At 39.7% G+C, this 69401-nt stretch overlaps 1 protein-coding gene across 1 annotated transcript; it reads left to right on the forward strand.

Moving 5' to 3' along the window:
• The first annotated feature begins 12442 nt into the window (after positions 1–12442).
• Positions 12443–49080, forward strand: COL1A2 (collagen type I alpha 2 chain). The gene is made up of 52 exons (XM_019959690.2): positions 12443–12692; positions 15123–15133; positions 15719–15733; positions 16378–16413; positions 17630–17722; positions 19013–19060; positions 22138–22182; positions 22271–22324; positions 22416–22469; positions 22790–22843; positions 23293–23346; positions 23879–23932; positions 25449–25493; positions 25790–25843; positions 25946–25990; positions 26352–26405; positions 26998–27096; positions 27218–27262; positions 27363–27461; positions 27912–27965; positions 28118–28225; positions 28597–28650; positions 28752–28850; positions 29769–29822; positions 30263–30361; positions 30737–30790; positions 31489–31542; positions 31695–31748; positions 32274–32327; positions 33312–33356; positions 34722–34820; positions 36002–36109; positions 36871–36924; positions 37842–37895; positions 38611–38664; positions 38766–38819; positions 38916–39023; positions 39385–39438; positions 40276–40329; positions 41323–41484; positions 42455–42562; positions 43228–43335; positions 43680–43733; positions 43823–43930; positions 44077–44130; positions 44736–44843; positions 45316–45369; positions 45492–45599; positions 46150–46408; positions 46823–47007; positions 47669–47911; positions 48619–49080. The coding sequence occupies exons 1-52, from the start codon at positions 12623–12625 to the stop codon at positions 48763–48765; spliced, it is 4095 nt and encodes a 1364-aa protein (XP_019815249.2). The 5' UTR covers positions 12443–12622; the 3' UTR covers positions 48766–49080.
• Positions 49081–69401: the final 20321 nt, after the last annotated feature.

A 69401-nucleotide genomic window follows, 5' to 3' on the forward strand; every position in this document is an offset into this window, starting at 1 on the left:
GAAACTCCTCCCCCATTTTCTATATTTAATTAATCACCAAGTGCTAAGGATTCTAAGTCTTAAATCTCTCTTCAATCTGCCCTCTTCTGTCTTCACTGCTTCAGCCTGCGATTAGGCCCCCAGCATTCCCGACCTATTACAATGCTTTTCTAAGTGACTGTCCAGCCTCCAGGCTCTTTCCTCACTGCTTGGTCCTCCTAATAAAACATAAATCAGATGGTGTGAGTCTTCTGCTGAAAACCCTCCATGGAGCAGTTCTCTGCAGACTATACACTAAAAGAAGACTCCTTCAGATAGCACAAGATGCCCTTCATAATTTCTCTTTATCTTATCTATAACCTTATTTTTCCAATACTCTGTAACTCCACTCAAGCTTCTAACTCTGAATATGTATTTTCCCTCCCTAGACGTTCTGTCTTCTCTTTCATGCCTCCATTCACTCAATAAATTTAAAGGATTACCAACTCTGCCTCAAATCATGCGAGGTCCTGTAGTCACAGGGGTGAATAAGACAGGCTAGGTCCCAGCTCTCATGGGACTCACCTTATGGAGAAGAGACCATGATGATTTAAGGTGGATGCTTACATGTTATGGAATCTGTCTTATGTACTATAGGAGATTTAACAGTATCCTTGGCCTCTATCCACTAGGTACCAATAGCACACTCCACACCTTGTTAATTGTTATGACATTAATTACTTTTAAGTACAAATTATGATAAATGTCACTTACCTCTACACATGTTATACCATCTCCCTGGAAAGGGTTTTCCTTCCTTTTCTGTCTGGTCAATTTCTCGAAGAGTCAGTGCCCACATTCCTTTCACTGCTCAAACTTCCCAAGTGGAATCAGTTACTTCATGCTCTTTGATCCTCCTTATCGCCCCTCTTAGACCTTGCTAATACGCTGTTCACTGAATAAATGCAGTGAAGTAATAAATGCAGTAAAAGATCTCTGTTTTCATGAGATAATGCCTTACTTTCTCCAGTTATAAAGTAATTCCTCCCTGTGAGCAGACTGCCCCTACTCCAAATTTTAGTAAACAAGGGATTTCAGTTGATATGGATTGAGTTTTGTATACTTTTCCCCAACCACAAGAATGTTAGTTCCAGTATAGAAGAATTATGAGTTACTCCTGCTGGGGATAATTAGAAAAAGGAGAAATTGGGTGTTGGGACTAAAAAAGTAAAGTAAAGCAGATGGCATGGCAGTCACAGAAGTTTTTGCCCAGAGGCTTTAGGAAAGAAGGGACTCTGAGGAGACATAAAGCAGTACCTTAAAATGGTGCTCCTTCAACTGCAAGGAGGAGGAAGTGATCTCTGTGTGAAGGGCCTGGTGGCATGTGCTGTGGACAGCTATCCCTGGGACCCAGAATGCAGGAGTCAACAATTCGAAATTATGAAATCTGAAAGGCCTCACACATTTGGATGCAGAAATAGATATGGGGCGGTGGGGGTGGGGAATATCCTTTCATATGCATATTATCTTCAGCAAAGCAAAGCAAATATATGGGCATTTCATTGAAATGGCAGAGGAGAAAGACCCTGAGAAATTTCTACTGAGCAAGAGATGGTAAATGGAAAGCAACTGTATCATAACCCTTACTAGTAATTTAAGACATGAAGAATGCCACTGATACTCTCTTCATTTAGCATGCTGTCAGCCCAGTCCAGTATTCTTGCCTGGAAAATCCCATGGACCGCGGAGCCTGGTAGGTTACCGTCCATGGGGTCACAAAGAGTCGGACACGACTGAGCGACTTCACTTTCACTTGATGTTTTAGAGATGAGTCAAAGGTTTATAACGGCTTGTCTTTAACCTTACTGTCCCTCTAAAATCTTAAATACCTCAACGAAAATATCTCCTTCCCCTCACAACTGGGGAGGGTCCACTCTATTTGTGATGTTTCCTGAGACTGGCATCTACAGCTTATCCCTTTATCCCTGTATCTGCACCGGGCACAGAACTGAAACTATCACTGATAATCGAGGATGCGATCCAAATCAAGATGTGGTTGGTAAAACCCAGCCTCTTCTCTCAGATGGAGATCTAAGAGAAAGGCGGAGATTGGGAGCAGGCGTGACAGCAGTGGGCTCAGCTGCAGGCAACAGCTGGAAGCTGGGAGGCGGGAAAGCACAGAGATAACTATGCCGTGCTGGGCCCAGCCAGGCAGCCAACAGCGAGGGGAAGGAACGCCGGTGTTGCAACCGGCGCTAAAGTAGAGAGCCCCGAGGAAGCAGAGCCTGGCAAGCAGGTTTGCCACGGTAACAGACATGAACGTGGAGATGGGTCTGAAGTTCAGGGGCAAGACTCCTGTCTCCAGGGTGTCGGGAAAGGCCGGGTTGCCAAGATCCTAGCCCAAGCCCAGTTTCCAACACTGCATCTTGCCTAGAAAATTGGTTTGTTTTTTTTGAGAGACTTGTCGTTTTTTTTTCTTCTTTCAAACTTTAAACTTTTTATTTTGTATTGGGGTATAGCTGATTAAGAATGTGCGGTAGTCTCAGGTAAAGAGTGAAGGTATACATATATATGGTATATGTGTGTATATATTCATCCACATTCTCCCCCAAACCCCACTCCCATCCAGCCTGGCACATAACACTGAGGGTTCCATGTGCTATACAATACATCCTTTCTGACTATCCATTTTGAATACAGCAGTGTGTACATGGCCTTCCCAAGCACAGACAACAGGTTTCTTGAGTGATTGAATGCACAAATGAGTGAATGGAGTGAATAAAGCCAATTAGAGAGGAAATCGGGGGCAAGAAGACAAGATAAGAAGAGGTGTTCTCAGAATGGGCTTACCATGGAGACTGGGTTTCAGATGCATGAAGCTCAGCTAAAAGAGTGCCATGGATTTGACATTGGATTTGACAATGTCCAATGAATGGTAGTTAGAAAATGCTAGAAATGGAGCTTCTTCAATTCATCATGTGCAGGGACCCGGCCTGTTTCCAGAGTCTGGACAGGACCGGCTTTGCAGTTGTGCCTAAATGGTTACAGCTGTAAAATAAGGAACCTGTCAGAAAACCCAGCAGGGACTCACAGGCAAAAACAATGACTTCCGGGATTGTTTTAGCCCAATATATTGCACATTCTGAAATTCTGAATAGGGAGATCTATCCTCTTAGATACTCTCTTGGGTGCTTCAGAAGGAAAGTCCATTTTTCAAGGCTGTGGAGTGCCATTTTAACTCAAGTATCAAAGCATGACATGGGAAAGAGGGAATAGAAGCATATGTCTATGACGTCAATATAGAAATCAAACATTTCAAAACATCACCTGGGCTTTGTCAGGGTCAGGGGGAGCATTTTCTAGAATGAGTAATGGATTTGCAGTAAACCATGAATCTTTCCTGTCTCACCCGAACTATTTAATTACCCAAGGGATTACACCCCAAGTTCACAGAGTGGTGAATTCCAAGGTACTATAACAGGAGAAGTTAATTGGTCCAGAGATGAACTGATGTTACAAATGAGAACTTCATGTTCTAACCATTAGGCAAATCACACTCAGGTTTCTTGCGTTAAGGTAATATAACCTTTTAGCACAAATTTTTCCACTCTAAATGTTGTGCTACCCAAAGAGCCTTAAAGTTTGGAGCAGAAAAAAAAAGGCTAAACACAGTATTCCTTTGATGTTAACAGTATTGTGAATAAAAAACAATTAATAGCCTTTCAGATACCCATCCTCTTGAACCAAGGAGAATCAAGAAAAGATGCACTGTCAACAGATACATTAGAGAGCAAAAATGGGTGTGGTGGAATACAGTATAATAACGCATATATAGGGAATTTAGAAAGATGGTAACAATGACCCTATATGCGAGACAGCAAAAGAGACACAGATGTAAAGAACAGACTTTTGGACTCTGTGGGAGAAGGTGAGGGTTGGATGATTTGAGAGAATAGCATTGAAACATATGTATTATCATACGTGAAATAGATCACCAGTCCAGGTTTGATGCATGAGACAGGGCGCTCAGGGCCGGTGCTCTGGGATGACCCTGAGGGATCGGATGGGGAGGGAGGTGGGAGGGGGGTTCATGATGAGGAACACATGTACACCCGTGGCTGATTCATGTGAATGTATGGCAAAAACCACTACAATATTGTAAAGTAATTGAGTGAGTGAAGTCGCTCAATTGTGTCCGACTCTTTGCGACCCCATGAACTATAGCCCACCAGGCTCCTCCATCCATGGGATTTTCCAGGCAAGAATACTGGAGTGGGTTGCCATTTCCTTCTCCAGGAGATCTTCCTGACCTAGGGACTGAACCCGGGTCTCCCGCATTGTAGGCAGATGTTTTACCATCTGAGCCACCAAGGAAGTCGTAAAGTAATTAGCTTCCAATTAAAATAAATTAATCAATCAATTTTTTTTAAAGGATGTGGTGGAAGCTCTTTGGAATCTGTCTACAATGCAGGAGACCCCAGTTTGATTCTGGGTTGGGAAGATGCCCTGGAGAAGGGAAAGGCTACCCACTTCAGTATTCTGGCCTGGAGAATTCCATGGACTGTATAGTCCATGGGGTCGCAAAAAGTCAGACACAATTGAGCAACTTCCACTTTCCTTAACTGGACTTTCCTACTTTACTTTCCTGTCATACTCACATCTGTTCTCTACAATACCAGAACTATCTAATTCAAGTTTAGGGGCTTCCCTACTGGCTCAGTGGTAAAGAATCCACCTGCCAGAGCAGGAGATACAGGTTCGATCTGGGTCAGAAAGATACCCTGGAAAAGGAAATGACAACCCACTCCAGTATTCTTGACTGGGAAATTCCATGGACAGAGGAGCCTGGTGGGCTACAGTCCATAGGTTCACAGAAGAGTGGGACACGACTTAGCGACTGAACAACAACAACAATTCAAGTTTAACCATAACAGTCACATTCCTCAATACTAAATCACCCGGAGGGCTGTTAAAACACAGACTGCTGCTAATCCACATCCCAAATTTCTGATTTGGTAGATCTGAGATGAGGCATGCAATTTTTCTAACAAGTTCTAAGGTGATGCTAGCATTATTGATCCAGGGACCACACTTTGAGAACCACTAGCCTGGAGAATATTTTTTCCTTTGTTGAGCCTCAATTTATACTCTGTAAAATAATAAGTAATGTTCAGATTGTTGTAATGGCTAAATATTGCAAAGTATTCCAGACAAACGCTAAATGTGATTTTAATCTGAAGAAAAGAGCAGGAGACTGTGAATCAGGAGACTCCTGGTTACGGGTCTACCATTGGCTAGCCAGCCACATAACCTCTCCAGGCATGTTTTCTCACTTATAAAATGTGTTAATTCATGCAGCTAAAACTTATGGAACACCCACTGTATAACTGACATCGGCCAGACATTAGAAATATGGTAGAAAAACAAGCCCCTTAATTTGAGAGAATAGCACTGAAACACGTATATTACCATATGTAAAATAGATGACCAGTGCAATTTTGATGCATGAAGCAGGGAACTAAAGGCCAGTGCTCTGGGACAACCCAGAGGGATGGGGTGGGGAGGAAGGTGAGAGGGAGGTTCAGGATCGGGGACACATGTACACTGATTCATGTCAATGTATGGCAAAAACCACCACAATATTGTGAAGTAACTAGCCTCCAATTACAATAAATATTAATTTAAAAAAAAGTCCTGATTCCACACACTATAATTATGATTATGATTCGGATGATATCCAAATTGTCTTCCAACTGTAAAATTGGGTGGCTTTATTATTTTAAAAAAATTAGCTTTTTCCTATTCTTCAATAACTTTGTCCTTCATAAGTCTGACTTAAATAAAAATTTTATAAGCTATCAAGGAGTAATTAGGTGTTACTATCAGGCGAGGTGGCCAAAATATAAATATAAAATATTCATATATTATTCAAGTAAATTTCGTGTGTTGATTACCACTCTTACCTATTAATAAAAATAAAATTTTAAGTGTGTGGATTAAGTGGCAAACCATCAGTGAAGAAAACAACTGGAATTTACATTTAGTTCCATATTCTCCAATTCATTTGCATTTTTCAAATGTATATTTCAGTTCAGTTCAGTTCAGTCGCTCAGTCGTGTCCAACTCTTCACGACCCCATGAATAGCAGCACGCCAGGCCTCCCTGTCCATCACCAACTCCCAGAGTTCACTCAGACTCACGTCCATTTGAAAACATACAACAGGCAATGGATCCAAGCCCAAGAATGGATGTGACCCATTCTAGCATATCTGGGAAGGCTTAGACAAGTCTGTTCACCTAAATCTCATTTCTTTTTACTTGTAAACATGGGAATAATAAAACATACCCCACCAAGATTTAGATAATGATTTTTGGAGGTTTGAGATAATTTATGTAAAATTACTAGCACAGTACTTAATGCGCTGTATAATAGGTGGTTATAATGTCACATTAACTAGAAGATTATCTATGCAAGTATAGAATTCCAAAGGGCAAAATCAAGTTTAGACTCTATAAAGAGTCTGTCAGTAATACCAATAACTTTATTTGCTATTTTTAAATGAAATATAAATTATATAAATTCTAAATGTGGTATCGTATATAATTAAGTCTTTATCATTCTTTTTCTGTATGTAATATGTCTCAATTCAACTTAATGGGTGAATCAATCAATTAACAACACCCAGAATCTTCCACTGCAACTGAAGTTAAAGTCTCCTTATTTCTTCCAGCCACTAGAAAAGAACTGAAAAATTTAAGTCTGGAAACCAAGATAATCAAAGTCCCAAAAAGCCAGAGTGGACTTTTGGAATGCTCCAGCATTATGGTGCTCTTCAAATTAGGGACGGATTTGGAACTAGCTGAAGAAATGTAACACCTAATTTCTCCTTGATAGCTTATAAGAAACCACCTCAAAGAAAAAGGTGGGCTTAAAAGCTGAAATTTACATAGCCTAATATATTCCTCCGAATTACCAGGCTTGGAATAGTCAATAACAAGATGCCACAAAACACCTACAGCCACACAATCTGTGCATTCCAGAATATGAGTTGTGCTTAAGTAAAGAAGTGATTATTTCATATTTCTAAACGTGAAAAATTGGAGAAGGCAATGGCACCCCACGCCAGTGTTCTTGCCTGGAGAATCCCAGGGATGGTGGAGCCTGGAGGGCTGCTGTCTATGGGGTCACACAGAGTCGGACACGACTGAAGCGACTTAGCAGCAGCAGCAGCAGCAAACATGAAAAATAGGGCACTGAATCCCAAATGAGTCCCTCAGATTAAAGTGGGATTCGAAAACCATGATATAAATTGACTCTGTCTACACATTTTAAAGGGATCTCCTGAAAAAAAAAAAAACAAACTGATTATTCACTACCAAGTTTAAAAAAAAAAAAAAAAACAAACCCTGCAAGTCCTTAGGTGTTCTTTGCTTCAATGCTGCTGCTGCTGCTGCTAAGTCGCTTCAGTCGTGTCCGACTCTGTGCGACCCCATAGACGGCAGCCCACCAGGCTCCCCCGTCCCTGGGATTCTCCAGGCAAGAACACTGGAGTGGGTTGCCATTTCCTTCTCCAATGCATGAAAGTGAAAAGTGAAAGGGAAGTCACTCAGTCATGTCCGACTCTTAGCGACCCCATGGACTGCAGCCTACCAGGCTCCTCCATCCATGGGATTTTCCAGGCAAGAGTACTGGAGTGGGGTGCCATTGCCTTATCCGAAATTCTACTCTAGATGTATTTATTTCCTCATTCTTCCACATTCTCTCAGTAGGATTTCATTCCATTGGAACCACCCTCACCAAGGACACCAGTGATCTCCAATTTGTTAATTTGTTGTCTTTCTAGCCTTACTTGGCCTTTCTTGCTCTCCTCCCCCAGACAATCTGTTTCCTTTCCTTCTGTGATGGAGACACTATGGTTTTCTTCCATCCTATGTGGATGTTCCTTCTCAGTCACCAGTATGGATTTTCCTCTTCTGCTGTTGGCTGCTTACATGCTGGAGCTCTTCAAGCTTTTGTCCTAGGTTTTACTGATGTCAACTTCCATTTGCATGTACAACCTGGGGGATTTCATCCACTCCTGTGACATCAGGAATCTGCTGACTCCCTTATTCATCAGTCTAGGCCATGTACAAGTTTTGGATTTCAGGCCTAAATATCTAACCAACTATGAGACCTATCCACCATTGTGGATAGGACATAATCACCTAAAACTGAACACAGCCAGACTTGACCTCTTTATCTTCCCCCTCCTTCACTCCAAGTCTCCCCACTCAAATGTTTCCCTGCTCAATAGCTGGTACCTCCAAGGCAGTCAGTTGCTCAGGCAAGAGATCTCCTGATGCTCCCCAAGTCCGTCTCTCTCACTACCCACAACCAGACATCAGTCTTTTTCTTCTACTCCCAAATGTTTACAGAGCCTGCCAACTTCTGTCCAACTCTGCCAGCCCGACCCCAGGCCACCATGGCTATCCTTCAGAACTCCTCCTGCAGCCTCCTAACTGGCTTCTTTGTCTCCACTGAGTTCTCTTTCTAATCATTTCCCTACACTGCAGCCACAGTCATCCTTCTTAAAAGCACTCTCTACTTACACAAGTTTTCTGCTTAAAAATCATCCAAACACTCTCCATAGCATAGTTGAGAAAACAAACTCCAGAACACAGCTGAAAGGGTGCTTTCTGATCTAGTTCCTGCTGAATCCACCGGTCTCGTTTCCAGCTCCTTCCTCTGCTCTCTCTCCCTTCGCCAACCCACTGTGCTGAGAGGCTTCCATTCCTCAGAACTCCCAAATTTGCTAATCCCTCTGTGACTGGGTCTCTCCCTCATCTCTTCTGATCCTATTCATATTTAAGGCTTGAGCTTCTTGCATCCTCCAAGAAGCCCTCTTTGATTTCACCCACCTAAGTCTGACACTGGTGGAGACTGAGGGCAGGAGAAGGGGGCAACAGAAGATCGAGATGGATGAGATGGTTGGATGGCATCACTGACTCAACGGACATGAGTTTGAGCAAACTCCCGGAGATGGTGAAGGACAGGGAAGCCTGGCGTGCTGCAGGCCATGGGTGGCAAAGAATCAGACATGACTGAGCGACTGAACAACAACCACCTAAATCTAGGTTAGGTGTCGATGTAATCCTCCCATAAACACCCGGAAGCACCCTGTGCTTCCCCATCACTCGCCTCTTGATCTCCAACAGATGTCCTTGCCCCTGAGGGCAGTGACCGTGTTCTGTACCCACCAGTTAGCACAACGCCTGGTTCCAGTACTAAATAGTATTTCAGTGAATACTCCTCTGGTCCTGTGCAAATAACCAAATGTTCCAATTGTTAAGATGTAGGGCAGGAATCTCCATGTCTTCCAAACAAATGTCACAGAGAGAAGTCAGCCCTCAAACCTCTTCAGCTGCCACCTTAATGATCAGCTAATACCTTCTTAGCAAAAGACCATCCTACCTAGAAATAGAATAAGATAGTGTAGTATTGGTGCTTTCCACAGAGTGAATCCTCAGAAATGTTTGTAAGGCAATGTCAGTTTGAAGCTTGATCAAAGGAAAAAAAGGAATAAAAGCATAAGACAGCATGGTCTTATCAGGCTGTTTTACATTTTTTTTTGCATGTTTTTAAAATTATTTTTAATTGTAAGAAAATTGCTGTACAGTGTTGTGTTGGTTTCTGCCATACAACAGGATCAGCCATGATTATACATCTACCACCTCCCTCCATTCCCTGCATCCTCCCCTTCCAGGTCTGCTCTGGATTTTTTCAATCAGAGGGTCTCTTGACCCTCCTCTTGCCAAACTTTATGGTGTGGCCTGATTTGTAAACTGAGAGCTGTAGGGAGCTGAAGGGATCATCTTATTTTCAATGGAGAACAATTTAGGAATAGGAACCCAGGTGTTAACTGCCTAACAGCAAAATCCAGAGGTCTTTGCTATCTAGCTCCTTTCTTCTTTATCTCCCCTCCTCCGCTCTCTGCCTGGATCCTGCTTTAGTCTCTCACTATTTTTTTTCCTCCTACTGGGTCTCCAATCCCCCCACCCAGTCACCTAGGCTTCCCTTCACTCAGCCACATCATCACAGCCATCCCCAAGACTCTCAGTTTAGGCTTTGGGTCAGTTTTCTTCCCCGTCCCACCCCACCAGCCCCCACTCCCATTCATTCACAAAGATTCTCCTTTGTTTGGAGGCACAAAATAGTTAACAGACATCTGTTTAGATTACAAATCCGTTTAGATTACAAATGCTTACATTTATAAGCATTAAAGAACTCCTCCAATAACACAAACATTTAATTAGCTATCTTCCTCACTAAGTGGCAAGAAAGAGAAGGTCAAAATAATGTGTAAAAAACTGCTGGAACAAAAATGTCTCCCTCTTTAAAAATTCCCTTTCAGTTTTCTCCATCCTCATTGTTTCCTCTGGATCCACGGCCTCCCACCAAATGGCTGACGACTGCCAGCTTCAAACTCTGCCACATCAACAGGGAGGGAGCCGGGCAGCGTTAGCTATTTGCATCAGGTTCCAGGAATGCTTTTCCAGTTATCAGTTTACTCGGCAGAGAGATTTTTCCTTTAGTTTATAAACGTGTGCTCGAATTTCTCGAATTCTCCAAAACTTGCTGAGAATTTTGTTATCCTAAAAGGTAAATTATAATCACATTTCCCAAACAGTTACTGCAATTTCAAAAAGTCTTCTAAAGTTATCTCCCACATCAGTGCTCTTAATTAGAAAAAGAGGTTTTTTGGGGTTTTTTTTTTAGTTTTGGGATTTTTCTCTTTTATTTCCACTAACTTTGTAAGTTTAGAGGAAGCAACTAGTTTAAGAAAAGTTTATTTTATAGCAGCTGCTGATAGAGTTAACTTAGGCAGAAATTCTTCCTTATAGGAGAGGGGTGGAGGAAGGAGAGAAAAGATGGGGGAAAGCAGGGAAAAAAGATTAGAAAGGACCTACAGCCTACTCATTTCTGTTTGGTGGAGACAGAATTGACCTAAAGATGCCCCTTTTGTGCTACCTTCTGGGAGAGAATGGTTGTCTCATTGGGGGTGCTGAGCAAGCAGGGACGCAGCCCCAGACCAATGGCCTTTCCTCTGGGCCTGAAATGAATCTCAAAAGGGCTGGGGAAAGGGCCGTCTGCTGACGTTGACTGCACTCAGTATTCTGGATTCTCAAGAGTTCCGGTGTCTCACTTCCAGTGCTTCAGGGTCAAGGTCCCAGCTCCTCCTCTCCCTGGTGGGTGAAGGGGGTTGGGTGTGGGGGAGAGATCTAACATCCACGCTGGTGGGAGCTTCGCTTGAGGTGTGACCAGAGCAGACAGCCTGTATCTCAAACTCAAATTAGAAGTCCCTCTAGATGGCCTAGGCTTTTTCTCCAAGGTGTGGAGAGGAGCTGGGAGGTGCTTGGGCGTTTCCTGGGCAGAGAGGGGAAGAGGGATGGGTGGGTTTGGGGGACTCTGAGTTTGGGCTTGGGATGGAGCTGGTAAATCCAGACAAGGAGTCTGTGGAGAAGAGGAGGGGGAGACTGGAAACCTGAAAGGGAGAGGGTGGACTTTCCATGCAACCTCAGGAAGAGACTGCGAGTGAGAGAGGAATCCAGGTCCGTCAGTTACAATCACTTCGCAGGGTCAGATAATCCCCAAAGCCTCGGTTTAGGATCAGCCTCAGCAAAGAGTGGCCAGGAGATCTAGGGTTTCTCCGATGTGGTCGATCTGGTCTGCTGGCAAAGCCCATCCTCCCCGGTGCGGGAGGCCACGCTGCCACTAGCGCGCATCTCTCCCTTTCAACAGTGGGTCTCCTCGGGACTCCAAGTCCACCCTCCAACAAACGGAACCCCCCTCTCATCCTTCCCCGGAGCCAGAAGAGAGAGGGAGCGTTACTTCTGAAAAAGTGGGCGCACACACGCCCCAGAGTTGGAGAAAAACGGGGCGGGGGTGAGGGGCAGGGTGGAGGGGGCGGAAGGAGGGCGGCCTCTGGGTGCGCCACGCTGTCGGACCCGTTCTGGGTCCTCTGCCCCCAGGGCCCTCCACCCTGCCGGTGGCCCGCAGGGCACAAGGTAGGCAGGGCTGGACAGCTCCCGCTTTGATCTCTGGGCTCCGGTCCCTTCTCCAGCTGCCGGGCTGCCGCCGAGAGCTGCAAACTCTGCCCACGTCGGTGTCAGCAGAGCCCTCCGACGTGTCCATAAGTGTTTCCAAACTTGGAAAGGGCGGGGAGGTGGGGGGAGTTGGGGGGAGGAAGGCCAGAGCGGGGGATGGGGAGGGCGGAGGTATGCAGACAGCGAGTCAGAGTTTCCCCTTGAAAGCCTCAAAAGTGTCCACGTCCTCAAAAAGAATGGAACCAATTTAAGAAGCCAGCCCCCGTGGCCACGTCCCTCCCCTCGCTGCACTCCCTCCTCGGCGCCCCCGCAGTCTCCTCCCAGCTGTGGCTGCCCGGGCCCCCAGCCCCAGCCCTCTCATTGGTGGAAGCGCTTTTGGAGGCACCCTCGGGCCGGAGAAACTTGGGCCGTATAAATAGGGCAGATCCGGGCTTTATTATTTTAGCACCAAGGCGGCAGGAGGTTTCGGCTAAGTTGGAGGTACTGGCCACGACTGCATGCCTGCGCCCGCCAGGTGATACCTCCGCCGGTGACCCAGGGGCTCTGCGACACAAGGAGTCTGCATGTCTGAGTGGTAGACATGCTCAGCTTTGTGGATACGCGGACTTTGTTGCTGCTTGCAGTAACTTCGTGCCTAGCAACATGCCAATGTAAGTGCCTTCAGCTTGTTTCGGGCAGTCTGGGGAAGAGGTTAGAGGGGTGGGCAGGAAAACCTGGTCTGAAATGGAAAACCTCGCCAAGTTCCAGGTACAGCTAGGAGGGCAGGCTCTCTGGCATGTGGAGAAACGCTGGCATATAAGAGAAACGTGGAAAATACTGTAGAAATAAAAATCAAAAGAGGCTCTCGACTCTCGCCAAAAGTTAGGGAACTTTTTCTCTTAACTCGGAGTGAGGCTGTGAACTTCATCTGGATCCTCCAGCTAGTGAAGCTCAAAGGGATCAGAGAATCTTTTTCTTTAAGGATGAGATGTTATCTGACATGACCAAGGAAGCCAAAGGCCTCCACCTAAAAGGCCCCATAACTGCACTGATGCCCACCTCTGTGAAACCTGAGGCCTGGTTTAGAAAACCCTTTAATTAAGTTATTAAAAAAAAAAAACTCACGCCCTAAAGACTTTTCTGGGTGTTTTAAGACTGGTCTGGATGATGGTGACCATGAGGCGCCCTCTGGAGGGAGGACAAGGAGAGCACAGGGGACCAGGGCTTAAGGCTCGCGGAGTCACCATTTAAAGACTCCACAGGGTTATACAGAGAATGTCTGCATTTCTCCTTGAACCCAGTCCCAAAAGCTAGTCAGTGTTTCCCGGCAAGGAAAATGGATACTTTCTGAAATGTAATTAGCTTCTCATTTCATTACCTGATCATGGAAATGGTAATATGATTTAGCTAAAATCTGCCCTGCCTTTTGTTGAGCCTGAGAGTTATCTCTTTAACATGTTCCCAGTGACAGGCATTCTGAACTTAGCAAGTTGGGAAATTATCAACACTGATCTGGGTCTCAAGAGACCCAGGTTTTTCCCATGACTCTGCCAATAATTTATCATGTGACTGTGGACAAGTCAAACTGAGCCTTTTCTAAAACACGGCATAGAAACTGGATGGACTCCAAGGCTGCTTTCCAGCTGTAGGTTTTATGACCCCATTGGGTATCTGGCCACACCCAACACTCTAAAACTTGGCTCCACCCATATGCCACGGTGTCTACCATTGCATCATTACTGATGCATTTGTGTGTGTGTGTTTTCTCCCTTCATCAGCTTTTAGTATACACACTGTGAATACTAAGGAATAATTGCATTGAACTAATTCACATTACCAGGTTCATTTTTTATGAGATCTGAGGGTGGTAGGGGAAAAGGGTCTTCTCCTAAAGATGAAAATAAACCTCGGGAAGTTTGAAGGTACAAAGGACAATTCAACTTCTCATCAATATCCAACCCCAGTCTGAATAAAAGTTACCCAACACACATTCTTCAAAATGGCTCAGTCTGAATAATTAGAAGGCAAATTTCCAAAACCATGAGGACTTCCGTTAATCAAGCCCAGGCATAATTATTCTTCCTACTGATGAACACAATGAAGTAAACATATCATTTTTCTAATTTAAAAGTAATTCTCATAAATTGCCCTTAAATATCAGGGCTGGATGTGGTCCACCCTCCTGAATTGTGACTGCTACAACAGATGTTCTCACTCCAAATGACACACTTCTTGGCCACCTAATTAAAGCAATTTTTGGGGTGATTCATTTTGTTGCCAGCTTGGCCACATTTATATCCTGTGTTAGCCTGTAATTTTTATACTGTAGGAGCGGAATTCAGTCTTTAAGGACTTAAAGCAATTATGGCAAAGGGGGAGGATACTACTTTGGTGTATTTTTCCCATTATTTTTCTAGATCTTTAATGCAGTTTTTTCCATTTATACAGAGCAATTCTTTCTCAGGGCCAAAAGTGATATATGTTGGTAAAATGTCCTTACCTAATTTAAGTGAACCTATTTAAAGCAAAACTTCAGGTGTATAAATGAATCCATTTTCATGGTGACTAATTCACAAATTAGTCCTTTTGGAAAAGGACATTAAGAATGGTACAAACACTGTAATGTTAATGTTATATAAAAAACCAAAATCTGCTTTAGGTAATGTAGTTTCCTAAATTTCTCCCCTTTTAAATTTCTAAGTATCAAAAATTTTCTAAACTACAAATTATTGCTCATCAATCTGCTGGTTTTGCTCACATTCAGTGAGTCACTGTGCAATTTACCATCATAATTACTAAACATTACAAGTATCCTTTAGACACATTAATGTTTCACAGCATTTATAAAATAGTAAATAATTAACAATTTAATTCAAAGTATATTTACACATTAATATTTAAAACAAATGGTCCTGTTGATCCCTGCCATAATTCTGACCTGCATAATTTCCAAGTCATTAGAATATTCTTAATAAAAAATACAACTGGTCCTTTAATTAGGTAAGTCAGTTTTATAGACAAGTATACCCATCTGTTAATCACTGCTGGTGATCAGTGAAATAATACTAATAATTATTTCTTTTTTCCCTTTTTCTCTATAGCCTTACAAGAGGTGAGTAAAATTATTTTTAGAATTTTTAATTTTAGACTTTGATTGCCTTGGCCACAGTAGTCGTCTCTGGGGAAAGAAAAGGAAGCTATATTGGTATTGACCAACCTGAATTTCCAAAAAAAATCAAGAGTTAAGGTAGTCCAGCCTTTCTGGTTGCCTTAGCAAGTACCCACCCCAGTTTCCAAAATGGGCGGGGCTACTGAATAAGGCCACCCTAAAACCTACACCCATAAGAAAAGAAGAATAAATAATTCAGTGGAAGGTTGGGTGTTAGCACCAGCTTCCCCGGAGTTAGACTTCATCTAGCTAGAGAATTTTGTCACTCCCTGGAGTCATCTGCAAGATTGTTATGAGCAAATTCTTAGCTCATGAGCTGAATTTGAGGTATAATTATAGATAAGTATATATCTGAGATCTGTACATATTTTTATTGGTAAGATGTAAATTGTACTTTGAAATATTAAGATAATAATAATGTGCAGTATGTATAATTTGTAAGTGTATTTGTATACTACATGGAAATGGGAGCCATTTTTAAATTTATACAGTTTTCCTCATAATAATCTTTTACTTATTCTCTTCTAGGCAACTGCAAGAAAGGTAAGAGTCTAATATTTCTCTGTATCTGAAATGATCAGAGATAACTTAGAGTTTAACTAAACTTATGGTACACTACAGAAGGAATATACCTTGTCAAGATTTTGTGCATATGAATATGCATTAGCTAAACCATAGAATGAAGTAGCTTTGATATGTAAGATAACAAAGTTTTATTATCTTCCAGAGTCATCTCTAATTATATTTATATTATACAACTGGTGACTTACATACAAAAGGAAAAGAAAAGATTTATTTTGTTCTAGAGATGAACTGAGTATCATATTAATTATAGGTAGTAGACAAAAGTTTATTTTAAAGAGCTTTGACTATATAAATATGCTGTTATTGATGTTACAAAATGATAATTTTATCCACAGAAATTATCTTTCTAAAAATAGTGGTTACAATATTGGCCCTAATGCTGGAGACTATAGCCTCCAATCTCCCAGCGTAAAACAAAATTACATGTAATTATAATAAAAACAAAAAACTTTTATCTATTTTATTGTGCTATTTTTATAGCTACTATCTAGTAACATTATGGTTAGATCAGACTCCTGACTAATCATTATCAAGAATGCTTTGCTCATTCACTGGAAATTGCTTAGACATTTATTATTGTGCTGTTTGTATCTTCCTTATAGGGCCCAAGTGGAGATAGAGGACCACGCGGAGAAAGGGTGTGTAATTTTTGAACTATTAAAGAGCTTTGGCCCATATTTTAATAACTACATATTAGAAACTACAGGAGTCTGACAGTTTATAAAAATGTTATGTATCCAGATAATTGCCTACCTTTTAAGCAGATAATGCCTTACAGAAAGTGAATGAGCATTATTCTACATAATCAATATTATTTTTAGGTCAAGATTATCCTTTAAGAAAGCAAACCTATTATAGATAGCCATATTCTTTGCATGGTCTATCTTTCTTTGCTTGAAGTTGACATGTCCAACACATAGATGAGGGAGAGGTGCCTACCCACTACAACATGACCCTTCCCTTTTTCAACATGCTTTGTTTACTTTTCAAGTAAGATCTCTGATGTAGGCTTAATGTAATAGTGAACCAGCAGTCAACAACATGTTTCTGTTTAAATTAATAAATGTATAGGTTAGGCTTGCATTTTTTTCATGGTATTCTTAGATCTTGCTATATTTACGTGGTATCAATATATAAATACCCATACCTTGTAACCATTGAGAAGTGCAGACTTCAATGTATTCCACTCAAGCAATTTATTACAGGTAGGATTATGTCAGTAAATTACTTTAACATAAATAGTACTAATGGTAGGAAAACTGCAGGATTTTCTATACTGTGATGACTATTAATTATCATTTCATCTACTTTTCACACATAACATACTAAAATAATTGAGTAAATTCATCAATCAGAAATTGACCGTCAATATACATAGTATATCTGGAGAAGGAAATGGCAACCCACTCCAGTATTCTCTTGTCTGGAGAATCCCATGGACAGAGGAGCCTGGCGGGCTACAGTCCATGGGCTTGCAGGGTCGGACACGACTGAGCGACTTCACACATACATAGTATATCACTGTGCACTGTTAACCATATGAATTTATAGCTATAAGTTTTAGCTTTATTTGAATACTGGAGCTCCTTTATGCTTCAATAACAAATGGCTGACATAGTCCTCTTCCAAGAGGAACTATCCTGTCTTGTGTCTTCTTTGGACACCAGCTACTAAACCTCCTTCTAAAACAGACCTGTATCAATAGTGACAAACGTGGCAGTTTAAACGTCCACATCACGTGTACCTTCTGACCAACTTCTGACCTTGTCGCGTGGATTCTGAGGGCTCCTTTCTGAAGTACAGGTCTCCATGGAGTTTGTCTAACCCTGAGGTAATTCACTTTTTCCATCACAGGGTCCACCAGGCCCACCAGGCAGAGATGGTGATGACGGCATCCCAGGCCCTCCTGGCCCCCCTGGCCCTCCTGGCCCCCCTGGTCTTGGCGGGGTAAGGTGTCTTTCAGTATCGTTAACTTCAGTTTCTTGTACCTGTATTGGAAGAAGACTCATTGGGGGATTTATTTTTAGTGGTTTTGAGGGAGAGTCTGCTATTTGGATATTAGTATAGTATTTTATTTCATTTCTTTGGTTTCTTCATTCAAGATTCTGCTTTGGCACATCTCTTTGTGTGCCCTTGTCAATTACAGGACAGCTCTTTGTGTTCACTGAAGGTGGCTGCAGCCCTCGCGACCATTATTTAATTTGGGAATTTAATATCTTTTATCAGTGGGGCACAAATAAGAGGTGTTGCATAATTAAAAAGTTTGATTAGATTGAATTATAAATGAAATCCCTGATCTTAAGCAATTTCACAAACATCCTACTCTTTTTATTCTCCTTGGCTTGAAGTCTGCAGAACCAACATTCAAAGCCATTTTGGGTTTAATTTGCTTGAAACTAATTTGAGAAAAGTACATTTCCCTTTTTCATTAATATCTTCTTTTAGCTTTATGCTTTAACAATGGTATGAGCACCAAATGGCCTCACTGCAGGAAGAAAAACATATTTGCTTAATTGGTTAGCACTATGAATCAGAAGCCTGATTCTAATACCCAACTATATGCCAGTAAAATAAGACCTTTCTCCCCCAAAGATCTTATTATGATTGCTTATCTACTGAGTGCATTAAAAAGCACCTTCTTTAATAGATCTACCACTATAAGAGAGATCTTTAACAGTAAAGCTATTACTGTGAACTATTTTTTAAAAGTTTAATCTTCCAAGGGGCATTTTAATTTAATTTTGCTCTAAACTTGAATACTCTTTATACTCTTGTTGAAACTACAGCAAGAAAAAGATCCCTTAGTCGTTTTGTATAGTTCCAGAGGAACAGGGCAACAGGTGGAAATGCAAAGTTGTTCTCTTGGTTTCTGCTTTAATTTATCAGGGGCCCCCACTGACTTTTAAAGTTTAGAAAGCTCTCTTCCTCAATGTACAGGTAGAGGGTGGGGACTGAAGTGAGAAGGTTAACAGGGAAGGAAAAGTTTCAAAATAAAGTAGGGAAGTTCCCTATTTCAAACTTGGGGTGGCCCTAAATTTTAAATTCTTAAAATTTTTTAGGAATTTAGCTCAGTAGGGAAGTCTAAATTAAGAATGATGTAAAAAATACTGCTCCCTTTTAAACATCAACAGAAAAATCTTTAAGAGTAGAATGAGAAAAATGAACTATATAGCCAATAGTTATTTTATATATATATATATTTTTTATATTTTTTTTTTTTCTTTTTCTCCCATCTAGAACTTTGCTGCTCAGTTTGATGCAAAAGGAGGTGGCCCTGGACCAATGGTATGTTTATCTCTAATTTTTATCTTAGCCAAAAAATTACTAAATAGGGAATTTACTTTATGTTTAAAGTTCACATAGCCATTTATTTAGCTACTTAGGTTAATAGTACTCAGATCAGATAAAAGCAGTAGCTATTTTTGTATTCAAATCTATAAAAATCTAAGCTTAGATAAAGGGGTTCCATTTTCTCTACAAACATGCTTCCTTATGATAGATCAGATATTTATTTCCAAGAAATAATCTCTGGAAATAGTAACCATAATTTAAGCAAACCAATTTAATTTAGAAGAGTGATCACTCTAATTAACTTTCTTATACCCTTTAATATTGCACAGAATTTTAGGCAACCAATAGAGACACAGAACTATTAAGTTCTATGAACTTGCTGGAAAGGATCAGCAAGTTCTAGTCTAGATCAGCAAGTTCTAGTCTAGCCCGTTCATTTTCTCTGTGTGTGTGTATTAGTCAGTCAGGCGTGTCTGACTCTTTGTGACCGAATGGACTGGGGCCCATCAGGCTCCTCTATCCATGGAATTCTCCAGATAAGATTACTAGAGTGGGTTGCCATTCCCTTCTCCAGGGTATCTTTGCAATCAAGGATCGAACCCAGCTCTCCCGCACTGCAAGTAGAGTCTTTACCATCTGAGTCACCGAGGAAGCTCATTTTCTATTTAGAGAGTTGAAGGTCTTTCCCAAGGACATACATGTGGTTAATGACAGAATGTCAGGCAAGATGTCTGATAGTCAACATCATAGCTTATGTATCTAGTACTTGAATAAAACATTACATCATTCAACAAGTATTTACCAGTTATCTTCGGTGAGACCCAAACTCTATTATGCCTTTGGGATACAAACAGTGACTGTGACAGATTCTCACCATCTCTCAAGGAATTAATAACATAGGAAATGTTTCTTTTTATCCATTTTTGATAAAAAATTCTTTTTAAAGTCTGATTAATTATAAATCAGTATAGGAGAGAATATGACTGTGGTGATAAAAGTCTATCTTTTACAAGTAAACCTTCTCACAAGCATTAGTGAGTTTTGTTAGGGAAAAAAAAAACTGATAAGAAAATGCAAAATATATACTCGGATGTATAAAACAGAGGGGGAAATTGCTACAAGTAAAAACATTAAGTTGATTAAACACTGCAGTTTAGTACGTAGCCACACATACTTTAGTGATTTTTTAATTAATTATTTGCAAACAAAAGTATTTATCTGCCCAAAGTTGAGATAGTCCTTAAAATATAAATTTTACCTGGACAATGTATACAACGCTCTGTCTTCAAAAGATGTTCTGCCGTAGCTAATAGTCCGCAATAAACTGATACACCGTAAGGGCAAGACAATATTTTCTGTAAATTAAAACTCTCACTTGAGAAGTAATAGGCCTTTAATTGATGATTTCCAATTTCCTGATTTTGCTGGTAATTTAAAGCATTCATAGCTGAAATGAGGAAGTAGAGATTTTCTCTTGGCTTTGTTTATACTGGATATTTGAAATTAGCCATTTCAGCTAATGCTGGACATTAAAAGCAGTACCCATATCTCAAGAAGAAGCTAAAAAAAAAAAAAAAAAAAAAACTAACTCATTAATTAAAAAAAAAAAAAACACCTACATAAGTCTGGTAAGTTAATATGGATTTCAGATTTCCCTGACTTCGGAACATCTTTCTGGTGGGCAGAAAGCATTATGTTTTACTTTTAAATATCAGTGAAATATAATTTAAGCTTGCACATTGACAGGCATTCACAGATATATGTAATCAACAGATATTTGTTTCACAAACAGACAAGATAGGTAGCAATAAAGCATTAAAATAAATTTCCATGTTGGAAAATCAATAACTATAAAACCCCAAAGGGTTCTTCTCTGAATTAATGAGTAATCATCCTGTACCTAACAGCCTCCACAAAATAAACTACCTTTTATGGAAATGAAATTGTTGCAAATACATGGAAAAATGAATAAATATAATTAAAAATTCATGGTGTCAAGGAAAATTATTTTTTAATATACCCCTGAAAATGTTATTTGATTGAATAGTGACAGTGTTTCTTTTAACATGGAAGCAATTTCTAAAACCAAAAAAAAAATAATTCTTATAATTAAAATGATGTGTTTTTAAAAAAATCCGTATTGTTTCACTCTGGGCATTAATACAGTGGGGCAGACTTGACTGCAGAGTCCCCATAGACAAGTTACCTGAGGCTTGTTTGTGCAGTATTTTCAGTGTTAGAGGCACGGCCCCTACAGAAGAAATTGCATGGGCCTTGCAAAGGGGGCTCACAGGCGTATGCAGCTCCCAAACCAGCGACACTTGGTCTGAATCTGTGTGCTACAGAATGAAGAACCAAGGGGAGAACAGTCCGCTGCCATTTGGGCCATATTTTCAATAATGATAACATATAATAGATTCTTCCAGTAGGACATTTCAATAGTATTTTATTTTTCCTTCACCCCTTACTACAACCACTCTTGTTTGACATTTTCAGCAGCCACTAATAGCTTTTAATGGAGCCTTAAGATTATAACAAAGATTACAACATAAGATTATTAAACAAAAGATTATAACCTCCCTCTAATCATTAAGAAAGAGTTTCTATCCTTTGCAATTTATGCCCCTTGTGGCAAGAAAAACACCAGTTTCCTAGCTAGGTATGATATGAGGAGATGACATATGATCAAGGAAATCCAGATGGAAATGCTTCACTGGCTGAATGCACGGTAGTTGTATATTCTGTACCATCCAAAGACCGAGTCACTTCATTTCATTAGAAGAATCTCAGTATGCCCAATTACACACGAATTTAAGGAACTGGTGGCCACGCCATCTAACCAAGTTATGGTCTAGATTAGGAGAAGAGGTGAAAGCAAAGGCAGAGAAACAGTGGAAGAAACTTGGGTCAGTAAATGCTTCCTTGGGAGGGACAAAAACTTATGAAATGAAACCAGGACAGTTCTGTTCATTGGTGCATCACAGACTGTGGCACTGCCGAGCTCGTCCTGTCTAATCCACCCCGAAGCCAGGATGACTTGCCAGTGCTAACTGTGTCTGTCCTCTTCACAGGGGCTGATGGGACCTCGCGGCCCTCCTGGGGCCTCTGGAGCCCCTGTAAGTACCGGGAGCCTGTACTCTATCTTATGTAAAGAAGACAGAATTACATAAAGGCTTGGAGTGTGACTTACTGTGTTTCTTGTAGGGCCCTCAAGGTTTCCAGGGACCTCCGGGTGAGCCTGGTGAACCTGGTCAGACTGTGAGTACTTTTCCCCCTGTGTGATAAGTATTTTTTTCAAGAGGTTTATTAATATAACATTAACAAAATGAGGGGTCTTCTGTTTTCCCAGGGTCCTGCTGGTGCTCGTGGCCCGCCTGGCCCTCCTGGCAAGGCTGGTGAGGATGTAAGTATTTACTCGTAAGCATTTCTAAGTGTGCCATTTAAATACTCCTGCCTCAAACAGAATTTCTAGATTCAAATGAAGTATTCTGCCAAAAGCTGAATATGCCTGATGTAATTCTCCCCATATGGAAAATAATATTTTAATGAAATAATGATTAATTTTCTTGCATTTAAGGAAATATCATTGTTAATTAGATACGTATCTGGATCCACTTTTTTATATAATGCGTTTTTCCCCCGGTTGTAAAAACCAAGATGTCCCCACTTTGATCTGATAGCTTACTAAGAAAAGGTTGACCCTGTGATGCTTTGATGTTTTAGGGTCACCCTGGAAAACCTGGACGACCTGGTGAGAGAGGGGTTGTTGGACCACAGGTAAGATTCTTTTTTTATAACAGCATTTAGTCCAAACATCAGAGGTATCTCATGTATAAAATAGTTGCTAAAACTAGAATCAGACAAAGTGGCAATGTAGATGTCGTACTTATGACACTCACTGGGGGCATCCAACAAATAAAGGAGCCTAGTTAAGAATGCATAGTTTTTATTAATGCTGATAATGTAACAGTAATGACAGTAAGCCTACTGTAAACAACTAAATTGTGGGTTCTCAGAGTATCATAGGATTAGTTACTCAAATTATAGCATCTTAATCACCTCTCTGTGCTTACACATAGCATCTTAATCACCTCTCTGTGCTTACACATATGCTAGTCTTTGATTCCAAGCTTGGACTTTGATGAGAAGAAACACTTTGGAAGGAAGAAATCAGGATCTTTTTATTTAGGATAAAAATGTCATCTGTCATCTGTGTTTCTTTTTAGGGTGCTCGTGGCTTTCCTGGAACTCCTGGACTCCCTGGCTTCAAGGGCATTAGGGTGAGCACCGTCTTTACCCACAAAAGAGAAAATGTTGATTACTTTTAGTAAACCCCTCAGGTACCTTTAAACTTCTGGATAACACATATTGGTTCCAAATTCCTGGAATTTGCCCAAGTGGAGAGAGAGTTAAAGAGTAAGGTGGCCAGAAAGTAAAGTGGAATGTAGCTTTTTTTTTTTTTTAAGTCTGTTCATAGCTTCCAAGAAATGAGGATCCTACAGAGAAAACTGTATAAAACGGGTGCAACATAAGAGGTATTTAAAGTCGTCCGAAGATCATGAAATTATTAATGATGGAAAGTACGTGAGAGAGCATCTAGTTCTTCATGCTTCTCTTCCAAGTGAGGGAGGTTTAGTGACTTAGCTAGGGCAACAGAGGGAGTTTGTCAGGGGCTGGGGCACTGGGACTTCTTATTCTCCTGAAGCAGTCACAAGGTTCTTAGAGAAACAGTAACTGCGAAGATAAAAGATGTTTGAGTTGACCGATCACTGTAATGAAATAGCATTTTAATAATGAGGATTTGCCTTTCAGGGTCACAATGGTCTGGATGGATTGAAGGGACAGCCTGGTGCTCCAGGTGTGAAGGTAAATACTAAATCAGAAGTCCTGTTTTTAAAACGATTGTCATTTCCTATCACCATCAAACAAATATGTTTTACTGAAGGCTACTCATATTCATAAGTATATCTGATTTCCTCCTCAATACTTTAAATCCCTCAATGGTCAGGACTATGGGATTCTATAACAAAAGGCCAATTATTAATAATATTCATTTAATTTAATACCTATTAAATGATTGAGATAAAAATAATGTCAATAGTTTCTTCCTCCATTTCCTTTCCTCCTGTAATTTCAGTTGTTCTCTGCAGCCAAAATAAAAGTAAATAAACATATAATCAGATATTAGAACACTGTGTTATTTTAAACTGTAAATTCCCCTTTGCCATGCACTAATTAGATAGGTACATTCATGTCACAATACACTTTTCAACCTCTTTCCTGTGATTTATCTGCGCACACTCAAAAAAATTTTAATTAGGTAATTAAAGTCTCAGAAGTGTGTTATCTCTCGGCTGGGCTCTTCTCTGACAGCGTTTTCAACTATAAAATGTTCTCTCTCCTATTAAGGAGATAATGTGATATTAAAGTGAATACCAACGTAATTACAAATTAATGAGTAACGAATACTAGTGGGACCAGAAATGAACATGAATATGGAGAATATGTTCTAACTTTGCAGCTGCCACACAAATGGATAAGGTCAAACTTAGCCTCCCTGGAGCCTAAGATAATAGCTCCGACTACTAATCACAGCACCATCAAATGCTAGGGCTGCGAGGAGCCTTGGAGACGCTCTCATTTTGCAGATGAGGGAAACTGAGGCTTAAAGAGAGTGAGTGACTTGCCCAAAGTCACACATCTAGTAGAAGGGCACAGGCTAGAATTCCTGACTCCCACTCTAGGGCTTACTCACAAAGAACACACTTCAGATAAAAATCCTAGAAATGAAGCCTCTTAAATGGTCTCACAGACCAGGTTTCTTCTATATCTAAATTAGATTATCTTGAAGGAAAGTTCCTTTTCATGTGCCATAGTATTAAATTACCACCACCACCACCACCACCATGGTTTTTACTCAAGAATGTAGCTTGGAAATAATACAGCTCTATAAAATATTAGGAAACTTCCGATTTTCATGCATATTTTATAAAAGTAAAAATATTATGTTCAAAATAACTTTAAAGAGGGTAAATATGTTGCAAGCAATTTACCGTATTGTCTCTTTTTATGTTATCGTTCTAATATATAAGCCTCGTCTAAATGATATCCAAAATCTAAGGGGAAAACTGGGGAAAGGGTAAATAACACGCGACCACATCTCCCTAATACTGTGGTATCTTATATTATCTAAATAAAAACCCATATTTTATAAATTTTTAAAACTTACGTGATTGGCATAATTGAGAAACAGTCTGTGTAAGAAATGTGACATGAATACATGAATGGTTGAAACTGAAGTGATGGTGTAAAAATTACCCAATCAGAAAAAAGTAATATACATATATAATGAATAAAAACTCAATCCTTCTTTTCCATGTAGGGTGAACCTGGTGCCCCTGGTGAAAATGGAACTCCAGGTCAAACGGTAAGTATTGATTACTTTACTGTAAATAAAAAATGTGTACACTCTTTGCAAGCTGGAACTTCTTTAATGTTTTTGCTAATTACCATTTCCCTTGGCATTGTATTCTTTGATATTTTTCTAATAGGCTTCTTCCTAGTTAATTGAAATCCATTACCTTTTAGTTGGAATTAGAACAAGACCTATTTATTTCCAGTGGATTCTTGCACATGTTAGAAATTGGAAAAAAGCAAATGACGCCTGTGACTTTTCCCTGAATTAGCAATTCTGGATTTCATTGGAAATATTTCTGCTTCTAGGGAGCCCGTGGTCTTCCTGGTGAGAGAGGACGTGTTGGTGCCCCTGGCCCAGCTGTGAGTGCTTCCAGTTTGGTTCTTTTTTATTCTTTCTTAAAAGCTTCTAATATATGCCATTTAACTTTGCACTTGACTTTCTTTCCTCTCTTTTCTTCATAGGGTGCCCGTGGAAGTGATGGAAGTGTGGGTCCTGTGGGCCCTGCTGTAAGTTTTGACACTGAAGAATTTGGAAGGATTGGGAGTGTGGGATGGAGCTGTCTTCTTTATTAATTCCTTGTGAAATAACGCCATTTTAGACACCTTACTAAATGTTCTCTGAAGGGTCTGTTTATAAGAACTACTATCCTCGAGGCTTGTAGTTGATATGTAAAATAAAATCTACCTCACCTGGGATTCTTGGAATGTCTTCCCTCTGATAATATACCATTGACAACAGACTGGCTGTCAGTTTGCTCTTGGCCAACGTTAACTGTGGCCACACCACTCTAAGCCGCTTCAGTCTTCTCTCAATGTTTTGTGAATTTACTGGGAGGAAACTTCTCAGCACCGTCTCCTGTGATTTCAGGGTCCCATTGGGTCTGCTGGCCCTCCAGGCTTCCCAGGTGCTCCTGGCCCCAAGGTAAGAACGCCGGTGACCACTGTCGTTACCTGAAAACTTTTTATTGTGACGTGAAAGAAAGGGACTATGTTTGCAGGTAGCTGGTTACAGAAGAGCAGCTTAATTAGTCCTTCCTTCAAACTGGATACAGAACAGCTGGTTTTCTCTCTCTAAACCTGAAATAGATTATCTTTCTGTACTCTGAGCACAGTGGGCATAGATAAAGATGGTGGCATGGAAACTGATTCCATAGGGCTCCTCTGGCGTACTCTCTCAGACGAGCTGGAACTGACTAGTTGAGAACCGGAGTCTCTACCGAGAGAGACAGACGTAGATAGCAGACAGCAGATAGCCAAGATGGTCAATCCGGGCCAGGAAAATAGAAATGCAAACCCACAACTGTGGTGCATGCTCAGTCACTCAGTTGTGTCCAGCTCTTCACGACCCCTGCCTGCCAGGCTCCTCTGTTCTTGGAATTATCTGTGGTACCAGACCTCATAAGGGAAATTATTGCAATTCTGAAGAAATGTCATGAAACTTGGTGACCTAAAAGCAGAGATTTGCTGTCTCATTTTTTGCTGACTAATGCCTCGGTGTCTATTCCTGCTTTTAGGGTGAACTCGGACCTGTTGGTAACCCTGGCCCTGCTGGTCCCGCGGGTCCCCGTGGTGAAGTGGGTCTCCCAGGCCTTTCTGGCCCTGTCGGACCTCCTGTAAGTAGCCAGTGTCGTTAATCTAACCGAGCAGGAGGAAGGAAACGAAAGGAGTGAAGGCAGGATCATAGAACGGAAATACCCCTCTGAACCGTATCCTTCTCCCTTCTTTTCCTTACAGGGAAACCCCGGAGCCAATGGGCTTCCTGGCGCTAAGGGTGCTGCTGTGAGTATACGGCTAAAGCGCGCCGCTGTGGCTGTCAGTGTGTTTAGTGGGCGCTGTCTCTCGTTGTCTCGTGATGGACCTTGCTGCCTTTCTTCCCCAGGGCCTTCCCGGTGTTGCTGGGGCTCCCGGCCTCCCTGGACCCCGGGGTATTCCTGGCCCTGTTGGCGCTGCTGGTGCTACTGGCGCCAGAGGACTTGTTGTAAGTGGTCGTGGCTGATGCTCCCCTCATTCTGAAATGCCATCCCTACCATCCTTTCATCCCCGTCTAGACTTCCACTTGCCTTCTAATCATTCTCTTTCTTCACCAGCATTTTTAATGTGTATTTTTCCTATAAGTTCAGGCACCTGTATGTGTACCGTCTCCCCGCCTCTCTCTCTCTCACACACACACACACACACGCAGACACACCCACCCCTCCTGTTCTCCTGGAACATCACCCAGAGGTCAAGGAGGCACATCTCTGTGGTACCAGTCTCATCCTCTCAAGTCAAGACTATTCCCCTGTAGGCCGTTCACATGTGAACTGAGCGTATTTCATAGAGAACTAAAGCTCGCGTCACCTTGACTCGTGAGCAGTCCCGATGTTTGTCTCCCAGAAGACTGTGACAGATGTCTGTCATTTGACCACTGTTTTGTATTGGACCCTAGGGTGAGCCCGGCCCAGCTGGTTCGAAAGGAGAGAGCGGCAACAAGGGCGAGCCTGTGAGTAGTTCTGTAGTCACAGTTTTAAGTAATTACTACTTTTTCAATCCAAAAAGTAATACTGTTGTTTTTAAGTTATTGCTTTTTCTCTAGCTGGATGTAAAGACAATTTTTATTTTCCTGCGTTTCCTTTTTTTTTTTTAATTAAATAGGGTGCTGTTGGGCAGCCAGGTCCTCCTGGCCCCAGTGGTGAAGAAGGAAAGAGAGGCTCCACTGGAGAAATCGGACCCGCTGGCCCCCCAGGACCTCCTGGGCTGAGGGTAGGTTCCAAACACTCTTGACACCCAGACACGCCAGAGGCACTCCTTCACTGGGAATTGGTTAGAATTACCAAGTGCATTTTCTAGATGAAGGAGGCATCTGCTTTCCATCTGCTGTCTTAAATCACTGACTCTCAATTTGATATGTTATAAAATTGGTCTGGAAACAGGGTTGACCTACTTTTGCAGAATGCTTCTCCCACACATTCCTTTGGGGTTTGGAGGAAGTTTTTTGGCTTGGTTTGTTATTGTATCCCCCGCTGAAGGGCATCAAGATTTCTTGCATGCGTGCCATGTTTCAATAAATTCTGTTCTACCTAATGGAAGAATTTTCTCTGATTTTCTTCTGTGTTTTGTGTACTTTCTTACAGGGAAATCCTGGCTCCCGTGGTCTACCTGGAGCTGATGGCAGAGCTGGTGTCATGGTAAGTTGTCCATTATTCATATCCTGGAAAGGAACTTGATGCTTCTGGTGGTGGGTATGACACTGGCTTTAACAAGCTCCCCTCCCTCTTCTTTTCAATAGGGTCCTGCTGGTAGCCGTGGTGCAACTGGCCCTGCTGGTGTGCGAGGTCCCAATGGAGATTCTGGTCGCCCTGGAGAGCCTGGCCTCATGGGACCCCGAGTAAGTTTCAGATTGATTCTGAGAAAGTCACACCTGGCACTGTTTCCTTTTTTAAAGGGATGATTAATATTTGAAGACAACAATAATTTTTAAAAAAACAAAAGTTAATTTGTTAGTAAACTTGCTGACAGTTCTTTTTTTAATTTATCAAAGCCAAGTAGATATTTTGACGAATTTAGTTAGTTCATAAATGTCCTATTTATTACTTGATACAATGGCTGTGAGGTTTTTGGAAGAATAGATTTATTTTAATATATCCAAATTAGGTTGGTTCTCCTATCAGCATGAATCTTTTATCTCAATTTGTGAGTTTTATATAAGGTGTTCACGAAATGTATTAGGACTATACATTATCAGGTTATTACATTCATAAGTGAGTCATTTTTCTAGCAATCACAAAGTGCTATAATGTATTCAGCATCACACTAGCCATGGAGAAATGACCTTTGGAGCCGTAGACGCTCTAATCCATAGCAATAGAGTAATTTTTTGCCTCCATTATCTCTTATGGATGGGTATCAACTGTAATTGTACCATAAATAAGTAATAAAGACACCAAACATAGCAATAAAAAAAAATCCACTTTGAAAACTGCTTACTAAAATTATTTGTTTTTCTATTACAAGATAGAAAAACATATACGTTTTGCCCATATGGTGTTGTTCAACAGTTTCTTGAGATATCTTTAAATGGGTCAGTTGCACGAAAATTCAATAAAAGGAAAGGCATTTAAAATAGAATGAAGAAAGTTTTCAGAGCTTTTTCATACCTCCTGGCTAGGGCTGATATCCCTAATTTTTGCCCTAAGGCAACAAACAAAAATTGGGAGAAAAGTGCTTTTGTGACATTTCAATTCACTGGAACCGTGAGTAGATGTGTGAAAGTGCCAATAGGAAGGCATCCTCATTTGTTTTACAGGGTTTCCCAGGTTCCCCTGGAAATATCGGCCCAGCTGGTAAAGAAGGTCCTGTGGTGAGTATCACTTATATTTTCAAGGACACTTATTGCACCCTTATCAAGTCTATTCTGTAGCTTATTTACACATGAAGACGTTTATACTGAAAATAAGTATCAGCCACACATATGTCTGGGAATGCAAAGTAATAGATTGTAATTACAGAGTCCAAATGAGCACAGGAGGCAAAAGGAAAAAGAAACAGGGCAGGGAAAATGGAAGAGGGTGATAAGGTTTGGAAAAGAAGGAGAAGGGAGGGATTGTGTACAGAGGAGATTGACTTGGGTGCATGTGTACTGACATCCTATTTGGAAAAGGAAAATGGATTTATGACATCTTCTAGAAGAAGTTCTATGCATTCAGAAGATGATTCTTTTCATCCCATGGCAGAATCATAAGCTTGAGGTTGTGAGATCCTGTAGATGCTGAGTGAACACTAAATAAACTCTGGTTTCAGGGTCTCCCTGGTATTGACGGCAGACCTGGACCCATTGGCCCAGCGGGAGCAAGAGGAGAGCCTGGCAACATTGGATTCCCTGGACCCAAAGGCCCCAGTGTAAGAATCACCACCACCTCCTCTCCCTCAGCACTTCTTTGCGTCACATTTCATCAAAACTCTCATTTCTCTCTGGCATCAGTCCCCTCTACCTCAAGGGGTCCCTTTCAACACAAGAAAACTGTAACTTACCACTTAGCACATTAAAAGTTGACCTCCAGTATGTCATTGTGAAAACTCACATCCTGAGTTGCTTACGTCTGCGGACACAGCTGGACTTTATTGTAATCTAGATCTGCACAATGATGGGTCGTGCCTTAGATAACAGAATTCAAGGATGAGGAAGCTAAAAAAAAAAAAACCAAGATATTCATATTTCAGAATTGTCATGGTTAATTTGACATTAAATGTATGTTTTTTAAATGTTTATTATAGGGTGATCCTGGCAAAGCTGGTGAAAAAGGTCATGCTGGTCTTGCTGGTGCTCGGGTAGGTGTTCATTTCTGTGTGACTCTATCCATGTGGTATTTATTCACACAGGATACACTCCTTGGAAAAGACCCTGATGGCAGGACAGATTGACGGCAGAGGAGAAGGGGGTGACAGAGGATGAGATGGTTGGATGGCATCACTGACTCAATGGACATGAGTTTGAGCAAGCTCTGGGAGATAGTGAAGGACAGGGAGGCCTGGCGTGCTGCAGTGCATGGGGGTCACGAAGACTTGGACATGACTGAACAACTGAACGACCACAACACATCTTTGAGGCCATTACATATCATTCCATCACTTTCTTTCTACAGTGGTACCCCCAAGGTTCCTTTTACAATCAAACAATGTCTTTTCTCTTTAACCACACTTAGAAGGCAGTGAGCTATAGAACAAATCAGAATGTATACTAAGTCAAAAATATTTATGGATGCTTTTGGCTTTTATTTAATTCATTTTGTGATTTAAAAGCTATGAATATGCTAGTAGCATTCTCTAGCCCTTCATCCATGGATTTCCCATAAGCCATATCAAAAAGTCAGTAGGCAGTATTTGGGCCTTGGTTGGGGACCCACAATATATTTAACTCATGCAAAAATGTCAAGCTTTGTTTTGAGGAAGTCACACGTGCTTTAGGGAACCTTATATTGTCTGACTCAGGAGTGACTGACACTGAGCCTTTCTGCTAAACATTTTAGGGCGCTCCAGGTCCCGATGGCAACAACGGTGCTCAGGGACCCCCTGGGCTACAGGTGAGTATTCTCCCACTCTTGTCCTATTCTGCCCTAAAATGAATCTAATCCCGCAAAAATGGCCATTTCTGTTTCTTCTCCAGTCTGAAAGTTATGTAGCTAGAAAGCAAGGGTGGCATGTGCCTCTATGTAATCTTTCCTATCACTTTCAGGGTGTCCAAGGTGGAAAAGGTGAACAGGGTCCTGCTGGTCCTCCAGGCTTCCAGGTAAGTCAGCTAAAACATTCAGACTAGGGGTCCGTATGATTACTTTGGTCAGACTGTCCAGTGGTAAATCATTACACCACTCTCCCCTACCACACAGAACATGATTTCAGAACTGAAGCAAATAGATGGCGAGTGAGAAGCTGCTCACAGCTTCTCTGTGTAACACAGGGACCCCCCAGTCTGGTGCTCTGTCATGACCTAGAGGGGTGAGATTGGGGTGGGAGAGGCAGGGTGGCTCAGGGGGAGAAGACTTGTGTATACTTATGGCTGATTTACAATGTTGGCAGGAACCAACACAGCACTGTAAAGCAATTCTCCAATTAAAAAATTTTTAAAAGAACTGAAGCAAAGAAGGGTACATGTTTTTCAAGGCAAACTTTTCTGTAATCCCTTCATAACAGTTATGAAGGGATTACAATATGGTTAGTGATCATATTGATATTAGATAGTTCCCCCCAAAACCAATTATTAGACAATCCCCCAAATATAGTCATAAAGATGGAGGTTTGTATTTTTTTCATCTAGGGTCTGCCTGGCCCTGCAGGCACAGCTGGTGAAGCTGGCAAACCAGGAGAAAGGGTGAGTAAAACAAGTGATCATAAATTTGCCTAAACTTGGGACTTTTCCTCTGTTTAATATCCTACTGCAGTGCAATTATGACATACAAAAGGAAACTTCATATTTCATATGTTAATGATAGTGTTCCACGTATGTTGGTACTGTTGGAGAGAATGAGCCAAGTTACTCATTTTCATTCAAATTACTTTGTTTTAAGGATTGAATGAAACATCATATTATGGAAGTGAAATATATCATGAACATTCCATTTAATAGCCTTACTTTTTTGTATTGTTCTTGGTAATGTTAAAATACAGATTATTTCCCTCTCCATAGAAAAGAAGTAAATGCACTGATTTTCCATCAAACTAGGCCCTGAAAAATTGCTTTTAATGTTTTTCTTGGCATTCAGACATGACACTGCTATTCACAATCAGGGCATGAGCTCTGAGTCATTTTATCTATAATTGTGATGAATGTGCTTCAATTCAGCTACATTCTGCGGCCTGCTCTCCTTTGTCAACAGTGGGGCACATTAAGGAGACAGCTGGTCAGTAATAAAGGAGATACACTTGGGTATACAATTAACTAGGTAATGGGCAGAATATGATTGTTTCTATTAAGAGAGCAGTCTGTTATATAACTAAAAATAGGCAATGTCTGATACTGTTCATCATCATTATTTATTATATTATCAAAGGAGAAGAGTCTTTTGTCACCTTTAAAGAAGCAATACACTAAATAATGAGAAACTAAAATTTTCTACCAGGTTCTAGGGGAGATCTATCTTTCGTATCAGTGGAATTCTCACTTTTTAAAAAATCTTTCCATACACCACGGAAAGTTTTCTTGTTCCTAACAGCCTGTGTACTTATACACTTGTGGAGGTAGAGCCCATTTGGCTTTATTTTACTCTTTCAAAAATTTTCTAAACATCGTAAACATAAGTGGATCTAGAGAAAATACGTAAATGTCATACTTTATTTATTCCCATGTTTTGCCTAGGGTATCCCTGGTGAATTTGGTCTCCCTGGCCCTGCTGGTGCAAGAGTAAGTATTACTTTCATAATCTCCTGGCAATATTTTTAAAAGAAATATTGTGCTTTCTTCTAAAAACTACTGATGACCTTGTAACAACAAATTTCTGATATTCTTCTATAGTCAAATCAATTTCTAAATTGATAATAGACTTTTGTATCTAATTGCTCATATTTCTTATTAAAAATCCACAAAGTATAAAAAACATAAGTGAACTAATATGTGTATTATATTCAGTGACTTATACACATATGTGAGGTATGTTTATGACAGTGGCTTGACCTGAGCTAAGGAAAAGTAATATCCTATTAAGATTTAAAGTCAATTTTTGCAATGCCTGTTGGTACTCAAAGCCTAAAATCTGAAATCATGAGCCTACTCTTATTTAAAAAATTAAATTTATATAATTTGCCTGTGGTCATTAGACTAACTGGAAAGATTGGTTGGCCCCTAAAGTATCCTGTTATGTAGTTAGTTACCATAAAGCTGGGATGCCTGCACAAATGTAGTGACATACGACCATTGGGAAGATCCCCTGGAGAATGAAATGGCAAGCCACTCCAGTCCTTTTGCCTGGAAAATTCCACAAATGGAGGATCCTGCTAAGCTACTATCCATAGGATTGCAAAGAGTCTCACAGGACTGAGCAACTTCATTTCTTCAGGACCATAGAACCAAATTGTAACAAGGGTCTTTGAAGCAGTTACAGTGTGGACTTACATGTTAAATATTCTGAACCATAGAATGCTATGTTGTAGTGATATTTATATGTAAATTGGGACATATTTAGATAGGTAGAAAAATAAATAGACATATATACAAATATACACATTTCATATATATATATATTCTGTTTTATATATATGTATACACACACACACATATATATATATTATACCTGTTACATCCCTATTGTGTGCAATTGTAAAAAGAGAGCATAGATATGAGGATATATAATCTTATTTAAGATATGTAAATCTTATTAAGATTTATAATCTTAATCTTCTCACTGAAAATGATACAATCTTTCCCTTTGAATACTGTGTATAACTGGCATCTGTTTTTACCTATGGATCTATTAATATCACAGAAAAAGGCCAAAAAGAGGAAATGAATTCTAAAAGTTGAACATTATACTCGAGAGGCAACAGATTTTGACATTGTAGCCACAGACCACTAGAACTGAATAAGACCTTAGAGATTGTCTCATCCCATCCTTTTGTTTTACTAGCAGAGAAATTATGGGAAAGTAATTGTAATTTGCTTGTAAATGGAGAGCTGGGATTCAGAAGCTAAACAAGCATGAACTCTGATGTATAACGTGATATCTCGGAAAATGATGAGCAGCACAACACTTTTTCTGCTTCCTTCCCACAGGGGGAGCGTGGGCCCCCAGGTGAAAGTGGTGCTGCTGGGCCTACTGGGCCTATTGGAAGCCGAGGTCCTTCTGGACCCCCAGGGCCTGATGGAAACAAGGTAAAATGTGATCTCTATTGCTGGTTTGGCCCAGTATGCTCTAGAATAAGTAAAATCCTTTACAATAGTAAATGAATTATTTCTCAGATTTTTAAAATTTACTTTCAGTTTGGTAATGATTTCCACCTCAGTAAATAACAGTCTGATTCTAGTAGACCCAAATTATTCCAAAGGAAGCAAAACCCCAGTGTTGTACACACATAAATGAATTAGTATGGGTTTTTACTCTTTTCTCATCACACTATTCATACTTTTGTCTTAATCTAGAAACACCATACATATCTGGACACAATTTTTAGAGAATGAACCTTTATACTTTCCCAACATCCTAGAGTAAAATTTCAAAAAGTAACTCAATTTTAATAAGAGAATTTGTGATGATAAAAACTAACTGGACAGTACTTTCATCTCCAAAACCTAAGCCTGAAAACTTGCGTTTCAAAATAGAACCTGTGATTTAGATCTTAAAATAGATGGAATCATACATTTCTGAAAAACAGATTACTTCAACCACGGTAAAAAGAAGGCAATTTATACTACTTCTGATTCTTACCTTTACGGGGTAAAGAGTCACTGTAAAAAGCTATTTTGGTATATGGAAGGATATTGGAAAAAATAACAATAAGGTAGGAGGGCGAGAGGAAGGAAGAATGGAAATATTGGTTCTCTGAGAAAGTACTTTCAAAGGGTTTTATCTCGGAAGCCAGTCAACAGATTTTAAGTACATGGAATTGTAAGGTGTTATAGAAAAATGGAAGCTATAGTCCCACTCTTAAGAAGATTAAAATGTAAACATCTCCCTGGTTGATGAGGTCTCTTTCCACATTTCCTGTCTAGGCTAAGAGACTTCACCTTGAAACATGTTTGTGGGCGCACATTCTTCCCTTTCTGCCTCCCATTGTCGTCCTCTCTTCTCCTGCAGGCCTGCCTGCCTTTAAGAGCGGGTTATAGAAAACTTGGCGGGCCCCCGTCCCCACCCCCCACTTCTCTTCGGTCCTGGGTCATTAACAGCGTCTCCCTCACTTAGAGCCTCCCTCTTTCGGTCAGCCTCCTTTGTGTCTCTCTAGGCAGGAGAGAATGCTATCCATTAAATGTATAAATTGGAAGCCTTCAAGAGTTCGTCTCTCCACTTTCTTCTTTTTACCGCAGCAATAATTGTTTTCGCATGTGTTTGATTCAAGGGTGAACCGGGTGTGGTTGGCGCTCCAGGCACTGCTGGCCCATCTGGTCCTAGCGGACTCCCAGGAGAGAGGGGTGCGGCTGGCATTCCTGGAGGCAAGGGAGAAAAGGTACTCTCGGCGCTGGGCCTTAACACATACTGTTGATGAACTCTAGCAAACAAGGCTGCACAAGGTTAACCTTTTTTTTTTAAACGGTTCTTGGCAGGTGGTCTGGTAGCATTTTGATATCTATCTGTATACATTTCCCTCTGCCACCTAGCACCTACGTGTTTCTAAACTCACCAATCTGGCAAAATTCCTTGCTACCATGGAATTTCACGCAAACAGATGGTGTTGAGTAATACATGAGGCTCATTTTAATGCCACTAACAATAATGCCTCCGCCTGCCCTAATTAATGGGAAGAAGCTATATTGAACAGCTGTCAACCGTGCTGCTGCATTAGTTATGCCATAAGAGGGATCGGCCGCTGAAGCCCATTGTGATGTTGCCTTATAATTCTGTCCACATGAGTTTGTACCTCACTTGATTATGCTTCAGGAGGGTGCATGGAAATTAGTAAAGAATAGTTAACACTAATCTGGAAAGGGACTTGAATTTTTTTGTTGTTGTTATTTTTTCCTTCCGTATTTCTATCAAATGAGTATTTCCATTCGAGTTTTTAGAAGATGGTAGGAAATCAAAACATTACTAAAGATCTTAAATGAATTATATTATGAATTATATTAAATTATTTTATAATTTTATTAAATTATATTATGTTATGAATTATATTAAATGAATTATAGCTTCTGTAGAAAAAAAAAAACTCAATTTTGATTCAAAAGTTTGGTTGGGAAATAAAAAGTTGCTTTTGCTTTATACTTTTAGGGTGAAACTGGTCTCAGAGGTGACATTGGTAGCCCTGGTAGAGATGGTGCTCGTGTGAGTAGAATTCTATTTGTACTTATATTGGTGTTTTTTTTTTAAACATTTCACTCCATTTGAGTTGAGAAGCTTTCCAAAATGGAACTGACAAAAGAGAGAGTCAGGGTTAGTAAAAGGGTATTCCAATCACATCATTTTACATGTTCCAAAAGAAAAATTCAAAAGAGGACTTACTCCCTTGAAAATTATGAAAATTATGAATTTTCTCCCTTCCTTAGTTTTAACTGTACCAAGTGCAAACTACCACCCCAAATCTCTGGGTTTAACAGAACATTAAATTATTGTTTAAACTAACATAGGGCTTTAGAAAAAAAAAAAAAAAAGCAGTAATTCTTGCATTTTAAGAAGCCATATCCTATAACAAGGTTCTATATACCCTAAGAATTTATCATTCAAGAGCCGCCCCAAGATTAACTGTTAATGGCGTGGAGGTGCCAATGATAGTCCCATCAAGGTATAATAATCCTACTCTAGAATACTGGCCTCATGGCTTTTCCGGGCCATAAGCCCCTTTGGTTCTTCTCACCTCTCCCTCAGTGCTGGGAGCTCCCTGTGACACATTCATCATAGTCCTGTCTCTGAATCACACAGTCCTAACTCTTCTTAACAACGCTAGTCATTTGCTACCCTCCAGGGAATTTTAAAAGAGCAGAGAGTTCAGATCTCTGCAGTTCCTAATCTGGCCATAACCTAGACATTTCCATGACCTTCACCACTGCGGTAACTCTCCTCCTGGGAGTGGCTTCTGATGCCTTGATAATTAGAACTGAAATGCATCAGAGGCTTTCTTGATGTCTATCCCGAGTGTCCAGTGAAAGTGTTCCACCACTGAATAAGCACAGCAAGGGGAGAGGGTAAGTGTCCCTTCTGACGGTACCGGGTGTTATTGACAAGACTTCTCTTTTGGGGTCTAGGGTGCTCCTGGTGCTATTGGTGCTCCTGGCCCTGCTGGAGCCAATGGGGACCGGGTAAGCATGCATTTTCACTGACTTGCAACTCTCTGACTGATAGCAATATCGAAAATTCCCTGCTGCCCTGGTCCCATAGGGCCCCAGCAATTCATTTTTATGCCTTTGTATAAAGCCCATCTATTTAAAAACATACCTGTTAGTGTGGGGCAGCAGAGAACAAATGCTACGTGGTTAAAGTTCTCTTCCTTTTCTATACATGTGCCTGGTATCTGAGCTATATCTTAATCCCTATCATTTGTTTGAAAGTCTTTTGGGGTTGCCCATTAACAATATCCTAATGTACTGAGCTTTGCTGAAGCCTTCAATTGTAAAAAAAAAAAAAAAAATCAATAAAATACATGTGTTCCTATTTCACATCGAACAGTCCACTTAAAATAGACATTATTTATTGTATTGTGCAAATTGCCACAAGTAGATCAGCCTCGTGTCCATCTAAAAATTAAAATGTCCTCCTTCTGGTATTGCGGACACTGACTTATAATATTTCTACAAGTGTATGACCAATGCCCCTGCAACCTCCAAAATGAATACAACATTAGGCAGAGTAAGAGTCCATTTCACTTCTATCTGTGAGATGGGGATTAGTCGCCTCTTTGGATGCAGTTGTGAACTCTGACGAGAACCCACTGGCTCCCTCTGTCTCCTTTCCTGCCTACCTCTTTGAGCATCTGTGGGAGGCGCACTGATGCACTCATTTTGGGTCCCTTTGTAGGGTGAAGCTGGTCCCGCTGGCCCTGCTGGCCCTGCTGGTCCTCGTGGTAGCCCTGTAAGTAGATCAATTCTGGATCAATTTGGACCCTCATAACTTTTAGACACCGATGAGTCTGAGGTTTGCTAAGATATTTTGCAATCCCTTCTCCCACCTAGGGTGAACGTGGTGAGGTCGGTCCCGCTGGCCCCAACGGATTTGCTGGTCCTGCTGTGAGTATCATGTGATGAAAGTTCATCCGGAAACACCCCAAGTGAACAAATAGAGTGCACTGGAACACCTGAACTGTAACTGTTCCTTTCCTACAGGGTGCTGCTGGTCAACCTGGTGCTAAAGGAGAGAGAGGAACCAAAGGACCCAAGGGTGAAAATGGTCCTGTTGGTCCCACAGGCCCCGTTGGAGCTGCCGGTCCGTCTGTAAGTTGAATCCACAAGTGGTCAACACAGCCTGGGCAGTTACCCATGAAATCTTGTAACAACATATATCAATCAAGTGCCTACTACCCATCAGGGAACATAGCAGACAGAAGACTATTTTTAAAATGAGTTAAAACTTGTGTACCCACTTTACATATTATAAAAGTATCATAAATATTGTTTTATCTCATTTATTGGATAACCCCCTAAAGGTGGTAATATTGAAGTGGGGATTTTATGTAACAAAGATAATCTCTAGATTTGCTTCTAACAGACATGGAAATAATCCATTTGGAGAAAAGAGTAACATTTATAAAGGTTGTTCTGTGATTTGACCCCATCTTTCTTTGTTTGCATGTAGGGTCCAAATGGCCCACCTGGTCCTGCTGGAAGTCGTGGTGATGGAGGGCCCCCTGTGAGTACTTACAGTGGATTTGTATCGCTTTTCTTTCTTCAGAAGCTATTAGGGACAACTAGAGAGTTTGGGAATTTTTGGTAATTTGGACTATAATAAGGGGAGTCTTGAGGCTCAAGCTAACTCTGGAGAAATTCTGATACTGAAGTTAAGGGTCATGTTCCTGGAATGTTAACTTAAATTCCAGCTGGAACTCAGTGCCTTGTATATTCTTACCACTTTACTTGAGGTAGTAATAACAAGGTTAAACCCAGGTAGTTTCATTGTGAAATGGATAAAATATTTCTCTGGTACCTTTTATCCTTCTATTGATACACCCCTCTTCTGCCTGACCAAGTCCCTTCCCTGGGTCACACTGACTCCCTAGAGACCCAGAGCTCCCTAGGAATGAACTCCACTGACTCCTTCCTCCTCTCATTGGACAGCAGTTAATACCTTGGTCTTTTACTGTACCTTCCTCTGAAAACAAAATGACTTACTCCATGTCCATTCCCTTAGCACCTAGCCAGGTGGTTAAGAGTTACTAATATATACACATTGATGTATAATAATATAATAGTGTCTTGCCTTTATAAGCATCATATAATCTAATAGCATTTCAGAAAGAACTATCAGAGCCTTAATGCAAAACACGTGCACTGCAATCTGGGCCATGCTGGTCAGGAAGATGTGTGGAGATGGAGGGTCTTTGGGGTCCTGGTTAAAATAAAACCCTCTCCAGGGCTGTCACTCCCTACTCTTTGGTCCGTCCTTGGTCACATGTATTGAGGATTTTCCTTCTTACCCAGATTCCTGGAGTTGGTGCTGACTGGGGAATTTTAATGTGCTTGCTTTTAGGGGGCTACTGGTTTCCCTGGTGCTGCTGGACGGACTGGTCCCCCTGGACCCTCTGTGAGTAAATCACTTCCCAAACGTGTCTTCATTTATTTACTCTAGCCAAAATCCCTAGCCTCTAGAAGGAAACTGTTAAGAAACTCTCTATGAAGAAACATGCTGCTAGCATTTTGCTATGACTTTCCTAATCTGAAATCAGTTGTTCCGAATCATTAAGGCAAAATCATCAGAAATTATATTTTCTAATATCAGTTTAAGAGGCTTTTATTCATATGAACACAAGTCCCCTTGCCCCTTTTAGGGGCATGGTCTCTGTTTAAAATAAAAAATCAAGACAGTTTTAGTCACGTATCAGTTATTTCTATATCCAATTACCCTTTATGGCCAACATTCTGCCTCCATTGTTAAAGTATAATTGTTCCTGAATTTAAAGGTGGTTTGGCCTCTAATTTAATTTTGATTCGGACTCTCCTGTCAGGACTCAAGAGAATTTAATTAATTACCAAGGATTAAGTCTTCCGGTTAAGGTTTCTGGGGGAAAAAAATAGCAGAGATGTTGATTTCTTGGAATCCTTTCACAGGTTCATAACAGGAAAATCTTCATTCCCTGTAGGCATTTAATTAAACCTAGTTGAGAGCATATGTGATTCCTCAATTATGAACAAAATGCCTGTACTGGCTTTCTTCGAAAAGAAACAAGTGGAGTCCTCCAAAACCCACAGTCCCATTCGTTTACAACTGACGATTACAAGTCAGCATAGCTCTGATTCCAATGTGCTGCAACTGTGGCACAGCATTGCTTCTCCTCACAGATATCTGCCATACCCTCTGCCTCAGTTGTTCAGTTTATTACAGCCTCAGGAAGGAAGAGGAAAATTGCTTCTTTCTACAAGAAAGATTGTTTAAAGGTCTAAACCTTTCTCCAAAATGGCCAGGATATTATTTTGTGGCTTCAAATTGTTGACATCTTAATATTTAAAACCTCAGCTGCTCTCTCCCTGCTCCATGATGATTAACAGAAAGTAAGTGACCTCATACATTTGCTCACAGGGTATCTCTGGCCCCCCTGGCCCCCCTGGTCCTGCTGGTAAAGAAGGGCTTCGTGGGCCTCGTGGTGACCAAGGTCCAGTTGGTCGAAGTGGAGAGACAGGTGCCTCTGGCCCTCCTGGCTTTGTTGGTGAGAAGGGTCCCTCTGGAGAGCCTGGTACTGCTGTAAGTGATTTCAGACTCTTCTTTCTTAATACCTTATGTTGAATTAAAATAAGTCCCATATACAAATCTTCACATGGCATATATTGGTTGATGAGTATTGCAGGTTCTCAAGTAGAACTCAGTTGAGCCAGGAAATCTGTCCAACAGACACTGAGGTGTCAGGGCTTCAGTAGATACTCAAAAGGCACTGGGTGGAGGTAACAATGAGTGAGTGAACTCACTGTTTTATCAACAGAGCCTTTTAAGCTGTTGAGGGTACCTTACTGGTACTGGGATTAGAGCAAAATTCTATTGCTGTGGTCATCCTACTGTAAATTAATCGATCTCAGTAAGCTACCAATTTTTTAAAACATGCAGTGTGCAGTATTATTGCCACTTCTGAAATGTGATTTTACTAGACCTGGTTTAGTTAGAGGCCAAGGTCAAAAATTTTGCTTCCCAGCATAAATTCTATGACTCTATTCCCTCACTCTATGATGACTTCATTAATCCCAACCACGTGTTTTTAAATGTCATTCCACTGGTCTCAAGGAGAAACCAGGTACAAAGAAATATACGTGCCAAAATGGAAACTAATTGTCATCACTAGAGAAAAGATAGCCAAAGATATGTCCTACTAATAGGAAGTCACTAGCCTTTTTCCTGGGTTTCCCAGATGGCACTAGGGGTAAAGAACCTACCTGCCAATATGCAGGAGACTTAAAAGACATGGGTTCGATCCCTGGGTCGGGAAGATCCCCTGGAGGAGAGCATGGCAGCCCACTCCCGTATTCTTGCCTGGAGAATCCCATGGATAGAGGAGCCTGGTGGGCTATACTCCATGGGGTCACAAAGAGTCAGACAGGACTGAAGTGACTTCGCACGCACGCAGCCTTTTTCTACACTAAGGATAAACCCATTCTCAGAATCTCAAACCAACCTGTATTATCCTGTAGGGTCTTACAGTAATAGTATTTTTATTGTTGTTTAGGGGCCTCCTGGAACCCCAGGTCCACAAGGCCTTCTTGGTGCTCCTGGTTTTCTGGGTCTCCCAGGCTCTAGAGGTGAGCGTGGTCTACCAGGTGTCGCTGGATCTGTGGTAAGTGTTTGACACCATTCTTATCCTCGTTAACATAATAAAAGATGTTAAAAGCTGCCACTTCAACTGTGACAGATTGATCACTGAATAACTCCACTTAAGATTTTTTATTCATGGCATTTCTTTATACAGATCACATGTCACTTAACTGAGACGCTTTAATACTACCTCCCTTAGACACATGTTAGAAAGACACAGCTTAACATTATGCAGAACAATTTTTGTTCTTTTTTACATGCTTAACAACAATATAAGCTCTAATTGCATTTACTCCTTTGGAGTACGAAATGCTAGCATCATTTATCCTGGAGCAAGAATGAAACTCTGCAAGTTCTGAGTCATTCCATTAAACATAGTATGTGACAGTAACTAGGAACCATCTAATCTCCATAAACTCTCACCTTGATGAATTCATTTTATCTGGATTATCAGATGAAATGAGGCCCACTTTGTTTAGGACGTTCCCAAAGTACATACAACTGACCATCTCAGTGTACAGGAAGAGGGCAAGGATGACACTAATAACACTTCTTACCATTAGGTGACCCCTCACTTTCCACTTACCTCCTCTCTCAAAACTGGAATCCCCTGACTAGGATGGCTTTGGGAGAGTGAGACTAGCCCTCCATCCAGTGAAAGGAAGTTTGTCTTCTCTGCCTCTTTAGGGTGAACCTGGTCCCCTCGGCATCGCAGGCCCACCTGGGGCCCGTGGTCCCCCTGGTAATGTCGGTAATCCTGGCGTCAATGGTGCTCCTGGTGAAGCCGGTCGTGACGTGAGTCCAACATTTGGCTTGTAAAATCTAACTTAGCAGTACATCACTGTGTGCACCTTTGTAGCCTGAGCTGAAGTCTAGTTGTACTAACCACTGTCAGGACTGAAAATACTAAAGATAACTTGGAATGAGTGTTTAAGTAGCATACTTCAAGGTGGCCGAAATATTAAAAACACCTCTAAGAAAAAAATCTAGGTTTGCAAGTTTCTTGTTCCTGTTTTTGAACAGCCTGAAAGCAGGTTGTCTACTGGGCACTGGGAGTAATGAAGGCAGGTAGCCCAACTGTAAGGGGCCGGTGGGCTACAGTCTCTCTAAGTGCCTTAGCTGGTGTGATGTCTTCACAGGGCAACCCTGGGAATGACGGTCCCCCAGGCCGCGATGGTCAACCCGGACACAAGGTCAGTATGCCTCGTCATTGTTCTGTGACTTCAAAGGGGACTACAGTACACGCCAGACTGACGCTGAGCTTCATGTTTGCCTTCCATAGGGGGAGCGTGGTTACCCCGGTAACGCAGGTCCTGTTGGTGCTGCCGGTGCTCCTGGCCCTCAAGGCCCTGTGGGTCCCATTGGTAAACACGGAAACCGTGGTGAACCGGTGAGTGTGTCAACACCCCTTAATGCTGCCATCCTTATCGGGCTCCACCCCTGGCCTCCCCACGCTTGGGAGCTGGGGAGGGGGCGCCCAGGGAGGAGGATCTCGGGCTTGGCTGCTAAGTTGTGTTTTTCTTTTCTGATTCACAGGGTCCTGCCGGTGCTGTTGGTCCTGCTGGTGCCGTTGGCCCAAGAGGTCCCAGTGTATGTACATGGAGATGGTTTCTGTGCAGCGTTTAGGGAGGATCAGTCTAGACTGTCCATTAAGAAGACAAATAATACATAGACTATATATATATATTTTTAAAATTTAGTCCATGTTGAGAGTTGCTACAGACAGCTTTTAATCTCTTGTATTTCAAATCTCTTCTTATTGGTATTAAATAATCACAAAGATTGGACTTTCTCAGTGGCCCAGAAAATAAAGAATCCGCCTGCATTGCAGGAGACCCGGGTTCGATCCCTAGGTCGGGGAAGATCACCCTGGAGACGGGAATGGCAGCCACCCCAGTGCTCTTGCCTGGAGAATTCCATGGACAGAGGAGCCTGGTGGGCTACAGTCCATAGGGTCGCAAAGAGTTGGACACGACTGAGTGACTAACACTTTGATTTTCAATCACAAAGATGAGCCACTTAACAGAGAGCTGAACTAAAGAAGACTAAGGAAAGCGGTGGGAGTATCACCCCCCTGGCTTTCAGACCTTTCACATACAGAGTTATGTTTGTAAATAGACTGAACAATATTTGTGAAGACCTCAGTGTTGTTTTTTAACGGTAAATGTCCTGTCTGTCCTTCTTTTTCTTCATAGGGCCCACAAGGTATTCGAGGTGACAAGGGAGAGCCTGGTGATAAGGGTCCCAGAGGTCTTCCTGGCTTAAAGGGACACAATGGGTTGCAAGGTCTCCCGGGTCTTGCTGTAAGTACAGTATGGAGAAACAGCTTATATCTGTACAGATCTTAAAGTCCTTCAGCTGAGAATGAACTTCCTCTGAAGTTCACTGCTGTTGTTCTAAAATGTCCTACATCGTATTCATTTCCTGTTCTCTGGCTAACTCCATAGCTCAGAGATAATGCTGTTTCATCCCAACATGGAAGGGTGAGGGTTAGAGGAGGTAGAAATGTACATATACTAAGATCTCCTGGCAACAATGTCCTTCAGCCCCAGTTAAATAAATATAATTAGAGGAATGACTAATACTGCACTGTGAAATAGCTTATAGAAAAAAAAAAATAATTGAATAGACATAATGAAAGAAAAGAGGCCCATTTTACAATTTTAATTTTCTCAATCCAGAGTCCATTGAAACTAAAATTTTCTGTTCAGTTTTTTAAAATCTGTTCATCAACACATGTTCTAAAGGTGTGATTTTCCTGTTCTCTCTTTAAAGGGTCATCATGGCGATCAAGGTGCTCCCGGTGCTGTGGGTCCCGCTGGTCCCAGGGTAGGTAAATCTAAGAGATGTTTATCTCTGAAAAGACCCTATGGCAGACAGTGAGTCCCAGACCGCTTCTCCCTTGTGAGGTGTTCACTGGCACACACAGACTTGGTGTCCTTCTTTCCTAGGGCCCTGCTGGTCCTTCTGGCCCCGCTGGCAAAGACGGTCGCATTGGACAGCCTGGTGCAGTCGGACCTGCTGGCATTCGTGGCTCTCAGGGTAGCCAAGGTCCTGCTGTAAGTATGATTTGGGGAAATAATAAAGGGCATCACTGACCTATGGGAATATCTTCTTTAGACCAAACCAAGACAGTGAAGGGCTTCCTTGGTGGCTCAGAGCGGTAAAGAATCCGCCTGCAATGTGGGAGACCTAGGTTCGATCCCTGGATTGGGAAGATCCCCTGGAGGAGGAAACGGCAACTCACTCCAGTATTCTTGCCTGGAGAATTCCCTGGACAGAGGAGCCTGATGAGCTACAGTCCACATGGTCGCAAAGAGTCGGAAACGACAGAGTGACTAAAGCATACAAGACAGTGATAACAACACATTAAAGTAGTCCCCCATTTCCCTGCTTTCTAAAATATATAAAAATTATCTGTACCTGATGAACTCTTTAAGCCCATCCCTGCAAGTATGCCTTGGAGCAAGTTGTTATTACATGAATTTGATTCTGTTTTACTTGTTAGGGCATGCTTTTGTGTGAATCTCCATGAAAAACCTGTTATCATTGGTGTCCCTCACTGTGACCAAACCCAAAGCCTCTTGTCTCTCACTTCCACCTCTGCAGGGCCCTCCTGGTCCCCCTGGCCCTCCTGGACCTCCTGGCCCAAGTGGTGGTGGTTACGAGTTTGGTTTTGATGGAGACTTCTACAGGGCTGACCAGCCTCGCTCACCAACTTCTCTCAGACCCAAGGATTATGAAGTTGATGCTACTCTGAAATCTCTCAACAACCAGATTGAGACCCTTCTTACTCCAGAAGGCTCTAGGAAGAACCCAGCTCGCACATGCCGAGACTTGAGACTCAGCCACCCAGAATGGAGCAGTGGTAGGTTGAGATATCCAATTAGAATGACCCTTCTCACAAGTTAGGCCTTTCAAAGCCATCTCCCACTGATATGAAAGGGTATTTGAGTCAAAATGGCATTATGTGAAATCCTACTCAGTTAATAAAGTATTTTCTTTTTCCAACCAGCACCCATTTTCAAGATTGTATTGATTTGTATTTCTACCCTTTCATGGTAATACATACCCTGCTTTTGATTTTCATGGAGAGGAGAGGAAGAACTGTCTGATTTTAAAAATAGTCACCCTCTTCCTGTTAATGTAGAGTAGACAATATATAACTGTATGATAAAAAATGCTACTTTTGGGAATCAGAATTTCTCAGTAGTAATTTTTAGAACCTATGCTCCTGTCACTCAATGAGAGGTTTTATGATCTAGGTCTTTTTCTTTTAAAGGTTACTACTGGATTGACCCTAACCAAGGATGTACTATGGATGCTATCAAAGTATACTGTGATTTCTCTACTGGCGAAACCTGCATCCGGGCTCAACCTGAAGACATCCCAGTCAAGAACTGGTACAGAAATTCCAAGGCCAAGAAGCATGTCTGGGTAGGAGAAACTATCAACGGTGGTACCCAGGTAAGGAATTTTATAAACATTCCTTTTCCTACTAAATACTATCTAGCACTATTTGCTTTTTAATTATCCTCATTTTGGCCTTTTACCAAAATGGGCTTTTTAAAAGAACCTGCTCTGTTCTTGGGTTCTGTTACTTCCTGGATTGCGTATTACAGATAGATTGATTGGACATGTCCATACAATCCAAAAGTTATTATTCAGATATGACTTAACTGATAGTCACTGGAGAAAGTGACAATGTCACATAGTGTGAAGGAGTACAAGCCATCATCTAGTCCGGTATCCATGAACATATGTTTTCAAGATGTGAGCTTTTCTGAATTTCTAATTAAAAGTTTTCATTAATTTTATTGGTGGAAAATAAAAGGGTCTAAATCTCTACCTTCTTGTTCTTATTTTTAAAAGGAAACATATATGTAGAGAGAGAGGAGCTTTATCTGAAATAGGTCACTTTTTGAGATGACTTGCCTCGGCATGGTAGTTCCTGTGTTCCTTCTAGGTAGCTGCTACTTCAAAGACAAGTGAATTGAGTCTCCTTTAAAAGTTCAGGTTCATACCTGAGTCCATTATTCTTCTCTATACCAGACTATTTTTTTTAATTTGACTTTTAGTATCTGAGTCCTTCTTCATTTAACTGGAATTCCCATATTACTCTCTGTAGTTTGAATATAATGTTGAAGGAGTAACCACCAAGGAAATGGCTACCCAACTTGCCTTCATGCGTCTGCTGGCCAACCATGCCTCTCAGAACATCACCTACCATTGCAAGAACAGCATTGCATACATGGATGAGGAAACTGGCAACCTGAAAAAGGCTGTCATTCTGCAAGGATCCAATGATGTCGAACTTGTTGCCGAGGGCAACAGCAGATTCACTTACACTGTTCTTGTAGATGGCTGCTCTGTAAGTAATAGTGGAATATGGGAATAACAGTAATTTGGGAAGTGGGATAGTGGAGCTTAGACCATTAAATGAACAGATGAATGAGAGACCTAACTTATTTTTCTGTCATAAATACATTTGTTTAAATTCAGATGGTAAATCCAGAGCATTCTTAACAGATCTTGCCTCCTGAAATTCTCTGAAATACTGAACTATATACTATGTTCCATGTATTATTTTTCTTTTAACATGTTTTTTAAATGATGACGTAAAGCCATAACTTACAATTACTTGAGGTTAAAAAGGCCCAGGCTGTAATTTATAATATAGTACATAAGGGGCTTCCCAGGTGGTGCTACTGGTAAAGAACCCGCCTGCCTATGCAGGAGACATAAGAGATGTGGGTTTGATCCCTGGGTCAGGAAGATCCCCTGGAGAAGGGCATGGCAACCCACTCCAGTATTCTTACCTAGAGGAGCCTGGAGGGCTACGGTCCATAGAGTTGCAAAGAGTCAGACATGACTGAAGCAAATTAGCACACATACATAATAAAATAATTCTATATGAATAATATCTGATATATATTTCTATATAAATGTGTGTTCTATATAATTATATATTATACAATATAATTGTATGTAATATATCTAATTATAATATGATACAAGATGATTAGATTCCATAACAGTGCTGCTTTATGTATATTCCTGTCTTCTCTTTTTAAACAGAAAAAGACAAATGAATGGCAGAAGACAATCATTGAATATAAAACAAACAAGCCATCTCGCCTGCCTATCCTTGATATTGCACCTTTGGACATCGGTGGCGCTGACCAAGAAATCAGATTGAACATTGGCCCAGTCTGTTTCAAATAAACGAACTCAACCTAAATTAAAGAAAAAGGAAATCTGAAACATTTCTCTTGGCCATTTCTTTTTCTTCTTTCCTAACTGAAAGCTGAATCCTTCCATTTCTTCTGCACATCTACTTGCTTAAATTGTGGGCAAAAGAGGAGAAGGATTGATCAGAGCATTGTGCAATACAATTTAATTCACTCCCCCTCCCTTTCCCCCTCTCCAAAAGATTTGGAATTTTTTTTTTTCAACACTCTTACACCTGTTGTGGAAAATGTCAACCTTTGTAAGAAAACCAAAATAAAAATTGAAAAATAAAAACCATGAACATTTGCACCACTTGTGGCTTTTGAATATCTTCCACGGAGGGAAGTTTAAAACCCAAACTTCCAAAGGTTTAAACTACCTCAAAACACTTTCCTGTGAGTGTGATCCACACCATGAGGTGCTGACCAGAGATGAGCTGAGGTATTTGTGTTTTTTTGTTCAAAATACGAAGGTGCTAATTAACAGTATTTCAGATACTTGAAGAATGTTGATGGTGCTAGGAGAATTTGAGGAGAGATACTCCTCTGCTGTTGAGCTGTATTGTGTATTTTTTTTCATTTGACTTAACATCAGTACTTTACATCTTATTCCCACAAAGTAAGTGGATCATTTGCCCAACATTGTCCTCTTCTTTAAATTCAGCATTTGTTCTTTGCCAGTCTCATTTTCATCCTCTCCCACGGTTCCAAAGAAGTCTTGTTTCTCGGACAAGCAGAAAAATTAAATTGTACCTATTTTGTATATGTGAGATGTTTAAATAAATTGTGAAAAAAATGAAATAAAGCATGTTTGGTTTTCCAAAGAAAATATTGAGTAGAATTCCTTGCTTCAGTGCTCTTCTCAATATAAATATAGATTATAGCAGCTCCACCAGCCATAATACCAAGTATTTCTCATTAGATAGAAAATCTGCAAAAAGGGCAGTTTGGTATGGTAGAAAGAGCAGAGAACAAGGACCCTGGGGATCTGAGCTCCAATTCTGGCTCAGCTCCTTCCAGCTAACTGACCTTGGGCATTTCACCTTCCTGAGTTTCGCTATTTATCTACAGTATAGGGAAGATTCCTTCTCTGAACTAACATTTGCCCTACTCAAAATACATAATACTTAAGCAACATGGCAGAGGTTGACCCACGTTTATGCTAAGTAGAGGTCCATAGAACCTTTTGGTTTATTATCCATTAAGCACTTTGAAACAGTGGCTGCAAGTTGGTCTATGCACAATTAATACTATTAACTAAAACCATTTCAAATATTCAGTGAAAAACGCCACACACTTGCATCTGCTGCAGCTGAGTACAGTGCCTGTTAAGAGGCAACGTGTGTGCTGTCAGTCAGCACAGACTCTTGTGGATAATAGTACTGTGAACACCCACCTGCCAAATCAAGTTCGTTCTCCTCCCCTGCACCTTTCAACGACATCTTTAACACACTTAAACATAGTACGTGTCAAGGAAAATGTTCAGATTCATTTAGGACTTATTTCCTGTTGCAGAACATAATTGCGATTGTAATATTTGCCTCCTGCTATAAAATCATCGAGATTCAATTAGTTTTAAAAGCAAAAGACTGAACATGATAAAAATCTAAAATTAACTCTGGAAAGTTAGCAAGGTCTACTAACCAAATGATAAATTCAAATTATGGTCCCTCTACCACCAAAATCAGATCCCTGGGATGCTTATTGAAATGCAGATTCCCAATCCTCAGCCACCAAATTAAGACTTAGTAAGGAATTAGTATTCTTTTAAGCACCTTGAAAACTTCTGACAGCGCACCAATTGGGATACCATTGGATAAAGTGATTTCAAACAATCCTTTGTAGCTTTAACATTTTATGTCTGGCAAGAAAGAATCAATACCCTTGACCAAGTAACATAAAGAAAAACTGAACCTTTGGGATCATAGTATGAGTACTCCCCACAAATTGCTAATTGAAATAACAAAGGTAAATTTATGTAATAACCAGTTAGAAATCTCTGGATTAAAAATACGCTATGCTCAGGCTTGCAGTATAAGAAACAACCATAAAGATAGCATAAAGAAGGGAGAAAGAAGCAGGAATAAAACCAACATTTATTGACTACCAACTATGAGCCTAAACTACGCTATATGATAATGACTGGTCAAACTATATCCAAATAGGGAGATTTCCTAATGACTTAATAGTCATTTACTCATCTATCTGTGACTAGTATAGTGAAATAGTTAAATAATGGTAAACCTGATAGATAACAATAAGGAAACAAATGATGGCGTATCTAATAAATACCAATGAGGAAAAAATGATATATCTAACAGATAATAATGAGAAAACAGTGAAATAAAATTTTATATCCCAGTAACATTTATGAGGATAATTAAAAGTAAAAAGATAATAGAATGTCACAGTCTTTAAAATATATTCAGGTACACTGTCATTAAAAATATTTTAAATGCATATAAAAATACTAAGAGTAGGGATATTCATGTATTAACAATAGAAATGATTTTATTTATAAATTATCCAAATTTTCTGCAATGTAGTTATATTACTTTTGTCATTTATAACAAATTTAAAATATCATGAAAAGAAATACACAGTCACAAGTGAAAACGATCCTGGTTGAGGAGTGACCAACCCCAGGGGAAGGGTGGTCATCCTCCCCCTCACCCCCACCTTCTGATAAAGAAGGAAAATCCTGACCTACAGTGTCATTATTCATCACATCCCAGCTACTCTGGGGGACACTGGGGAGAGGAGTACAAAGCCATACCGCAGCAGCGTCCTCAGGGATCTCGCAGTTCAGTTGCAGAGAGAGAATAAAATAACGTGTATACACAATTTTAAATGAAGTGTCCTCCAACAGTAGCAGAGGACTCCATTAATTAATGAGATGAAGTGTCAAGAAACTGACCCTAGCCTCATGCAACAACAGTGATCCTGGGACTGGCTGGCTAGCTCTTGCCAGAGATCTCACTTCACCTTCTAGCCTCTGCCTAGCTAAACGTTTCTTCTCTGGAGGCCACACAGTAGAACAGTCTGGTACTTACCAAGCCAGAAGGTCCACTGTTTCTGTTCCCAGTGCTGGGCAATGACCTGAAGGCTTGGCCCTTGGACGGTAGATCCCCTCTTTAAAGGCTAATCACCAGACTCCAGGGACCCTCCTCACAACATCTCCTGACCTTTGGTCATACAAAGGTCAGCCGCCTCGAATTTGTGCTGGTGTGAGAGGAAAGAAGATGGCACAGGAGAGAGTGAAGGAGCTAGGTAGCTAAGAAGAGGGAAAGAGATATTAATCAAGTCTGGTAAAAAGTGTCATTTAAAATTCTAAAATCAATACAGCTAATACACGGGCAAAAAGCAGAGACACCTGAGCAATGCTGAACACATCTATATCTTTAATGCCCAAAGACTTTTTTAACCTATTCCACTTAATATCACTGAAAAGGAAGTTCAGAAATTGAATTATATATAAGGAAAGTTGGAAATGTCATTTGGGGTCAGAACTATGATCCATCTAGTTGAGTGCTTTGCCTTTGACAGTGGCACCTGGGGAAATTTGGGAGAAAAGTGGTTGGCACTTCCCATGAAGCCAGCCTCAAAACCCCCATTTAATAACCCATTGTAAATCTTCTTTGTACATAGATGTATCTAAACCCTTGAAGAGCCCTCTATCCGTTTTGAAATATGTTGGTATTACAGTACCAAAAGGAGAGAGCTAATGCTGAATTGTGAGCTCAGCTTCCTGGCCCTCTGATCAAGCAACTAAAATAGGCTTTGTGTGCCTATGCCTGGATCAGCCAGGGAGCCAACAACTCAGTGTCCTCAGGGAGCACCAGTAACACAGCAAGGGGGCCACAGGCAGCCCAAATGACTGGCTTATCCCCACAGTTCAGTCAAACGAGCACGTAATTTGTGGTCAGCAGCCAAGGTCATGAGCACCAGCTCCACTACTGACTAGCCAAGGGCCCTTGGGAGAGTCTCTAAAGTTTTCTGAGAACTTGGTTAACGAATCTCTGCTCTCAGAGATTTCCATGAGCACACCTGCTCTGCCTGTCTCACAGGACCACTGGGAGAAGCAAAGGGGGCAAGTGTGAAACTGCTTAACGAAGTGTAGACAAACGGTACTTGTCACGTTAGGTTCAAAACTTCCAGTCACTTGCAGTCACCTCTTGATTTAAGGTCCTATCCGTGGCCCTCCAATTTAGGGGGAGCAGGGATTAGAATTTAAATTTAGTTAGCACCATTCTCTAAATTGGTAGTCAATCAATTTTGAGTTGTGCCTTCCTATCGGTAAAAATGTAAGTTCTTACAATTAATTTTGTTAGCCTCTTTATATACTAATGTTATATATATACTATAACATTATGTGTACTAATATATTATGTGCAATATAAAACCTAAATGGAAAAAAATTTTAGAGAAAAAATAAAAACAAAGAGAAAACTCCACACTTCTCTGGATCATTTGGCACATCCCTTGGTGTGCACCACCTGTCCACTCCACATCTCTGAGACCATTGTTCTAAACAAGGATTTGTGGTAGGCTCCAGGGGAGGGCAGAATATGAATAAATTCCTGAAACAGAGGGCTAAATTTTGTGCACATATGCATATTTATTGGAAAAGGGTCCACACCTTTCTTCAGCTACTCCAAGGGGTCTAAGACCAAAAATGATGTCATAAACCACCAACCAGAAGAAATACTACTCACTTCATTAAACTTGGACTTTTCTGAACTATGACTCTCATATCTCATCTTGGGTCTCATACTCAACATGCTGCTTCTCCTATCCTAAGACCCAAGAGAACAAACCAATGGCCCAAATTAAAATGGAGGTTTGTCATTCACTCTTCCACTTTCCTCCTATAGACCCTCTAGCCTATGTTCAACAAGTCTCAGCATATGCTTTATGACCTACCTTATACTCTGCAACATCAGAATACACCAGTCCACAAAACCTCTTCAAATGAGAACAAAGTCAATCATGGAGAACAATTAATGAGCTATTCTCTTTATGTAAAATATGCAGATGCTGGTTATATATATTTTTTTTAAAAAAAGAAGTTTTAACCTAAAAGGGAGTAAAACCTGGCCACTGTTAGAGATTGTAAAGACAATAATAGGAACATGATTTTCAGGGACCCTCAAGTCATTTCATAGAACCAAATATCTCTTCTTCATCTGGCTGTCCTCAAGCAGATATATTATTCTGAGTCCAAGGTATAAGAATAATCTTGGACAGAATTAGCAATCCTAATGGATTCTAGAAAGATATCTTTAAAACTGCAATTCACTACATATTTATAGATGTTCTCTACTACTGAACATACACATGAAATGTATTTTTCTACTAAATTTTTTTTTCTGCTGCAGCATTGATGTTGGTGTCCAATGACTTAATTATCCATAAACAGCATGGAAGAAAATGAAATTAATTTTTTTCATGGAACCTGTTAATGCCAGGCAGGATAAGAACACTTAATTCACACCACTGTGCTAAGTGGATTGCCTTTCTCTCCCTACAGGATGTCACTTCAAGTTCGCTGCTCCCCCTGCTGATGGGATAACAGAACATCCCAGCCTTTTAACACTGCCATATGGACATCACCAGAGAATGAACACTCAGATTTGGGAGAAAATAGAACAACTTCCTGTACTTATTTCCTGCCTGCCCCAGACACATAGCCTTCTCTCCAGATGGTGGAGAGACAGTGTCCATAGGGGTCTACCTTTATGTCCTTAATGCTCTCTTTTCCTTCTTCCCCTCTATCTTAAAGAGATGGGAATACCAGACCACCTTCCCTGCCTCCTGAGAAATCTGTCTGCAAGTCAAGAAGCAACAGTTAGAACTAGACATGGAACAATGGACTAGTTCAAAACTGGGAAAGGAGTATGTCAAGGCTATATATTGTTACCCTGTTTATTTAACTTATATGCAGAGTACATCATGCAAAATGCCGGGCTGGATGAAGCACAAGCTGGAATCAAGATCGCTGGGAGAAATATCAATAACTTCAGATATGTAGATGATGCCTCCCTAATGGCAGAAAATGAAGAGGATCTAAAGAGCCTCCTGATGAAGGTAAAAGAGGAGAGTGAAAAAGCTGGCATAAAATTCAATTTACCCTTCTAATCTATCCTTAATCTCTCTCCCATGGAGCTAATAAGTGGAAATCCCAAGGAGACAAACATAAAGCTCAAAAGGAGAATGGTCTTTTAGGTAAGCAGAGCTGTCCCATGCTAGAAATTCTGCCCCCCCAATACAGTGAGTAACCCTTCAGGATTTAAGCAAGAGGGTTTAAAGATTATATGGACAGAGAGAAGATGGTGTGAGAGAAAGAACAGGGGCTTCGTAAGCAGAGCTGTCTGGATTTAAATCCTGTTTCCACCATTTCCATAAAACGGTGATAATGATGATACCACCCATTGGACTGTTAGGGTTGGAAATACGAATGCAGAGCAGCTTGTAAGGTTGGTGTAGAGCAAGTTCCCAGCAACCACTGTTATCATTATCCTACAAGGCTGGATCTTCTCTGAAAGCCCTTAACTGCACTGCTAACAAAAGCAATCACCTTTCTACAGGTACCATCTTCTGTGACAGCAACAGCCTAAAACACCAGCACCACTGCTCTTTAATTTTTTCTACCACAAATGGATTCCAGCAAACTTCCAAACCCTCGCAATTTTGGCGAATACCACTCCACAATCCAACTTTAAGAAGTACTTTTATTAAAAGCTTGGAAATCTTTTCAATTTTTTTACAACAAAAAACAATAATGATTCCACGTTGACAGTTAAAAAAAAGAACATTTCTGACAAATAGAACAAATTTGCACTTAACTGGTCTCTGCCCTATGCCATTAGGAGCTTCCAACTTTTGAGAGAAAGTTTCTGCGCATAGAAATGGTCCTTTTGCTTACTTGGAAGCCAGTTTTTCTATACAAATGGGCTATAATTCATACATTTTGAATAATCTAGACTTCTGATACTTAATTTTCACAATTTGATTTTTTAAAATTTTGTCTCTGGCACTAGTAATCCTATCTCAAGAGTTATCAGTACAAGAAATGACCGTAATTATTAAATTCATGTCCTCTGGGAAATTTCTTGTCCTGTATAAATTTATTCAAGGGTTTTAAACATCATTAAATCACCTATTATTGCCAGTGCTTTGAATGTCTATATGAGTAATATCATAAGTAGATCCACTTCAAAGAAACATAGAAGAAGCTTTGATTAGAGTTATTTCCAACATGGTTTTTCTATTACTGATTATCAGTCTCCTTTCCTTTGTAATACAGAAGTCTAAAATACTTTCAAGAACTTTATCAATGTAGCGAAAGTTTCCATCTACCACTTTGTTCATTACGATATGCTCCTAATTTAAAAAAAAATTGTTAAAAACCTTCTTCAGATAACATCTAGAAAATTGCCCATTTAACCATTTTTCTAGATTTTTCACAACAAATATTTACCTTGGGCATGTTATTAAAATACAGTGAACTTACGGTCAATTTGAAGCACCATATGTTTTCTTAGCTTTTTCTTCAACTAAAATAATACAATAAACACTCACCTTGCCATCATAAATTATAAAAAGAGCTGTGCTGTTCTTCTCTCAAGCTTAGGAAGACTATCTATCAAAACAGAGGACAAAGCCCACTAAATCCTTTGAACCTCTGAAGAGAGAAAGACAAATCAATGCCAAAAATGATGTGCCTTCTCACCAATACACAAATTAAACTCTGTATTTTGTAAGATTTATAGGGTAACTGAGCTCTTTTTATTATCATTTTTGCTAGGTATCTGTCAAGTGAGTCTAATTTAGCAAAACAAATTAATATGTTGGGGAAAATCTCTAGTCTCCATTCTCAGTTGGTAAAAAAAAACCATGCAGACAGTTTAGTCACCCTACACCACTCATATTATGATTTAATTGGTCTGAAATATTGTTTTAAAACTCCCTCAGTGATTGTAATATGCAATGAGTCTCCAGAAAATTTGTACTAAAGTCACAGTAAAATCACTGGTAAAGTTGGAAGTGCTTTTTTCTAGAAAGAAAGTGTGCAATGCTCCTCCAAGTTTTTCCAGACCCCACATAATAACTCCCTAATCAGAACTGCTGGGGATGGAGCCAAGGGATCTGTATTTTCAGTGAGTAGTGAGGTGATTCTCATGTCCTCTCAAAGTTCGGGAACCACTGGTTTATTGCTCTCATCGTATTATTGACGTATTCTTAGATGATTCTGTTCCCCTTTCCCCAGAATGTTTAGGACTACAGCTTTAAAATCATGGGCTCTTTAAGCTGCTTTAAATGAGAACATGTAATGGCTCATTGAACACACGAGCAATTAATTTGGGAACAGTTGCAATATTACAAATGTGATTACTTATTGCAAACCCAATTAATCTGGTTGGGAGGAATGTTAATTACAAAGGAGTTTGGAAATTAGCATGAGTGCATGACTAAATGCCTATATCTCGACCTTATTGTATTGTCTGTCTGCTAATTTATTTTAAAAATACTTCTACAGGAGGGCTCATGTATATATATGCATATATGTAATAAGGTAACATTACCCCACATTCCAGGCCCAAATAAATAATCTTGGAATTACCCTAACTATGAAAATTCACAGTTGGAGAGGTGGCTACTCTGGTATTTCAAACAGCATTATTGAAATCTACACCAGAATATATATATTAATTAGCATGAAAGATGTTAAAAATAAATTTTCATAGTTGACATAATGGCTTGATATTTTGACTAATAAATATTTAATATTAACAAAATTTGGGCTAAACCTTGCTCTGCTTATTGCATACCACTTGACAACAAGATTGATAAGAAAAGACATATAGTCCAATCTATTTTCAACCACCAAACACTACCTATACTTACTCCAAACTCTTGAATCACTAAATTGGCTTAGATCAGTCCCCAAAATTGAGAAACATCAGGAGATGACCAAGAAAATGACAAAAATAAAGCAAAAATATATTTGATTAAAAACTAGAATAAAACAATGACTAGCATAAAACAATAAATGTATTTTTCTATGAGCAGTGGAATATCAATCAAAACAAATTCAGATATAGAAGAAAGCAATCAGGAGGTTTCCAAAGCTTCCAAGAAATTCTCTCCTAATTTGGGAACAACAAAGTTTTACTAGGTCTGTGCGCTTTTTTCGGTCCCTCCCCCTTGGGCGTAATTGAAAAGATAGAGGCAGAGTCTTAGCCAAGCTGGGCCATTCCACTCCTCTCCTCTGAGAATTTAAAACTTGGAGTGGAGAATGACAGAGACTGAGAGCCACTGAAGTTGAGGCATCCTAATGACAATACTCCAGAGACCACAATGAACTTCTGTTGATGAGGTGCCAGAATAGCACTAGCTAGGGGTTGTTCTTTGAATTATGAAATAATCCAGTGTCCTTCTACTAACTTTCTTTTTTAAGTTAGAGAAAATTGGTTTCTGTTAAATAAAACAAGCGAAAAAAAAATACAGTTTTGGTAAATACACCTACTTAAAAGAATATACTAAAAATGGGAAAATACAGGACAATTTCAGAATAAGTAGATACTTAGAGTTAACAGAAATAAGAACCAACATTTGAACTGTTTTATAAAGTATCCAGAGAAAGAATATTGTTGGAACACAATTCTCTATGGATTTATAAAATTTCTGTAAAGTGTCTTGCAAGCAGAAGTATGTTAGTCACTCAGGAGTGTCCACCACTTTGCGACCTGATGGACTGTAACCTGCCAGGCTACTCTGTCCATGGCAAGAATCCTGGAGTGGGTTGCCATACACTGACTGTCTATGTTTTGGGCTACCTTTTCAAGGATGTTTGTTTAGTAGCCTTCGAAGACAGAGGCAGTGTCTCCCTCCACAGTGGAGGGCAAGCTACTGTCCAGTATAATAAAGATGTTTCCCTACAGGGTAAATGTCAGGCAGGTCTGATTACAATTCACTGTAAAAGATTGGGGTTCCCTGTACTTGGTGTTCCTCATTTGTGACACATTCACGGAGTTGCCCTCAATGCCCCTGTGAGACCTGGGGGCAAGAGGACCAGAAGGAAACAGAAAGCTCATGTGACTTGCCTTGCTGTGAGTAATAAAGTCCTTTTCTGACTTGGAAGTCACGTGTCTTCTGCCAGCATCTATTAAACTGTGGCAAGGTAATATCATAGCTTTAAAGGAGAGGAAAATTTCAGACCCTTCACAATTCTTGACAAACATTTCAGAGATGAATTCATATCATAATGAAGCTGCATCAGTTCTGTATTCCTGTATTTCAAGTTGCCTAGCAACTAGTTGGTCACCACTGATCTGACAATCCGTAGTAATGAAAGAGCACGCTACATAGAAAAGCATGATTGAACTATGTGCTTCTAGGTGACAGATTGCCTGATTCGTCTCTGTATCTCCTTTACCACCTAGCCCAACCCCTGATATAGACAGCGTGCTCAATGATTTTATGTTGAACAAATTGTTAAATGAAAGAATTGTTGACTATTCAAATAACTCTGCTGGGACAAATATAGCATTGTAGGAAATAAGATAGTTTTAAAATCTGTGTTACTTTTCCTCAGAATCATTCTGTTTCTTCAGGGTCACTTAAATGTAAATAATAGAGGTCCATTCAAGGAAGCTTAAGAGACAGGGAGGTGTATAGGGGAATAAGAGCAGGAAAGGTAAACAGCTTTGCTGAAACTGGAGCTGGAACGTGGCTATTTAAGGTGGCTTTAGAGATCTCAGGAGCAGGAATTTGTGACTCTTTTCTCTACAGCTCCACCACTAATCTGGTTCATTCATATTCTGCATGTTTGTCCTTTCAGATCTGCTATTAATTGGCAATCTTTTTTTTTTTAACTTGCTATTCTAGTTCCCTAGGGAGACATTGCAGTGCAGTTCATAAATCCCTTGGCAGCCTATTAACTCATGACCTTTGAGTCGACATCCCATCAGCTCTGATCATTAAAGTCATGTGGTATAACACGTGGCCATCAGAAGCCATGGATGGGGCAATTTTTAAAGAGGGTGAGAGCCTAAAGGCCATGAAAGGCCATTCTGTTTGAATGTATGTTGTCTCCATCCTCACACTCTTCCTATCCCATCTTTCTCTTGATAAATACATGTCTTATTTCACCAGGTTTGAGCATTATTTTTAAATACCAAGTGCTCTTACACATGAGCTTTTATTTTAAAAATGCTTGCACCAAAAACCTTGTGAGAGAGGGGACAAAGAACACAAATTAAAAAATACAAAATGAAAGGTCATTAAACAGACAAAAAACAGTTCAATTCCTCTAACAATTAAAGAAATATGAAGTAAAACTTCACCTGATCTATGGCTAGGCTTCTTTTGAAAATAATGTTTTAGACAAAAGATCAGCCCCATGTATAGTTGGCATGATGTGTGTGTGTGTGTGTGTGTGTGTGTGTATGTAGTGACATTATATGACTATGACATATAGGCTCATACATAAACGGGTACAAAATTTCTGGAAAGCAGTTGATCAGTATGTATCAAAAGAATTTAAAATGTTTATACTTTTGACAAGTTACTCTTCCTCACCTAGGAATGTATCCTAGGAGATGAATCCTTGATTTTCCTAAAGATTTTTGGATGAGTGTCTACATGAAGAGTTTCCCAAAAAGCTGTGAAACCCTGGTTTTCTACTGCCCAAGTCACAGCAACACACAGCTATCCTCCAATGAAACTGTTTAGAGCAACCTAAGCTTTGAAGGACAGCCATGCCAGTCTGAAGGACAAGCACGTGAATCACAGAAGTCTGAGAAAATGCCAGAGTGTTTGCAGAATTAAGCCAACAGAAAGAACCAGGACACCGCAACTCTCAAAAAACGTCACAGCAAATACATTCTGTGAACCAGCTCATGTGACTGAGTGCTAATCTCTCTGAACAGGAGGTGTTGTGGCAAGAAGTCCCCCCAAAATATCAAAGATTGTATTTAAAATATATGTCATATTGCCTCCTCTTCCATTAAAGGCAATCTCCCATTGGTTATTGTGAAGTCACATTCCCCTAGCTTCTATACTTTAAGAGTATGAAATGTTAAAAATTGCCTGAAGGAAAGATACCACAACAGCATCTTGGACAACCATGTGCAAAAATAATGGTTGATCATCACGTCGTATCTTGGGTGCAACAGCTGTCCTAGCCTTACTTAACACCAAGCATTGGAAAGCAATCAAATATCTAAAAAATAGTGGATTGGTTAAAGCAGTTATGTTCTCAAAGAGTACTTAATTATATGAGAAAAAATTCATAACTAGATACAACACGTTGATTACAGTGAAGTTGCATCTCATGCACTGGATTTTAAAATCAGCACATGATTTTAAAAATCTCATATGGCTAAGACTGCCCATGAAAATCTCCAGTTTGGACTCCAAATACCATAACTTCAAGACAGGTTTTCTTTTTAGTATTAGAATAGATAGCTGTTTCTGTGACTGAACATCAAAGCTGTTGGCTTAAGTTTTGACCATATTGTAGGAAAAATATGCATTTTTGCCATTAGAATCATAGTCAGTGTAGCAAGATGCAGAGAACTGAGACACACTGAAGAAACAGCAGATACCTTTCCCCAGTCTCATGCTTATTCCATGTACTCACAAACTAAATGAACAGGAAATTTTAAAAATCTATTTAAATTGTTCTCTCTCACACACACACATGCAGAATAAAATTCACATAAGTTAAAAGTAATGTCTGTCTACATAAATCATTATAAAAGTTCAAGTTTGTTTAAATTTTTTCATTTTACAAACATATGTATAAAAAATCCAGAAAGGATCTATGTAAAAATTTTAATAACCATCACCTTTAATGAGAAATGAGTATTGTCAGGTTTCTTTCCTGTATCCTTCTTAATTTTCCAAAAAAAAAAATGTAAGTGAACATTTAATATTTCTATTACCAGAAGAAAACTGATTATTCTAAGTGATATTAAAAAATATAGATGATATCTTTAAAACTAAGCTTTATGACAAATGCTTACCGATATGTAGTTTTTGGTGTGTAATTTCTGTGTCTAGGGAACAAGCATTTGGTTAAACAAACTACTGCTAAACATGACAGAAACACGCGGATACATTTGTAAGGCAGGAATTTCAGTCAACAGAATTCTATTAGGTTACCCCCGTAAAGCAGGGCTATTAGGGACTATTGAACACGAAAACAGCCTCCTTACATTGAACTGGACATGTAAACATACCTGTCAAAGGAAAAGAAAGGTTTTATCTAGACATGGATTATATAAATACACATAGTCTACAGTACATTACATCAGAAGTGTCCATAAATTCCTACCCTTTATGCATTTCCTTAAAATATCATTAAAATACCTATTACACAATACTTTCTCTCCCTCATTCACAAAAGATGCATTCATGTAATAAAGGAAATTTCTCACTAAAACACATATATCACTCTAGTAAGGCTATTTCAGTGATTGAAAAAAATACATGTCTCATGAGAAGGGTTCAAAAGACAGGTCAATTAAAATAGTTCTTTGATTGCATAAAATTACTGGTGGTTGATCCATTGTGTCAGATGTGAAGTGAATCAAACAGTCACTTTTAAATTCTTAACATTAAATTGAATTAATAAATTGAGAAAAGACATGGTTCAAGCAGGATTGAAAGGTTTTCTGCTACAACCAGGCTGTTTAGATACATTAGCAACACAGATACTAAGACCGAATATCTCATCAGAAAGCAGTATAGGCTGCAGAAAATTAACAGAGTGCTAGACCCAATCTTGGTGTAGAATTACATGGAAGGGATTAGGAAGTGAGGGGAAGGTAATTAAGTAGAAAGAACAGCCGGAAAGAACTGAAAACCAAAAGATCAGATGGTCTGAGTTTGAGCCCCTCACCATCTGTTGGCAATCATCAAAATTTATTTGATCTTATTGTGTATTTACTTTGTAAAAGGGGGGAAAAAATAAAACCTCATTCTAATAAATGAATAGGTGGGATACAAGGCGAATGCCTATTATAGCAGAGCTCATTATGACAGCAAGCAAAATCATTCCCATTGCAACATAACAAATACAATTAATGTGATTTAATTGTTCCATCTTTGTCCACGTCCCTAACATCAGCATCATAAAAAGGTTCTTATGTTTTCCAGGCTTTTTGTGATTTAGTCGGAGGGCTTTGTCTGTAATTTTACTGTCATTGTTTATTGTATGTCTGTCCATACAATTTGCTCTTGTAAAATTTCTGAATGATTGCATGTATCCATTAGGAAAGTAGCTCAACCAGCCACTTATGTTTCCCCTTTCTAATCAGCACCAGCACCTGTCATTTCAGTACCATTTAAGGATGTTACCATCTACCCAGTTATACAAGGAAGAAAATTCATTCTTTCTTCTGCTTTACCTCTGGCCTCCATATTCACTCAACTACTAAATCCTTCTAAATGTTCTTCCTACATGCTTTATCTTTTAAATATTTTGGTGCTTCCTCTTATCTGTGGTCTGGCCTTTCGTGGTCTTTCACCTTAAAGACTACCTGCCTCTTTTCCTGACTCCCTCAAATCCATTCTCCATCATACAGAGAAAATACAAATCTGACCTTTTAGTTTCCCTTTAAAAGATTTCTATTTTCACAGTTATTTACAGGATAAAGTAAAAAGGCATCTGTGTGGTATATGAAACCCTTAACCACAGATTCGCCTGACAATTTCACCTCTCTAGCTCTTTACTCCCATCTCAGAGTTTATACCCTTCAGCAAAACCAGAGTGAGTAATTTATAAAGCAACTAGTAATAAATAATTAAGCAATTTTTATTATAATCAACTCATGAGATGCCTTGGGGATGAGTATTTTCATTCATTCTTTAGGTCTATGCCATGCGTTACTATTTTAATATTAGCTGGTAGGGCTTCAGAGTGAGACAGCCTTGCAAGTAAGGTGGAACAGACTACACACCCAGCTGTCCCACAGGAGAGTCTGAGCAAAAGATCTCCAAACAGCTCAGCAAGCCTGGCAGATACACTGTTGTACCTCTGGACACATATTAGTGTTACCTGCCAGTCAGGCGGTGTGCAGTTACAGGAGAGCTGTATATTTTCCTTTATTAAAAAATGATTGAGACCGTATTTTCCTTTGTATCAGCTTTCACGTACCTAGCAACACACTTTCAGGATGCCAGATATTTGGAAGCTTTATCAGAAAAGAATGGCTGCATCGAATCAAGAGTTTTATTTTAATTCTGAAGTTGCTTGATGAAAATTCATTGATGTCAGGTGTCTAGGGTTATATTTGCATTGCAGATGGACTATTTAACAGTCCACATAATCAGTAATATTACTGCTGAAGCCAAGTTTGTATTAATGAGATATTTTAATATCTGGGTAAGAAGTTTGCTTCTGAAAAGTCATATCATATTTGCTTGCTTAAGTTTGTTAATCATAAGAAACTACTTTTTTTTTGATGAAATAATAGTTGAATATTTCCACAAAGCAGTCAGCTCCTTGTACATGATGCTAATTTCCTTTTAGGGACTAACCTATCTTGATAAATGGAAATATTCTACTCTACTCCCCCCACCATCCCACTATAGAAAATAATGTACAGATCCAAATCTGTGTAGACTGGTTTAAAATGCTGATTCATTGCAGTGCCAAATGCCAATGAGGGGATATTTTAAATATCTTGGGTATTCTATATATCAATAAATGGATGAAATAAATATTGAGCTAGTAAAAGGTAAACACTGAATGTTTTAGATATTAAATTTTCTTTTTAGAAAGAAAGAACAAGAGTTGTATGTATTCTTTAACAGTTTTATTGAGGTATAATGGTGGTTTAGTCGCTAAATCATGTCTGACTCTTGCAACCCCATGGACTGTAGTCCACCATGTTCCATTGTCTATCAGATTTCCCAAGCAAGATTATTGGAGTGGGTTGCCATTTCCTTCTCCAAGAGATCTTCCCGACCCAGGGATTGGACTCACATCTCTTGCATCTCCTGCATTGCCAGGTGGATTCTTTACCATTGCTCCACCTGGGAAGATCAAAGATTATATATATATATATATATATATATATAAATGCACATCTTTGTTTATCAGAAGTAAAATATTTACAAAATGAATGATAAAATAATCACCTCTAACTAGGAATATAATTATACAAATAACCATACAAATAACCACTATTAAACTCTCAAATAATTTTAATTATAGTTATGAATGTACATAGGTACATATAACATATATTTTTATTAAACTAGTAATCAAAGTACATGTATTATTTCACACCCTAATTTTAAAGGAACTTTACTAAGCATTTTATGTATTTGCAATTTTACTGTTTTCAAAAAAATTTTTTAATACAGAATAAATAAAGAAGGAAATTATCACCAATAACTCTGGTAGTATGATAATCACTATTAAAACTCTGAAATAATATCCTTAGGGAGAGATAGATATAAATAAAACTGTGTTATTACTTAAACCCTATTTGTAATCTAAATTCTAGATGAGTGTTTTTCCATATTATTAAATATATTTTAAGGAATAATTTAAACAGCAGTAGAGTTTTATAATATGGAGTACTTTTGTCTGTATCATCTTTCATCTACCAAGCAACACACTTTCAACATGTCAGATATTTGAAAGCTTTATCAGAAAAGGAAAACATTTATCAGAAAACACTAAGTATAATAACATTTTTTAAATCTTGGCCAATTTTATAGTTAAATTTTTCAGTTTTCAAAACATATGTAATCCTTTGATTAGTAATGAGGTTAATATTCTTTTCAAATGCTCACAGGCCTTTTTTTAAAAGTCTTATTTCACTTGTCAGTTCTATAAGCTCTAAATATTTTTCCTAAATATTTTATCATTTGTTTTTCTGGTGATACTTATACACAGACATTTTCAACATTCTCCTTTATAATTTTTCCTTTGTTTTTTGCTTAGCCTAAATATTAATTTATATTTTTTAATTTATTTCATTGCATATTTTTAATTTTTCACATCTGGATTATATTCGGTAAATGATGTGAGGTACCCTTGCACATGAATTTGAAATGGCATCTTTATCACATAATAAATTCTTATGTATGCATTTGAATTTAAAATTTGTGCTAGTGGAGTGATGAAAGCTGCAGTTCAACCTCCAGGCTTTTGTTCCTTTTGTATCTTTTTAGTTAAACGTGGCATTGATTTAGGGTGGCGCTTTTTTTTTTTAAACACTCTATCAAGTGCCCTTGTGAAACTTACATTTAGATTTATGTACACTAGCATATAGCTATTTTTCTTCTTCAGATTTATATTTTTCTTTTAAAGCAATATAAGGTTTGCATAGGGGGAGAAAATATAACTCCATACAAATGTAAAGAAGCAACAAAATTTATTTTATTCCCTCAATCTTAGTAGTCAACAGCAACCACTGATAACGCTTAGGCATATTCTGAGTTTTTTTTTTTTTTTTTCTCTTCTCCCTTTCGTAGGGGCCACAAGAGATATAAATAAAGATTTTTAAATGGTTGCAAATGATAGAGTTTTTAATTTTTTCCAGTAGATCTTTAAAGTGTTCCAGAATAATAAAAATCTTTATTCTTCTAGAAAAGTTTAAAATATATATTTTTAAACCTAAACATATAAATTCATACTCCAGAAACAGAAAACAAATATGTTTTCCTAAATTACTCATTAAAATGGAAATTCTCTATTTTCACCAGCGGGTGGCAATCTCAACATATACACAATTTAGTATTTTCAACAGAACTGTTTCATGCAAAAAGAAAAACTACTTAAAATGTCTGACAACCCTAACTCCAGCAGCTGTTTGTTGCCCTTTAGTTGTTGTGATTAAAAAAACAAAATGAGAAAACTGCAGGAATAATCACAAGTGAGAACGTTACACAACATGGAACAAAATTACCTTAGCTTAATGTCAGCTCAGTGAATAAAAGCGATGTGTTAAAATATTATTCCTCGTGTGCTTCCAAAGAATACAGTGTTTTAAATATTTGATATTTCCAGGCAGGACTAAGAGTTTACATCTAACAAATATCCTACAATTACATGAGTTACAACTATTGCTAAAAAACAAGACAAAATGAAAAATAATGGAGAATATAATTGTGATGGGAAAACAGCAAGTTTGAATTGTTAGCAAAACATCCAAAACAGAGCTGAGCCACCATCATAGTCACAGTCAGTCAGGACAGTAGAAAGCTTGCAGGGCCAAGAAAACTGGGGGGAAATGCTTGCCAACAACAGTCTGAAATGGCACCTATCTCTGATCTTATTTTATTTTATTTTAATTTTATTTTATTTTTAAACTTTACATAATTGTATTAGTTTTGCCAAATATAAAAATGAGTCTGCCACAGGTATACATGTGTTCCCCATCCTGAACCCTCCTCCCTTAAACCAAAATGAACAGAAAATCAAAGTAATTGCTTTCTACGTGCAAAATTCAGTAATGCCCAACGTCAGATCATGAGAAAAAGCAGTTTGGGGTGCTTTCATGGACAGTTTTGATCCACGTATTTATACACTCAGTCTCCAAACCAAATATAGTATAAATGTGGCAGTTTTTTATTTTATGGAAAAACCACGGTCTTTCCCACTGGTAAGTTAAAGTAATTTGAATTTTAAAAATCACTTGAGAGATAGCCAGAGTGAATCCTCAACGTCCAGGGCAGTCTAAAATTGAGGGCAGGGTTAGCAGTACAGCTGTAGAGTTGGTCTTCAAACCAAGTTCATGCTCCAGACGGGGCCCCTTGTCTCTCTACAGTTAGTTCCCATTTCCTGCTTGTTTCTATTCCACTGCTAGAGCCTAGTAAGCCTGGGGGAAAGGGCAGAGAGTTTGACTCAGGATTTAGCAACACTGAAGCCCTCTGGCAAACTGGTCGGCACTCTCAAGAAGCTCATAAAAACTTAGGAACCTCTAGGGAGAACTCTTTGAGGGGGAAAAAATGGCAAGGACGGTAAAACTGACTTAGGAAAAAAGCCACAGGAGCTGCGAGAGTAAGGGCTTCGAAAATGGGTAACTCTTGATGGTAACTAACCCCAGACCAGCCTCGGGAGCTCAAGGATTAAAACTTGACTATGAACAGAAATCTAAAAAGAGCAAAGCTCTCCAATAGTGCCTAACATCAAAGAAAAATTCTTACCTGCTGTACCACCCAGTCCTCGCCACAATTTCTCACAATGCGTAAGGTTTCCAGACTCTTCTATACTTACTTTCTGTTATCTGTGTCATTCTCAGGGTGCAGGTTCCCATAATTAAGCCAGATATTCTAGTAATGAGGAAGAAAGCAGGGCTTCCATAAGCTAGACACGTCTTCTTCGTGAACAGGGTGCCACGTTCCTTTAGCTTTTTTACTATTGACCTTGTTGTTGTTCGGTCACTAAGTCATGTCCGACTCTTTGCAACCCCATGGAATGCAGCACACCAGACCTCCCTGTCCCTCACTCTCTCTCAGAGTTTGCCCAAGTTCATGTCCATTGACTCAGTGATGCCATCCAACCATCCCATCCTCATCTAGGATTGACCCAGAGCTTCAAGTAAATATTTGTCAGAGATTAGTTTAACCTGAGCAGCACCACTAGGCAATCTGCTATCTTGAACACTGTGAGCCATGTTCAGCAATCTAAGGGGGATTAAAACCACTCACTAGATGGTGATGGATGAATTAATGCATGATCAAGTGCCAAAACGAGCACTGCAGATTCCAAGACCTTTAGTATTTCAGAGTCAAGGAGTAGTTGCGGCAGACAGGACTTAACAGCTAACATTTGTTGAGTATTCATTTAGTGCCAGACTCTGTTCTGTGTCCTTTAGTAGCATGATTTCATTTAATCCTCATATCAACCCTATGAGTTAAATACTATTATTATCTCCATTTTACAAGCAAGGAAACTAAGGCCTAGAGACGTTAAAGAATTTATCCAAAAGTACACAGTGGTAATTGGGAAGACCTGGTTCTTAAACCTAGATAACCTGACTCCATTCTGCTGAACATTCTCCCTACAAAACGGTGGTATCTCTGGTTTTACAGTCATGCCCAAAAAAATCAGAGGTGTCTCATTTAGCTTAGTTCATGGTGACTGCTTTCTGATCTTCAGGGACTTACACTTCTAGGCTCCCTTTTTAATGTGAAACCAGGCAAACTGGCTGTAATGAAACAGTCTGAAGCTTTGTCACATCTGAGTCCGCTGCATTCATGAGGATCTAGCCCATGCCGATGGGTTAGGGCTCTGAAAATGAGCAGCGAAAGCATCAAAATAACCCATAATAGAAGATTTATGAAGAGCACTGATATTATGATTTGAGGATAGTTACACAGATAATTCAAACTATTTACATCTTTTTCACTCAAACAACAAGCAAGGCAGAATGCAAATTATGTGCAAGGCCCTGCAATAGACATTATGGGTATTCACTGCAGGGTTTGGAAAACCTCTGCACCTCTTCAGAAACAAGTGTACTTAATATTTTTTATTACAACTTAAGGTTTTAATTCTAAGCACTCTCATCTTAGTAGGTAAGTTGAGTGTGGAAAGTACTACATACCAATAAGGGGAAATACACCAAAAGGAAACCCCCCAAAAAAGAAAAATTAGTTGAG

This window comes from Bos indicus, chromosome 4 (genome assembly GCF_029378745.1).
Source record: "Bos indicus isolate NIAB-ARS_2022 breed Sahiwal x Tharparkar chromosome 4, NIAB-ARS_B.indTharparkar_mat_pri_1.0, whole genome shotgun sequence".
NCBI classification, from domain to species: Eukaryota; Metazoa; Chordata; class Mammalia; order Artiodactyla; family Bovidae; genus Bos; species Bos indicus.

Bases quoted from the DNA above. Each gene is read 5' to 3' on its own strand.
- COL1A2 (XM_019959690.2), top strand. From the start codon at position 12,623: ATGCTCAGCTTTGTGGATACGCGGACTTTGTTGCTGCTTGCAGTAACT. The intron at 28,851-29,768 runs GTAAGTTTCAGA...TTTGTTTTACAG, and splicing joins CTGGCCTCATGGGACCCCGA to GGTTTCCCAGGTTCCCCTGG. The intron at 46,409-46,822 runs GTAGGTTGAGAT...TTTCTTTTAAAG, and splicing joins CCACCCAGAATGGAGCAGTG to GTTACTACTGGATTGACCCT.